The sequence below is a fragment of the Borostomias antarcticus genome, assembly GCF_949987555.1.
Source record: "Borostomias antarcticus genome assembly, contig: scaffold_130, whole genome shotgun sequence".
Lineage (NCBI taxonomy): Eukaryota > Metazoa > Chordata > Actinopteri > Stomiiformes > Stomiidae > Borostomias > Borostomias antarcticus.
In genome coordinates this window covers 98206-170294 of record NW_028176062.1, presented here as the reverse complement: position 1 = coordinate 170294, position 72089 = coordinate 98206, and the positions used below count along the sequence as shown (strand labels likewise).

Sequence of the window (72089 nt, the reverse complement as noted above, 5' to 3'; positions counted from 1 at the left end):
ACAATCCATGCTAGCCATTGTGGAGAAAGGTGATCTGCTTTGCTTGTGTTAAGTATCATAAACATCTTTGAATAGAAGCATCATGATGTCTGTGTATATGCATTGTTTTAGCCTTGGACTTTATGTTATTTTTTATCTTGTTTCATGTAGTGATAGTGAGACATGTGCATGGAGTTCTGCTGCAAACAACACTGATGAAAGTACTCCTGCTCAAGCTCCTGTATGTACACCAAAAAGGTAAGTTGTGTTTTTAAGGCAAGCTTACCATTTACATTAAATACAGAATGGGCCACTTTCGTTATTGTTCTACCAACAGCCAGTCACAACATTGGCTGTCTCTCAAATTTATTAAAGAAGCTGTTCACCAATCAACAAAACACATTACACAATCACATAACCATCTCTTATGTGAGACCAACTCTGTTGGTCCGATTGTGAGTTAGTAGCCTTAATATCTTCCAAAACACCATGCATGTTAAAAGGGAGTAAGGTTTACAAACATGTTTGCGATTGATTCAATATATCTTGCCCTTCACAGTGCAGACGATGTACTAAGCTTCCTTGAAGAGCAAGTCGACACCACTAAAGAATTTAAACTGTGTGTAAGCAGAGAAGACCTTCTAGAGAGGGGCATTCTTCAGTGGAACAGGAAGAAAGTCTCTCCAGTCAGTACAGTCAAAGTACAGTACATAGGAGAGGCAGGCATTGATACTGGAGCTCTTAGGAAAGAGTTTCTGACTGGTGAGTTTATGTACGTGTCTTGCTCTGATGGATAACAATAACAAAGGGTAATCTTAAAGCAGGTTTTGCTCTTGGCTTAAGATATGGTTTCAGGTGTTGAGAACAGATTCTTCGAGGGAACTGGGAGCCGGGGCAAAAATCCCAAGTACTCCTTGACAGACTTGGATAACGAGAATTTCAGGTGAAGTCTTTTTCTATTTGAATGAAACGTAGACAAGGACTGTTTTCATTGTATTTTACAACTTACAACTTTTTCCCCTTTTAAAAACAGAACTGTTGGTGAAATATTGGCTGTCAGCCTAGCACAAGGTGGCCCAGCTCCTGCATTTCTGAATGAGTGGTGCTACAATTTCCTCTGCACAGGAGAAGTGACCTTGCATTCTCTGTCTAAGGAGGATGTGACTGATTTAGAATCTTCTCTTCTCATCAGCAGGGTAAACACTCACTTTTACTCTTTTTTAGATATGCATCAGGTCTAACATTTGAACATATTATCTCACCCTGTCTTCTTTTACTATTTTGTCTTTTCAGGTTGAAAATGCTGCAGATCCTGAAACACTGATGTCGTTAGCTGATGATATACTAACCTGTGGATATACTCGCCAGATTAAAGAGGAGTGTAAAGAAATCATCATTCGGTAAGGACTTTGAGAATAAAGCTAATTTGTGATATCATTTTTGTACTTTTTTTATTTTTAACCACTTTTTGCATGATTTGTCTTCAAAGGGCTATTGTCTTGCACTCTACAACAAGACTGGTCCCAATCCTCCAACAACTGCGCAAAGGTATGGCACTGTACGGCCTGGTGGATCAGATGGCTGAAAACTCTGAGGCTTGCAAATCCCTGTTCGTTCCTGGGAAGATCATCAAAGTAAGTGCATCATTTGTAATATTCTGTTCTTCCTGACATTGCTCTTTTCCCCGTATTTCTAGTTCTTAAACACTGAGATCCAATATTCATCAAAAATTGCTTTATTTACTGTTTTCTTTGTAGCCGGACGCTGATTTCATAATGATGCACTGCAAGCCAAGTTTCAGTGAAAAAGGAACATTGAATGAGAACGCTGAGAGGAAGGTTGTCAACTTCCTACAAGATTTCCTGGAGGAGCTTGAAGCAGCAGGTACATAACGTATTACGTCAGTTTTATAATGTTTCTACTGTGCGGAACACTAAGAAACCCATAGATATTTATAAATGCTGCATTTCTTTGACCATATTCTTCTAAAAATAAATGTTACAAGGACACAAGTTTTGGACCGTAAGCCAAAGTAGCTCTTGTCTAGTCTTAATTTTATTGAAAACTGAATCTTACATTGCAGATGAGACAGTCGGTACTGCTGCTGACGACACAGAACCCCTCTCCGTGCAGGATGTCCTCAAGTGGATGACGGGTCAAGCACACATCCCCATCCTCCCACAGGAAAAGAGAGATTTTAAAATCACATTTGATTTTGAACATAGCTGTAGGGAGAAGCTAGGTGTTCACACTGTGTGCTACCCTACAGTGAGTGCGTGCAGTTGTACAGTAACATTTCCAGTTCAGCATCTGACTAATGGCCCTGAGTTCAAAAGAATAATGACGGAGGCAGTTAGATATGGTGGAGGATTTTTTAGAGTTTAATTAGTAATATATACCAGGCGATTTGTGTCTGTGGGAGGTTTGGGAGTTTAGTGTAGAAAGATATACCAGACGATTTGTGTCTGTGGGAGGTTTGGGAGTTTAGTGTAGAAAGATATACCAGGCGATTTGTGTCTGTGGGAGGTTTGGGAGTTTAGTGTAGAAAGATATACCAGACGATTTGTGTCTGTGGGAGGTTTGGGAGTTTAGTGTAGAAAGATATACCAGGCGATTTGTGTCTAGGAGGTTTGGGAGTTTAGATTTACTCTGTCAGCTACAGAAATCCCTGGGACCATGTCCTCACAGCTGTAGTACAAACTGTTGAAAATAAGTGCAAGTGTGTACATGTCTCAGAAACCATTGCACCATTATGTGTTTACATGAATATTAGAAAACTGACATAGGGCTTCTCTGAATAGGTTAATGTATCAGGAGGACAGCAGTGTTATAAAATGTTTGTTTGCATAGAGACGATAAATGGTTTCCTTTACTGCACTTTGAATGTTATATCTCGCCACAATACAGGGTTGTGCTGTTTATTGATCTTGCAGCTTTTTGTATATCGTTAATTTATATAAAGTTGTGATGTAGAGCTTGTTACAGTAGTGCCTAGAAAAGTCACTCAACTGTTGAATAAAAATTGTTTCATATCTCGCCACAATACAGGGTTGTGCTGTTTATTGATCTTGCAGCTTTTTGTATATCGTTAATTTATATACAGTTGTGATGTAGAGCTTGTTACAGTAGTGCCTAGAAAAGTCACTCAACTGTTGAATAAAAATTGTTTCAGTGTAAAATATGAAATGTTCATTACTTTCTAGAATAGATGTCATTAAATTTTCAAAATCACACTGCAATGCTCTTTTCCGTCAGCAGATGGCGCAGGGGGTCATTCTGACAAGATTTATATTTCTAGCATTATCTGTAGAGTTAATGTGCAGAATGACGCCAATTATTTTAATGTTTCATAACTGAAGCACATTTGTTATAGTTCCTGACATTGCCAAAGTGTTATGACTTCTCAATGACACAGGGTTCTTCCGTTGTACCTTACATGCTGAATTCACTGCACACAGTGATCACAATTTCCAATAAATAAAGTTTTATTTTATGTCACAGGGAGTTGTTTATATAGGCCTACGATAATTCATAGACTCCCTGATGATACAGCAGTGATAGGCCTGATCTCCAATAATGATGAGGGCCTATCTGGAGGAAATGAGGCTCCTGACCCAGTGGTGTCAGGATAACAACCTCCATCTGAACGTCAAAGACAAAGGAGATGCTGGTGGACCTTGGGAGGAAGCAGGAGTGGAACTACACCCCCATAACCATCAACGGGGCCCCTGTAGAGAGAGTGGACAGTTTCAAGTACCTTGGTGTCCAGATCACCAAGGACCTGACATGGTCAACACACAGACACTCGGCGTGAGGAAAGCACGATTGAGAGCATCCTGACTGGGAATATCACCACCTGGTACGGGAACAGCAGCACGCAGGATCACAAGGCCCTACAGAGTGGAACGGTCAACGGAACATGCATTAGGGGGGCCACTCCCTCACCTCGGGGACATCTACACCAAGAGATGCAAGACCAAGGCCAACAGAATCCTGAAGGACCCCAGCCACCTGTTCTCTCTGCTTCAGTCAGGGAAACGTACCGCACCCACATGGAAGGCACAGAGAGACTAAGAAAGAGCTTTTCCCCCCAGGCCATCCGGCACCTGAGTGACTAGCTAGTATATACAGTCTCACCACATTTAGATACATAGGGGCGAATTCACTAAAGGATTCCGTTTTCAGAGACGTGGTGGTATTTAAGCGCAAGGGGGGTGTCATGGCCAGCCTTTCCGCTGATTATGGCAGCAGTGATTGTTGCGAGGCGAAGGCATCGCAATGCCAGGCATGTTGTTTGGGAGAGAATATTTAAAAGAAGAATGTCACTTTTTGATTTAACACTAGAACCGCAGCGGCTCACTATATAGGCCTACCTATATCGGCCAGTAGCCGTTCAATGGACGTAGCGTACCATAAGAACGCATTGTTTTTTACGGTATACGGTTTTAGGATTGTACTGTACAACTCAAGGCTTAATGTTCTCCTTTCATACTACTCACTATGACTATGGCAATAAAATAACACAACAAAATGTTATTTTCGCACTAAATAAAATTCATAATTATCTAATTATCTAGTTGATATACGAAAAAACAATAAGCCGTTGTATTGGCTATGGGCTACTAGTTGTAGGTTATTGGCTACACGAGTTGATGCGCTCTGCTCTTACGCGCGGTTGAAGCGGCAGCTCAAATACACTTCGCACATCTGCACCTTGGCAGTGCAACTGCCACAGACAGTTTTGGTGCACTTTGTGCACTGGTAGACAGTTCTGTTCTTGCTGCAGCTTGTCTTCACCATGCAGGTATTTTTTTGGGGGGTGTTCTTCTGTGGACACTGCGAGAGCCGCCGCCGGTGGCTGTTTGGACGCCATCCATCGGCGCGCAGCTCTTCAGCCAACTGGAGGATGAAGTCGCGTCTGGGGAGGCTCTTTAGACTATGCGTCTCTCCACCAGTCCCCAGCGAGTCCAAGCTCCCCCAATGAATAATACTTATTTATAATAGTCTACATAGTGCGAAACTGTCAATATAATAGGCTATACATATAGCGCGAAACTGCGCATTCCCTATAGCCATTCATTGAACGGCTGGCGGCCGATATAGGTATACATTTTTAAAAAAACATAAAAAAAATATAGTGTATTTGATGATCTAGAAAATATTTAACAATAGGGGGTGCAACAGAACACCATTTTAGGAAAAGTCATTGACTGGCGGACTTCCGGAGATACAGGTTGCCAGCTCAAACAATTCTTGCCCTATTCGACCAAATCAAAGATGACATTGAGCCAGTCAATAAAAGATCCCATGCAATACCTGGGATTACCAAACTGCTGGCAACACTGCAGGTTCTTGCGTCTGGATCGTTCCAGACACCGATGGCAGGTGGCTCTGGTCTATCACAGCCATCCATCAGCAGGGCCATGTGGGAGGTTCTACCAGCAATTGTAAGACTAGCTCCACAAAACATCACATTTCCTCAAAACATGCGGGAAATTGAGGAGACAAAGCAGGAGTTTTTCAACTTTTCTGGCTTCCCCAATGTTGTGGGTGCAATTGACTGCACTCACATACCCATAGTACCACCATTAGAAAACGAGCATGTCTTTCGTAATAGGAAGCAAACATACTCCATGAACACCCAGGTAGTATGCAACGGCAATAATATTGTCACGAATGTGGTTGCCAAATTCCCTGGGTCGGTACACGAACGCTACATTTTTAGGAGCAGCGGCCTGTATGGGATCATGCAAGACATGGAGGACAATACCTGGTTACTGGGTAAGAAAGTTGTTTAGAGAAAACGTTACTGCTTTAATATTCATTGCAAATGTGCAATTAAAATATGTGCTTTTGTATTATAGGTGACGGCAGGTATCATCTTCAGCCATGGATGATGACTCCCGTGCGTAATCCTTCCAACATTGGATAGGCGGCGTACAACCGGGCTCACATCAGGACGCACGGTGTGATTGAGCGCACATTTGGAATCCTGAAAAGCCGTTTTAGATGCCTAGATCGTACCGGTGGGGCAATGTTATACACTCCACCAAAAGTATGCCAGATCATCATAGCGTGCTGCATCTTGCATAAACATAAATGACAATTTTTCCTTTGTTCGTCTTTTCAAATCATTCCACCTCCGTTTGCAGTCTTCCGCGTTTACACACACCAATGGCACTGACTGCTTGGGAAATTAAACCCCAAATATGATTTTTTGCTGCAGCCGTGATCTTTTTTTGCGGAAAGCTGTGAGACATGTTTTTGAACCTTGTTCGTGAGGACTTCAAGTTCGCGGAGTGAAAATCGTATCTTTCTTTTTCTGTCTGCCATCCTCCAATGATATGCATACGAGTTGTATGCGCAGTATTTATAGTAATTTCCTATATCAGCAGCAAATTCCACTCATCCGCAAACCCCGAATGGGCGTGTTTGCGCTGGGATATTATTAGCTTAATGTCTTTAGTGAATGGGTTTTTACAACGGAGCACATAGCTGGAGCAACGCGCAATGTAATGTTGCATTAACTGCCGCAATTCCGCTTTAGTGAATTCGCCCCATAGTGTCAGTATATCTAGTGTATAAATATCACTGTATACGACAGGCTACTATTTGACAAATGAATCTGAATCTGACTGAGACTCTCCTTTGTAACCACCCAACATGTGTGTAAATAATCATGAGATGTTGAAAAGTGACAGTGAGCATGATTACATGCAAAATTGAACCCATTCACACATCGAATGGCAAGGAGATGTCGGCATGGGCTGTCCCGTTATGATCATTGGATGTGCTATGAATATTCTTGGAATGTTGATCAAGGTACTGGCAAAACATTACATTGAACATAATTTTGAGTTCTTCAATAGACCTAATAATTTTAGATTGTTTTCATTGTGTAGGATAGACTACTGTATGTCTCTACGCATTACATTACAATAATTAAGCAGACGCTTTTATCCAAATCATTATAGACCTATGCATGACTGAGATAAGGCAATATACTACACAAAAGTTGTTAGATTATTGGCAGGGCTGCCGTTAAGTGTATTGTGTTGCAGTTATGAATAGTAATGCTTCATATTTGTTTTTAGATCAAATTGATGTAAACAATAAAATAAACAAGAATCAGGTGAAGCTAAAATCGTATTCCTATACCGCAACAGACATCAAAAGAACTCTGCCGCGAGCCCCACACTCAACCGTCGCCCTCTGCTGGTCGTGTGCCCAAAATACACTTAATCAAACCCAGAAAGAAAATAGACCAAATTGTACGAAAATATTTTATTTGTGATTGTATTGTATTTGTGAAGCTGAGTGTTGGGAAATGGTGATGTCCACCTGTTTCACATCCTCCAGCTACTGCTTCCTGAGGTTCCACACAGAATAGGACATCAGTGTGCTGTCAAATAAAACACTGATTCAAAACACACAAAACTATTCAGACACACCCACCCACTCCTACATATATAGACTAACCACTCTACTCCAACACCTACACACCTACAAAAAAGAAAGTAATGCCATACCCTAACCCTAAAGTAATCTATCCACTAATCTCTATCCACAACTAATATACTGCATATCCGGCAGCAGCATGGTTCGACGATGGTTTGATATTTCAGATACTATGCAAGAAACGTATGTATAAGTCACGACCATGTGAGGGTGAATGTTCAAGAGGATTGATGGCTCTCTGTAGCTCTGACAGGGCTTGCTCATCTAGTGGGCACTCAATTTCAGGAACCTCAATTGCACCACTGTAGTCTTCTGATAGTATGGCACTCTCCCAGTCTATGTCTGGGTCCTGAAGATCCTACACAATTATAAACAGATTAATGTCAACAGTAATGTCACACTGACACATTTTCACACTATCCAAACATTTCTAACATTCTAAGACTATGTAGTTAAAATATTGTTAACACATTTGCAAGTATGTGGTTGTTTACAAACCCACCCAAGTAAAAAGCCATACTCTGTTTACTCATGCCTTTGTTATCTGTTATAAAAATTGTGACCGATTGAATAGATGACTGAAACCCATTGTCATTAAGACTACATTTTAACAAAGAGTACCTCAAGTCTCTCCCCTTCGTCTAGATCTTGCATATGTCCCATATGCCACAGCTGGTGTGGAGTGAGATTTCCCTCAGTCCGTAGAGGGTGATGATTCCATCCTCCAATGAAGGTATCCAGGTCTGCTCGGAGGCGAGGAAGAAAGATGTAGTGCACACCAAAGAGATGGAGGGTGTTGGAGATGTCAAGCAGACCATCCTCTTCAAGAGTGTGTAGAATGTCATGGTACTTGCTGGTAACAGCAACCCAGACGTCTCGCAAAAGGCGCTCTATCCTGAAACGCAGTTGTTATTAATTGACTGGTGTGTCTAGCTAAAATAGTGTAGGAGCAGTTGTGCGGCAAAAACAGAGCTTATAATAAAACAGAGCTTATAATAATAACTATAATAAGTATGCCAGACAACTAAAAAGCAACTACATAAAAAAAAGAAAAAACCTTTGATTGTGCACACTCTTTCCTGATATGAAGCTTGCTCTTCCTGTTCCACGTGTAGCAAACATGAAATGTGCAATGTCTACATTTTCCACTCCCTGGTCCCCCCTAACCCTGCATTTGAAATGAAAATGAATAATATACATTACTTTCAAATCCAGTAGATGCCAGTGGCAGACAGAAATAGTTAGTGAAAGCGAGGTTTATAAGGAACCCATCTAAAGGCCAATGTCATTTTTCTATAGCAAGTACACAGTGCAATCTACATAATGATACGTTGAATCCCAAAAATGTCTGTGGTCACTTTACTTGTTATTATTATCTTTAACTTAATGTAAAAATGTCAGATCTCAATCCTCATGTTTGTGTTTTATTTGTTGGTTACCTTGATGGTAAGCCATGGAGCTGTGTAGACTTCAGGAAAAAAGCAAATGCTGTCGATGCTCTGTTGTTCGTTGAAGCATCCAAGTACATAACCTACAATTACACCACATGACATTTTACATATACATTGTTTACAGTAGCTGAAAAGGATATGACCCTATGCAGACATTGAGGTCTCCACACAATGAAATATTAAGCTCAAATTGAGAATTCATACATTTTAGCCAACCAACAGTAGATTTAGCTGTTCTAATTTACCAACCACATTAAGTAAAAATCAATTACCTTTCTTGAGTAGCAATCTACTCCACCAAAAACAACAATATTGTACCTGTTCAAGAAAAGGAAAAATACTGTATAGTATCCAGTGTTTTTGGCTTTAGTCTTTTAAACTGCTCCTACACTGTTTAAGCTAAACACATCATGCTAACTCTAAATTCTTTAGGACAACCTAATGCTTACTATAGGTGTTTAAGTTTCATCATTTTTGTGGCACTATTGGAATGTAAAGAATTTTACCTTATCAGTTTGTGATTAGTATCAACATGGACCAAGGAAAGGGGGCCTTTCACAGAATAGCTCCTCCGCACAACACATCCTAACTGCATGAGCCGTGAAAAGATCCCTGATGCATCAACCTGATGCATGGATGTCATGATTCTACACCACTGAACACGGAGGCCCATTGAAGTCAACTGTCCCCGAACCATGCGATACCCAGCGTTTGGCATTTCAGTCTTGAAAGTCGAAATCACATCATCAAGCTCTTGGTCAGTCATTGTGCTGTATGATCCTCTCACAGACAAATCAAACTCTTGCATCCTTCGGTAAATTGTCCTTCTAGAAACACCAAGGCATTTGGCAATGCAAGAGACAGGCAGATGTGTGTCTAGTAAACTCTTCAGTTTTTCTCTCTCCACCACAATTTTGGGGCACCCAGCACCTGGACGAACTTCTCTTTCCAGTTCTACAATAATCATAGAGCTGGCCTCAATTTCCGAACTGACAATCTGATTGAGGTGTCGTAGTTTTTCTATAATCTCTGGGGGAATGTCTATCTGTTCAGAAAAAGACTCAAATAAAATAAGCTCGTGGCGGCTAAGGAACTCCAAGTAATCCAGGTTGAGTGGTTGCTGGTTTATGGCAGATTGAAGTTTTGTTAAAAGTCTCTCCGTAAACTGCTGCCTCAACATATCCTGTTGGAAAGATAAGGTCAAATTAACTTCCCAAACAAAAAAGCTCACTATAAATATGTCTAAAGATTCTGCTGGCAATATTGTAGGTAGTGGAACGTTTAAATATCATTAGTGGATAACGTGTATGTGATGTATGTGATGTGGATGTTAATAGCCTAAGTGTAGGCCAGTATTTAGATGGCCTGCTAGTAATTTAAATGGCTTGCTAGAAGTTACTATTTGGCATCTCATACACACAATTATCAACCCATGATCGCAGCCCAAGTATGATTTAAAAATGAGATGAAGCGCATTCTGTCCAAGTAAATCATATCTGAAATTTACTAAAGGATGTCACAGATGATATGTAATTTGCCTAATGTCATTTGTGTTAAATCTAACTAACTATCTGGTATAACTGCCATGCCCAGCTCTGGCAATACCCTGATAGCTAGTGAGCAAGCTAGGTTAATTATGTAGCCTACTAGACATCTAAAAATGGATTTCATGAAAGTGAATTTAAAGTAGGCCAGTTATATAATCAAGGACTAAATACTCACATCTGGCTGTAGTGCGCAGTCTTCATGTGACCGCGCTTCTTCTTCCTGTTCAAAACACTATTATAGTTAGCTACAGTAGCCTACAAATTAAAATTAGTAGCTAGACATATTACTGGTCAGATACTGAGCCACAAATTTAGATAAATGGTCAGAGCCTCCGTTAGCCATCTAGCTAGCGAACGTTAGCTAGTGCTATGTAAAGTCTTACCTTAGCTAACATTAACATTAGTGCTAATACTTAAGCTACGGTAGTTAGCTAGCTAGCTTGCAAACTTAGCTAACTTGCTGTTACCTGGCTCGAAAAAACAGGTTAAATACAGTTCAAAAACAACCGCCATAAGAAGATATGAACACCATAATATTAATAGTTAAAGGATTACAAACGTATAACTTACAGGTCGCGGTGTATTAGATTCCGACATTTTGCTCTCCCGTCGTCTTCTTCTTCTGCGCCTTCTCTGATCTTATAATGGGAATCTCCTCTCATTGCCATTGGCCAGGACATATTGTGATTGAAGACCAGGCCAGCCAATAAGAATTCTGGCACAAATTTGACGAGCGGACAGCTGTGTGAGTCTGCAGCTGGATACTCGACGATAATCTGTGCGCCACTCACAGACCAAGGAAGTTGAGCGAGCAGATCAGGCTTCGTTCGTGCATATATGGACTTTACCAGCCATGCAAATACACTTTAATGAGTACGAAATAGATTTTCCTTTCCTCAAAATTTATAATAATTTGCGAGACGACACATTTCTCTTCGACATTAAGTTTATGCGTGTGCAAAACATCTCTTTATGCGCTCAGATATCCCCTCCTGCGCACAGAATATTGGCACAAAAATAATGGCAAAGCTTTGAGCGAGCAGGCAGAGGTTTGAGCACACACACCGTGCGCCACGCACAGAGCAAGGAAGTGGAGCGAGCAGATCAGGCATCATGCGTGCATATATGGACTTTACCATCCGTGCAAATACACTTTTATTGAGTACAAAATAGATTTTCCTTTCCTCAAAGTTAATAATAATTTGCGCAACGACACATTTCTCTTCGATATTAAGTTTACGCGTGTGCAAAACATATTTGTGCGTGCGCAGAATTTTGGCACAAAAATAACCCCATAAAGGAGGAGCTGTTCACTGGGAAGAGAAATGCAGCAATAAAGGGGTTTGAGTGAGTAACACTTGACCCTATTTTACGAAATGTGATGAAAGGAGCATTTGTCATTGCTGGGCATGTTCCTTGTCCCCTTAGGATGTTTGTGGTTGAGCTTGGCTTGGAGGGGAAGGTGACACCAGCCACCATAAAAAAGAAATGGGAGAACCTCAAACTAAAATAGAAAGTCAGTCACCAGTGTTGTGTGTATGCCTTCGATTAGCCATTTACTATGCTTTAGTGTCATTAACTAATCCTGTCATCTAATTTGCAGGATTTGAAGTGTCCTAAAACAGGGGTCAGCACAGAGGGAGGGGAGGCAACAGCAGCCTCCTGGAAATGGTATGGGGTGATGGATGCTGCATTGGGCAGTAAGCCATCCATCACCCCACCATTGCTAATTTCATCAGCAAGCCAGGAGGCTGTTGAAGTCTCAACTCCCTCTGTGTCTGATCCCATTCCTGTGTAGGACGAGTGTCCTGCTGTACCACCACGAAAGAGAAGGAGGGAGGGAGGTCAGTCCAGTAGCCAGGTACTGGACTACCTTAGAGAGACGGAAAAGAGAGAGGCAAGACAAAAGGCACTAGAGGGGCAAAGGTATGAGGAGGCCAGGGGGAGAGAGGAGGCAGCCAGGGCTAGGGAGGAAGAGAGGTACCAGGAGAGCAGGAGGAGAGAGGAGAGAAGAGGAGGCCAGGAGGAGAGAGGAGGTGGCCAGAACAAGGTATGACAAATACAAGATGGTGTGGACTACTCCAGTCTCCCTCAGTATAACAAGATTGTGCTGTATTTTTACTCTTTTTTAAATCTTTAGTGTCTTTTACTTAATTACTTCTATTTTTTACTGTACTATGCACTTTTGGGAGCTAGCAATTGCATTCCAGTGCATATTATACCTGTATGATGTGCACCTGACTAATAAAACTTACAAGGGAGGAGAGAAGAGACGAGGAGGCCAGGAGGAGAGAGGATGAGTCTCGGTCAAGAGAGGAGAGGCGGGAGGACCGCTTTTTGGCACTACTGGAGGCACTCGCCAAGAAATGATCATTTAGCTTTGTTTGTTTTGTTTGTCTTGTGTTGCAGCATGTTTAATTTTATTAGCTTCATTTGTTTGCTTAAAATGCCTCATTAAATGTTTCGACCAACTAACCTGTGCTTTCTTAGAGCTCAATCAGTCAAATATACTGTATCCTGAGTGTTGAATAATTGTTGACTGACGGGTAGCTTGGCCTCCACTGGACTTGAAATGGTCTTTCAAAGCATCCACACTTTTTCCTTCAAAGTTACAGGTGAAACTGGGACAAAGTGATGTGTGGATTACACAGTACACAATACACAAGTCATGATTGATCATTAGATGTAGTTATGATTGATCATTGGATTTATACATCACACGTGTTAAACAAAACATAATGCATAATGGTAGCTTGGGAAAATGAGGGTGACAATACAAAATGAAGAACAAATTAACAGGCATCAAGCTTGGTTTTGGTGAAGAAACAATGAGGTGTGATGCTGTGTATCCTAATGTTGGATCGTGTAATCGTGTTCTTGGAGAGCTGGAACACAGTCAAGTGGTGCAGACACTGCTGCAGCCAGGAGATCATCAAAGTAGAGCTGCAGGATGGGTGCATTGGGGTTCAACTGGCAATATGTTGTAGGGTGGACATCCTATGAATATGAGTATGGTGATTGAAGTGAAATGAATGGGAAATAAAAAGTTAACTTAATTGCATGAATGGTTTATTTCCAGTTTGAGATACAAGGACACTACATTACAACTGCAATGATCTGATTATATACTGTCACATATCAAAGTTAGTAAAATGTAGGTTCAGTCAACTAAGTTACACAACAGAATTGGCAATAATGTTTACACTGACGTTACTAAGTTAAATGTGAGGCTGCTTCACATGCAGACAGGACATAGAATGACAATGACTGAAATGCATTATGTAATTTTACTGACGTGGATAAATGCCTTGATCAGGTTAAAATGTACAATTCAGTTCAAACTACATACATTGCAAAGGAACAACAGGAGAGCTCTTGTCCTCCGACGGTATTGGCGTCTCTGGCGTTCTCGTGCATCTGCAAGGGATTTACTGCGCCAACCATCTCGAATCTTGCGCGTCTCTGCGGACAGCTGTGGGCGAATGTCGCTTTATGGACTGCGACGGATGTGGTCAGCTTTCAGGGCGCAATGTTATGACAGAGTAGTATGTCCCAATTGGATGCCTACTGCTTGCAAAGTACGTACTTTCTGAGGGCAGCTGTAGTAGGTACTAGTAGTAAGTAGTAGAAGTATGCGATTCGGAATGCAGCCCATCTGTCTACAATAGAATAGCCATCCTTTGTTCATTTGCCGCCCTTTTTCTCATGTCACATGCCTGTACTCTTGGCCACGCCTGCCATTTCACATGACGTACAATGGAGTAGCCAATCACATCCTGGAAGCACCGTACCTTTGTTTTGATTGCATATAAGGCACAGCAAAACCCATAATCGGGACTTCGCTGACGAAACCACCCTTGTTGCGTTTTCAGGAAGTCCTTGCGCTCGTATGTTTGTCACAATAAACCAGACTTAACCTTTTGAACGAATCTTGGTAAATCCTTTTTGACTAGATCAGTTTCAGCCAACTGTTGGATGTCGCGTCTGGGGAGGCTCTGCGTCTCTCCACCATTCCCCAGCGAGTCCAAGCTCCCCCAATGAATAATACTTATTTATAATAGCCTACGTAGCGCGAAACTGTGCATATAATAGGCTGTAGCCAGCGCGAAACTGCGCATTCCCTATAGCCGTTCATGGAACGACTGGCGGCTGGTATAAATAAATAAAAACATACATGATATTTTCTTATTTGAATGATCTTGAATATATATATATTCAAGATCATTCAAATAACAAAATATTGTGTATATTGTGCATGTGAAGGCACTCACTGTCAAACCTGCCGCTATCTATGCACAAGATAGTTAATGTCCGGATATGATTGGCAATGAGTGATCTTTACTCATGGCGACTATGTCAATTTTGTATGGATCCACAAGTCGATCAAGCTTATTTTTTCTTTGTATCGTGCTGAAGCCATAAAGCCTACTGCGCTCAGACTTGGCTACATAAGCTGGTGCCCCGTCTTCAAATTTACTTCCGGGGTTTACGAGTAGCCTACCAGTTGAATGCGTTCCAGAAACAAAACGCAAAACCCCCACGTTCACCACATCTTTACTAACAAATATATTTACAATAGTGTTATTTTGCGCATTTGACCTAACAGCCACCACGTCTTGACCCGACGTCAGTTGCCGAGATAGATAGGCTACTGTAGGCCTAGATATAGGTGTTCGTAATAATTAAATTACATCCAGATGGCGAAAACATGTGTTTGAGAACAAGGTAATAATAACAATTAAACGTTATTTGTATAGCACCTTTCATACAGATAAATTCAGCTCAAAGTGCTTTACAACAGAGCATTTAAATTAAAGAATGTGAAACTTAATGATGCTTCATTCGTAGACTATAGGAGAAAAACAAAGCCCAGCCTGCTAAATCTACTCAAAGAGGCCACCTGGCGGTGGTGCATCACTAAAACGAAATAACACCCGTCTGAAATCCCACGAGATTTCCAACGGGATTTCCCTGCCAAATACCGCGACGTGAAATGCTGCAGCATGTGACATTTCTAACTTCCCACATCTGTATCAGCTATTAATGACATGTTTGGTTTATTAGGAGCTGATTCCTGTGTATGAGAGACCGTGAGAAGCTCTGTCTGTTGCGGTCACTCCTTGCGAGCTCCGGTGAGAAATGACACTAAGCAATAGCTAACCATGCATAGCCATCATGCTAGTTAGCTGGTTACACGATGCCCTCTTGAAACATTCTTTCTACAAAAAAACAATCGGAGTTATGTTTGAAACTACTTTGGTACAGATAGTATCATTGTAATTTGCTATGAGTGTTATTTAGCACTGCAGCCAACTCATTTAGTTAGATAGCATCATCATGCTGAAGTAATGTAGCGGTGATAACGTGGCGCACCATTAAAGGTGCAATGCACTCATTTTGGTTAACTTGAAGTTCATGTTGTTGAAGGAGTAGGATGATGTTATGAACCCAATACAGTTTATCTAATTCATTTAAGTTGAAATACATTATAATAGATAAGATAAAAGTGATGTTTATTTTTAGTTTATTTAAAATGGATGTTACTTTATGGAATTTCATGATGGACAATCCTTTTATTTGCACTAGAGTACCTTGTTGTGGTATGTAATAAGTCATTTTACAATGATTGAAACATAGAAAAGATCATCTTGATGATGGAAATGAGTTAAGAAGGTCTAGAGAAAGAATTAACTGTTTCCCGTGTGCACAGATTGGTTTTTGACCAAGATTTGAACAGATTCTGAACCCTAGCGGTTCAGTGGCGAGCCTACCCAAGAGACGAAGACTGACTGTGGGCGGACCGGAGACGCAGTGTGGCCGTCTGTGCGGTTCGTCTGCAGAGAATCAAGACCATTGACCCATTCCATTTCCCCCTGGGAACCAGATAAGCCTTAACACTTAAAACTACCCGGGTAGTGTTAGGACTGAACATTGGATGCAACGCGCTTCCGAGAGCAAACTCAGAACCTTTTGATTCTTAGAATCCTGCAGACAAGGGATACTTTGTTTTATTTTATTTTGGGGCCCGTGGTAAAGTGCACCTGTGCATTATAGAGAGTTGGCTCTAGATAGGTAGGGATTGTACACATTCCATAATCTTATAATACATCTTCTCATTATTGTATAACGTCGTTGCTGTGAGTTTATTGTGTGGTCTCTCTCTGCTGACATTCATCTCTAAAGGCTCAGTAGTCAGACCTAAGTATCTGTTGGTACTAGCCCTGAGTTAGTCATATCTAACATAACTATTCAGTACTGTTAACTACCTCTAGGAGGCGTTACACAAATGTCTTGAGAAAACCTGCTCATACGGAGGACCCTTCGGAATGTCGTCTTTCTCTCTCAGATAAAACCCGCCCTTTCACACACTCCGGTCCGGTCGGGAAATGTCTCTCTTCTTCTTCTCCTCCTCCTTCGTGGTTTTTATGGCGAACAACTGCTCCATCCGGTGTTTTTTGTGGCAAACTGCATCTTTATAGGAATGACGTCGTTCCCACCGGCGAAGGCCTAACTAGGGTTAGGCTGGACTGGACTGGGCTGAGTTAGGCTGGACTCGGCAGGGCTGGACTCGGCTGGAATGGACTGGACTGACTGGGCTGGGTTAAGCTGTGCTGGACTGTGCTGGACTGAGATGGGCTGGCTGAGGTGAAAGCAGATGGGAGACGGGGGCAGCTTGTGGTATCTTGTCAAGGCTAGCACTTACTCACTCTCTCTCTCTCTCTCTACCTATGTCTGTCTCTCACTCACTCACTCACTCACTCACTCACTCACTCGCTCTCTACCTATGTCTGTCACTCACTCACTCACTCACTCACTCACTCACTCACTCACTCACTCTCTACCTATGTCTGTCTGTCTGTCTGTCTCTCACACTCACTCACTCACTCACTCACTCACTCACTCACTCACTCACTCACTCACTCACTCACTCACCCACTCACTCTCTCTACCTATGTCTGTCTCACTCACTCACTCACTCACTTACTTACTCACTCTCTCTCTACCTATGTCTGTCTCTCACTCACTCGCTCGCTCACTCACTCACTCACTCACTCACTCACTCACACACACACACACACACACACACACACACACACACACACACACACACACACACACTCTCTCTACCCCTACACATGAAAATATAACAATTTACAATAGCCTACCGCACAGTAACAGTATGTCAGTATGTGACAAGTTTTTGACTTACCTGTCGCTCCTCAGTGGGACTTCTGGCACTCCTTGCTTGCCACAATCCTCTTCAGATTTGGCTTGTATTCCGTTGTGGCCACTCTAAGCAGTTCCTTCACATGTGTGTCAGTCAAAACAGATCTGTGCTTGGATTTCACGAGTTTCAGGGTAGAAAACACAGACTCACAAACATATGTGGATCCAAACATTGAGAGTAGCTTGAGCGCAGCCCGTTTGAGCTGGGGATATTTTTCCATTGGCACTGTTTTCCAAAACTCAATGGTTCCATCCTTCAGAACAGACTTAAGTCTGTCATCCTCCGACAGTTCAATCATCTCCATCTCCGATGCTGCTTCATCTGTGACAAGCGGGGCTTTTAAACAGTCTGTCTCCGCACTGAAAGGATCGACGAGGAACGTAACCTGTGGCCTTTTCAGCTGTAGGTCCTGGAATCTGGTCACAAAACTCTCCTGGAGTTTTTCCATCTGTGTCGCATATTGGGCTGTCTGCTTTCTCAGGTCGGCTGATGCAGCATGTTGACTTGCTTTTTGCAGAGAGGGGAAGTGCGTAAATTCTCCCTTTTGAAGTTGCGCCTTAAACAGCTTGAGTTTGTTGACAAACGCAAACACACTTCGCATCAGGTCAGGCAGCATCTTAACTTCCCCTGCAGGCCCAGGTTGAGTCTGTCCAGATGACTCAGCATGTCGACCAAAAAAGACAAATCCATAATCCACTGGGGGTCTGACAGCTGTGGATAGTCCTTCTCCTCCATGAACAGCCTCACGGCATCCAAGAGCTCCAGGAAGTGAGACAGCACTGTGCCTCTTGAAAGCCCCCTCACAGTGCAGTGAAGCGGCAGGTCTTCGGAAGGCCTTGGTCCCGTTCAGCAATCAGGTGTTTGAATTGCCTGTGGTTAAGAGCACGTGTGTGGATATAGTTGACGATTTCCATCACAGGCTTCATGACGTGGTCTAAATTCAGCGTTTTAGACACAAGCTGCTCCCGATGAATGATGCAGTGGAAATTCCAAAAATCTGGAAAAGTGTCGTCGGCTTTACAGAGGCCCACAAGCCCGTTCGCAGCTCCGCCCATAGAGGGCGCTCCATCCGGGGCTATTGCTGTCAGTCTCTGGATTGGCAGATTTGCTTTAGCAAATACGTCAGTCATGGTTTGTTTCACATCGATGCCGCGGGTCCTGTCCTTCAGGGGCTGAATATCAAGGAGCTCTTCTTTGATCACACAATCTTCTGAAACTGACCATACAAATATGGCCAACTGTGGCTTGTCTTATATGTCACAAGACTAGTCCAATCCCACACTGAAATATTCGCATTTCTGAAGATCAGAATGTAATTCTGTTACAATGGCATGGTTTATGTCCGATATTCTGTGTTCAATTGTGTGGCGTGACAGTTGTACATCTGACACCATCTTTTTCAGTTTGTCATTTTCTGGAGACAAGATTTCAACAACATCAGTGATGCATGTCTTCACAAACTCGCCTTCGCTGTATGGCTTTTTAGCACGAGCAATGTTCCATGCCACTTGATAAGATGCAAGCGTTGACGTCTCTGCCTGCTTGGTAAATGAACGGAACAGATGGGTCTGTTTCTGTATCTGACTTTTCAAGCTATTTAACTTGTGCTGGCGAAGTTCAGTACCTATTGGGTAGTCATGGTCAATGCTAGCATGTGTTGTGGTGAAGTGGCGCTGGAGATTTGAGGCTTTGAAATGTCCCAATGATGTCTGGCATATCAGACAGAATGGCTTAGCATTACGTTCTATGAAGAAAAAATCACTCTCCCACTCGGGTAAAAATGTCCTGTGTTCGTCTTCATATTTTCTTTTCGCTGCGCATTTCTTTCCAGCCATTCTTTGGTTGTGTGTAGTCTAGGCTACGTTAGCGTTTGTCATAAAAGAGAATGATCCACGCAAAGCAAATTATTTTGTTTACATTTATTTTGTTACCAAGGTGATTTGCTACCTATATGATTGGCTTGAAGTGGTTCTCACGCGACTTCCTTGTGAACTAGCGAAACGAATCATATGATTTTATGACAAATCTGCATATAATAATACACTAATATGGGCGGGAAGAAATGCACAGCGAAACTAGAGAGAAAGAGAGAGAGAGAGAGAGAAACGTTCTTATGGAATGAATTAATTTATTTTTTAATGAAAGGATGGAAGAGCCACAAGCCAACATTTTTTTATCAATGGATGGAGGAGCCGCACATTGACCGGCAAAGAGCCGCTGGTTGGCCACCCCTGCTCTAGGCTCAGAGTGATGAACTCCTCCTCACCCTCATCCCTGCCCTCTTGAGTGGCCTGGCTGATGGTGGCAGTAGCCTGTCCTGTCTGCCCTCCCTGGTCCTGGCTGGCTGCCTGGCTGGTTCCCTCATGTGGAGGCATGTTGCTGCTCGTCTCCCTCTCCTCCCTGAAGGGGCGCAAAAAGCCCATTATCTGGCTGTAGCGCCATGGCCGGCTAGATGAAGCCTCAGCCCCACTCCTACTCTTCTCCTTCTCTCTCTCCCTCCGGAATACGTCTGTTACGGGAAAGGATGTGTGGTGTTTTTGTGTTTGTTTTTCCTTCCCGTCCCCCCCAGGTGTTGGCCAGCGGTGGTGCATGTGGTTCCTGGTCCCGCCTTGTCCTGTCCTGTCAATCATCGTTGCCCTCAGTGTGTGCAGTCCTTGTGTCCCTCATTGATTTCCCACCTGTGTTCAATTATCTACCTTTCTTGTTGTCCAATCATGTGTCTCCCTGTCTCCTATAAGAGTGTCCTGTGTTCTGTGTAGGAGTTGGAGGAGAGGGGTTGTTATGTTTGTTTTGTGCCTGTTACGTTTGGTTTGTTTTACCTAGTTTGATTGTGGGTTCGTGCCCCCCTAGTCCTTTGTCGTCTTGGCCAAGGGAGAAGGGCTAGGTAAGACACCCTGGGGTCTACATTTTGCACCATGTAGGTAACCATTGTCTATACACATTAGGTAAGACGCGTGCGGTGCACTTGTTGTAGCAGGTAGGTTAGGTTCCGGGCAGGTCTATTTAGTTAGTGTGTGTGGAGTAGGTAGGTTAGAAGGGTAGGGAAGTTTAGGGCTGTGTTTGTGGTGTGGCACCGCCGCATGGTCTTTCTCCCTGCCCCCCTCTCCTACCCTTTGTTTGCGTCCGGAGGAGTGTTAGGTTGTTTATTTTCTTCCCCTTTGTCTTGTCCATTGTTTTTGTATACTCATGAGTTTTGTGTGGAAATAAATCCTTTTTTATGACAAAAGGTACATTGGATTTGGACATTGTATTGTGTTTTGAATGCCCCACATCCAGAGTATCGTGTTGCGTTCCATCTACCAGCTGTGTGTTATACACAGACTGTTTGTTCTTATTCACCATACCCCTTTGGTAAAAACATCGTAATAAGAATGTAACAGTGGGGGCTCGTCCGGGATCCGTCCATCTTTCCTGAGAGTTTGTGTGTAGGGTCCTAGCTGGTTAATCGTATTGTGGGTGTGGTGGTTCAGTTTGTGTACGTTAGAGGGTCTTTTATTTAAATGGCGACCCCAGTAGTAGTGCAGTTCATTGAGTCTCCTTCCGTGGAGCTCATTGAGTCTCCTTCTGTGGAGCTGTTGGACTTGTGTCTTGTGGCTGACTTGTGGCTGACTTGAAGGCTCTAGCTGAGCGTTATGACATAGCTACGCCCAAGAATGTTGTGACGGCTGAGTTGAGGCGCATTGTGGGGGAAGCGCTGGAGGACCGGGGGGTCTTGCCAGTGCCTGTGTTGGCTACTCCTGATCCTGAGGGGTCTGCAGAGCAGCCAGGAATCCCTGTGGTTGGGGAGGACCGAAGGGAGGATGATCCCGCCTCCCCAGTGAAGGAGGAGGCCTACCCTGAGGGGAGAGAGAACGGGGGTTCTATGCCTCGGTTTGATCCTAGTCCTCATTCCGTTTCTCCTCCTGGTTCACCACGGTCGGGTATAAATGCTCGACTGCGCCTCCAGGTAGCGCGACTCGAGGCCACGAAGCAGGAGAAAGAGCGTGAACGGCAGGCGGAGATTAACTGCCGGCTTGAGATACGGAGGATGGAGTTGGACGCAGAGATTCAGTTGCGCCGACTGGAGATGGAGGAGAAAATGTCTCTCCTTAAGGCCAACCAGTACTCTGCCTCTCAGTCTCTTGGCGCCCCGCAGACTTCACCTCTGATTTCTGCCGAGGTGAGGGATCGCCCTGATAGATTTGATGTTTGTAAGAATATTGCCTTAGTGCCCCCTTTCAGAGAATCTGAGGTTGACTCCTACTTTAGTGTTTTTGAGCGTATAGCTGGCTCTTTGCACTGGCCCAAGGACATGTGGCCCTTGCTTTTACAGTGCAAATTGGTAGGCAAAGCCCAGGAAGCTGTCTACTTTGTCTCTTTCAGATGGGTTGGACTATGACTGTGTGAAATCTGCTGTGCTTAATGCCTATGAACTTGTCCCAGAGGCATACAGGCAAAAATTCAGAAACCATCGAAAAGGTGTCAGTAAAACCTACGTGGAGTTTGCCAGAGAAAAGGAGCTCATGTTTGATAGATGGTGTGCTGCTTGTAAGTGCGAGGACTTTAAATCTCTACGGGAATTGATTATGGTGGATGAGTTCAAGAACAGCTTCCCTGAGAAATTAGTAGTTTACCTAAATGAACACAAGGTGGCCAAAGTGTCTCAAGCGGCCGTGCTTGCAGATGAGTTCGTACTCACCCATAAAACTACTTTCACGGCAGCAGTACCCCGCTCTGAGATGCGGAAAGTGTACCCAGCACGTGAGCACCGGCCCTCTACTGTGCCAGGCTCAAAGGGCAAGGAAGAGCATGTGTGTTTTTTCTGCCACCGGCCTGGGCATTTGATAGCGGAGTGTAGAAAATTGCAGCAGTGACAGGGACAGTCATCTGCCTCGTCTCCTCATGCCAAACCGGTGGTGTTGGTGCACCCTGCGCCTATTGATTCTAATCTGTCCTCTAATCTATCCTCTGTTAAGCCCTGTTTGAAGGCTGAGTCTAGCTATGATCCTTTTGTGTCTTCTGGATCGGTGTCCCTAACAGGTAATGATGAAACCTATGTGCCCGTTTGCATTCTCAGAGACACCGGGGCTGCCCAGTCTGTGATCCTCTCCAGTGTGTTGCCTTGGTCATGTGCCGGTGCCATTGTATTTTGTTAATGTGCGTTCGGATTTGATTAGTGGCAGATTCAAAGTTGCAGTACAGCCTTCTCTTCCTGAGGAAGGTATCACCCTAATCATGGGGAATGATCTTGCGGGTGGGTTAGTAGTACCAGTGTTGGAGGTGGTTACACCCCCAGCGCAGCCTGCTGTCCTAGATGGCCTGGGAAAGGAGTTTCCCACTGCTTTTCCCTCCTGTGTGGTTACACGTGCCCAAGCCAGGAAGTTGGGTAATGTGTGTGATTTGGAGGATTCTCTGTTTAGCTCCATACTTGGTGCAGATGTGAGTACAGATGTGAACGACTTGCCTCCCCAGAGCCCAGTGAAGGAGCCTGAGGTTGATAAGTCTGAGGTGGCTAAATATTCCAGTGAGGTTTTCATCCCAGTAACTACAGAACCTGAAAGCTGCTCAAAGGCAGGACTCTAGCTTAGCCAAGTGTTTCTCGTCTGTTATGACTAGTGAGCAAGCTGCTCACCGGACCGTAGCCTTTGTGCTAGTGGACGGACTCCTAACCCGTAGGTGGAGGTCCAGAAGAGAGATGGACAGTGACTGGAGTTCTGTGTGTCAGATTGTGGTTCCTAAACCCTTTAGATCCCATGTGTTATCATTAGCCCATGAAATTCCCTGGTCGGGTCATCTGGGTGTGACTTAAACTTATGATCGCATCTTACGACACTTCTTTTGGCCAGGTTTGAAGGGTGATGTGGCTGACTATTGCAGAACCTGTCATACCTGCCAGCTCATGGGGAAACCTAACCAAGTTATTCCCCCCGCTCCTCTTTATCCCATTCCTGTGTTGGGGGAGCCGTTTGAGCGAGTGTTGGTGGATTGTGTGGGCCCTCTGCCTAAATATAAATCAGGTAATCAGTTTTTGTTAACCATTATGTGTGCAGCTACTCGCTACCCTGAGGCCATTCCTGTGTGCAAAATCACTGCCAAGGTCGTAGCCGCAGCCTTAACAAAGTGCTTTGCTACCTTTGGTTTACCCAAAGTGGTTCAAACTGATCAGGGTACCAATTTTATGTCTCGTTTATTCACCCAGGTTTTGAAAACCCTCCAGATCACTCACAAGGTGTCCAGCGCATACCACCCTGAGAGTCAGGGCGCACTGGAACGCTGGCACCAAACCTTCGCCATCCATGAAACGGTACAAGAATCCTTGAAGTTTAGTCCAGCGGAGTTAGTGTTTGGCCATGTTGTCCGTGGTCCGCTGAAGGTACTGAAAGACCAAATGTTGACTACCAACCCTGCTCCTAAAAATGTGTTAGACTACGTGAGTCGCGTTAGAGAGCGGTTGCATGATGCTTGTGCCTTAGCGAAAGAGGCCCTGAGCCATTCACAAGAGACTATGAAGTCTCAGTTTGATCGGAAAGCGGTAGAGCGCTCTCTTGACCCAGGTGACCAAGTTCTAGTGTTGTTGCCGGTGCCTGGTTCCTCGTTGTCCGCTCGGTTTACTGGTCCGTACTGTATTGAAAGGAAGCTGAGTGAGACAGATTGTCATCCGAACGCCTGATCGGAGACGTCAATCCCGGGTGTGTCACATCAACATGCTTAAACTGTACAGGGCCAGGGAGACGAAACCCCCTGAGGTCCAGAGTGTCCCGGTGCTAAGTGTAACTGTGTCTGACTCAGCAGACGAAGATGGTTTTGTGTTACGCAACCAGGCGCAGCAGTGTGCCCGCCTGGGAAATTCAGAAATGCTGGGCTCTTTACGAGCGCATTTAGGTCACTTAGACAGGGCGTGTCAAGATGATGTTCTGCAGTTAGTGGAGGCGTTTCCCAGTCTGTTCTCCGATGTGCCCACCTGCACATCTTTGTTGCAACATGACATTGAGGTGCAAGACGCACGGCCAATTAAGCAGCATGCTTATAGAGTAAATCATAGTAAGCGAAAGGTCATGCAACAAGAAGTGGCCTATTTGCTTGAGAATGGGTTGGCGGTGCCCAGTACAAGCCCTTGGAGTTCCCCATGTCTACTCATTCACAAGGCTGATGGTACTAGCCGTTTCTGCACAGACTATCGCAAGTTCAACGCGGTCACTGTGCGGGACTCATTCCCGTTGCCCCGCCTTGATGATTGTGTAGACACTGTTGGTGCCGCTGCATGTGTCAGTAAACTTGACTTATTAAAGGGGTACTGGAAAGTCCCGTTGACTCCCCGTGCCTCTGAAATATCCGCCTTTGTCACGCCTGACAATTTTTTGCAATACACTGTAATGCCGTTCGGCATGTGTAACGCTCCTGCTACCTTTCAGAGGCTGGTGAATACCGTGTTAGCTGGTGTGTCCAACTGTACAGCCTACCTAGACGATCTGGTAGTGTACTCCTCTAACTGGTCTGACCATCTCTCCACCCTGAAGGTTGTGTTCCAGCGGTTGGCCACGGCCAATCTAACTTTGAACTTAGCCAAGTGTGAGTTTGGAAAAGCTACCATCACCTACTTAGGTAAGGAGGTTGGGAGGTGCCAAGTGCGCCCCCTGTCTGAAAAGGTAGCTGCCAGTGCTGGCTATCCTGCTCCCACTACTCGCCGGGAGTTGAGGCAGGTACATTTACATGGTCTGAGAGCTGCCAAGTGGCATTTGAGTCTGTTAAATTTTTGCTTTGCAGTTCTCCTGTACTTTCTGCCCCTAACTTTGATAAAGGTTTCAAACTGGAGGTGGATGCCAGCGCTGTGGGAGCTGGAGCTGGAGCTGTGCTGCTCCAGGAGGATGACAGTGGACTTGATCACCCCATTTGTTATTTCTCCCGGAAGTTCAATAGGGCCCAGTCCAGGTACTCCACGATAGAACAAGAGACACTGGCATTGTTATTAGCTCTCCAGTACTTTGGGGTTTATGTGGGCTCCAGTACATTCCCCATTGATGTGTACACTGACCACAACCCCTTAGTCTTCTTAAATCGAATGTACAATCATAACCAGCGCCTTATGAGGTGGGCCCTGCTTGTCCAAGGCGTCCCCTTGGTCATTCGCCACCAGAAAGGGCCCGAAAATGTGGTGGCTGACGCCCTTTCTCGGGCCTAGTCAGATATGGGCCTATGGTTTGCCTGGGTTGACAGTCGGTCTGAGTGGTTCGGTGTAGGGGGGGTTATCAAGGTGGAAGTATACATTATTATTGCTTGGTAGGTTTTTGAATTTTGGGGGGGGGGGGGGGTATTACATATTATATCATGTGTCTCCCTGTCTCCTATAAGAGTGTCCTGTGTTCTGTGTAGGAGGGGGAGGAGAGGGGTTGTTATGATTGTTTTCTGCCTGTTACGTTTGGTTTGTTGTACCTAGTTTGATTGGAGTAGGTAGGTGTCGTGAATTTTACAACTAGTCTCAAGACTATTCAGATAGCTTTCTTTTCTTTAAAAGTTCTAACTGATATGTACTGGGTCCAGGCTACAAGGCTAATGGCACTCATGACCCCTTCCAGGACAAGCCAGGACCCAACGTGATGGTATCTTCCTCAATTCCTGTCTTGATAGGTAATAGAAAATCAATGGTGAATCTGCTAAGTAACAGGAAACACTCAACCGGCTCTACAAATGTATCAAATTTAGTATCTATTCCTCGTCAGCCACAAACTATCACAAAGAAATGTGCAGATAATACCCTCAGCACACTAAACTTAGCTTTATTAAATGTCAGATCTTTAACAGGAAAGACATTTTTAATCAATGATTTTATCACCAACCACAATCTTGATCTTATGTTTTTAACTGAAACTTGGCTAGACCACGGTAACAGTGCAGCTGTTCTTATTGAGTCAACTCCTCCCAACTTCAGCTTTATGAGCGAGGCTAGAGTGCATAAGAAAGGAGGTGGAGTAGCCATCTTGTTTAATGACTCCCTCCAATGTAAGCAGATGTGTTATGGACATTTTGGTTCCTTTGAATATGTGGCTCTTCAGTTGAATTCCTCTTCCCGAGCGTTATTTCTAAACATCTACAGGCCACCCAAATACTGTCCAAACTTCTTTGATGACTTTGCTGAACTGTTGTCTACTGTCTGCATTGACTTTGACTGTGTGGTTATTGTTGGTGATTTTAACATCCATGTTGACAACCCTCAGGGCAGAGGGACAAAAGAGCTAGGTTGTGTCCTTGATAACTATGGACTGACTCAGCATGTGACGGAGCCCACACACAACAAGGGGCACACTCTGGACTTAATCATCACCAAAGGTCTGAATATTTCTAAGGTTCAGGTGTCTGATGTTGCGCTCTCTGATCATTCCTGTGTTTTCTTTGAGAGTACTATCTCCATGCACACAAATTCTCAATCAGAGGTTATCTCAAAACGGCACATCACTGAAAACACCAGTGAGATATTTACTCAGGCTTTCTCGTCCACACCTGCCCTCTATATGGCCTCAGTCAACGAGCTTGTAGATAATTTCAATGTTAAAATTACAAATATTATTGATGCCGTTGCGCCCACTAAGGTGAAGGTGGTCTCTGGTAAGAGAAGATCTCCATGGAGAAACGCCATGCTGGTCAGAATAGAAAAGAGAGAGTGTCGAAAATCTGAACGCAGATGGCGAAAAACAAATCTCCATGTTCATTATGACATCTATAAAGACAGACTTCGCATTTATAATATGGAGCTGAGAAATGCACGACAGACCTTCTTTTCTGACATCATCACCAAAAACCATAACAATGCGCGTGCTTTGTTTGCCACTGTTGATAGGCTGACAAACCCTCCTGTGTCAGTATCCTCTGAACTTCTATCCACCAGGGCCTGCAATGAATTTGCCTCATTCTTCACTGACAAAATTCAGAAAATTAGACAAGCAGTTAGTGCCTCCATTCCAGGTACAGGACATGTGTCGTCACAGTGTCCACTTAAAATCAATAATTGTACCATGACACAATTTAATCCGATCAACCATAAAACCCTGGGGGACACTATACAACATCTGAAATCCTCCACCTGTTGCCTTGATGTTCTACCTACAGACTTCTTCAAAACTGTATCCAACTGCATGGCCTCTGATTTACTACAAATTGTAAACACATCTCTTCTTTCAGGTGTGTTCCCACATACCCTGAAAACTGCAGTCATCAAGCCACTCTTAAAAAAGAATAATCTAGACAGCTCACAAATGAACAATTATAGGCCCATATCAAACCTCCCATTTCTAAGCAAAATAATTGAAAAGGTTGTTTTCCAACAACTGAATAACTTCCTGGCACTAAGTAATGGCTTTGATGTCTTCCAGTCAGGATTTCGACCACATCACAGCACCGAGACTGCTCTAATTAAGGTATTTAATGACATCCATTTAAACACAGATAATGGCAAAATCTCAGTCTTAGTATTACTGGATCTCAGCGCTGCGTTCGACACGGTAGACCACAACATACTACTAGGCCGACTGGAAAATTGGTTGGGAATTTCTGGTACAGTGTTAGATTGGTTTGAATCCTACTTAAAGGACAGGGATTATTTTGTGTCTATAGGCAATTACAAATCTGAGCTGACAAAAATGACCTGTGGAGTTCCCCAAGGCTCCATCCTGGGGCCTCTTCTGTTCAACATTTACATGCTCCCACTAACTCAAATTATGGAAAACAACAAAATATGTTACCATAGCTATGCAGATGACACACAAATTTATATCACTTTATCACCAGGAGACTATAATCCCATACAAGCGCTGAGTAAGTGCATTCAACAAATCAATGATTGGATGTGCCAGAACTTTCTCCAACTAAACAAAAATAAAACTGAAGTAATTGTCTTTGGAGCCAAAGAAGAACGATTAAAAGTCAGTGCTCAACTTCAATCAGTAATGCTAAAAACCACAAACGAAGCCAGAAATCTTGGTGTAGTCATGGACTCAGACCTGAATTTCAACAGCCACATTAAATCAATTACAAAGTCAGCCTACTATCACCTGAAGAATATATCAAGGATCAAAGGATTTATGTCCCAGAAGGATTTGGAAAAACTTGTCCATGCGTTTATCTTCAGTAGACTCGACTACTGTAACGGCATGTATACAGGTCTCTCTAAAAAATCGATCAGACAGCTGCAGCTGATTCAGAACGCTGCTGCTCGAGTCCTCACTAAGACTAAGAAAGTGGAGCATATCACACCAGTACTAAGGTCTTTACACTGGCTTCCTGTCTGTCAAAGAATTGACTTTAAAATACTGCTGTTGGTTTATAAAGCACTGAATGGTCTAGGGCCAAAATATATTTCTGATCTGCTCATATGCTATGAACCATCCAGACCCCTCAGGTCATCTGGCACAGGTCTGCTTTCTGTCCCCAGAGTTAAAACAAAACATGGAGAAGCAGCATTCAGTTTTTATGCTCCACATATCTGGAACAAACTTCCAGAAAACTGCAGGTCTGCTGCAACTCTTGGTTCTTTTAAAACAAGCCTCAAGACTTTTCTTTTTGCCACTGCTTTCTAAGAGGAGCTATGTTTATCAGTATACTGCACTGTAACTTTTATTCCTGTATTCTATTTGTCCTGCTTTTTGTTTAAATGTCTATAATGACTTGCTTTTTGTTAGACTTCCTGGTTAGACGTCCTGGTTAGACGTCCTGGTTAGACGTCCTGGTTAGACGTCCTGGTTGGACGTCCTGGTTAGACGTCCTGGTTAGACGTCCTGGTTAGACGTCCTGGTTAGACTTCCTGGTTAGACTTCCTGGTTGGACTTCCTGGTTAGACGTCCTGGTTAGACGTCCTGGTTAGACGTCCTGGTTAGACGTCCTGGTTAGACTTCCTGGTTGGACTTCCTGGTTAGACTTCCTGGTTAGACGTCCTGGTTAGACGTCCTGGTTAGACGTCCTGGTTAGACGTCCTGGTTAGACTTCCTGGTTAGGCTTCCTGGTTAGACTTCCTGGTTAGACTTCCTGGTTAGACTTCCTGGTTAGACTTCCTGGTTAGACATCCTGGTTAGACTTCCTGGTTAGACTTCCTGGTTAGACTTCCTGGTTAGACGTGCACTCAGTCAGTCAGTTTACTTGAAGTTGAGAGACTAGAGGGCAACCGGGGAAACTAGCAATGAATGAGTCCGTCACGTGTGTGCGTTAGTGATCAGTCACATGTGTGCGTTAGTGAACAGTCACAGCTGGAGTCACAGTATTTGCAGTGGGCTGTTAATGTCTTACCGTTACTAAAAAAGGGACGATTTGCTTTTCTTTCTTTTCTAAACAAATGTCCTCTTATTCTATTCTATCCTGAGAATGACTATTTTTACTTCATGTTGACTCTTCTGATCTGAGCATATTTTTGGATTCTTTCCCTTCTTTGAAGTACCTGATTGTAGAAACTGTTTTAATGCTTTTAATTTGTCCTGCCTTTTGTTTTAAATGTCTATAATGTCTTGCTTTTTGTTTTAATGCTTTTAATGTCTCATGTAAAGCACCTTGAATTGCCCTGTGGCTGAAATGTGCTATATAAATAAACTTGCCTTGCCTTGCCTTGCCTTTAAAACCTATTGATCCAGTCCCCTGCCTTTTGCTATTGTAAACACCTTAAACCTTTGTTCCTCTCTCTCTTTTGTAATTCCAAACACCTCCTCTACCTCTGTCTTCCTCATTTCTCTTTTAAGACAGACCCCTTTCTCACCAGGACAGGAAAGGCCCACACCTTCGTCCTTCCCGTCCTGGCTCAGGCCTTTTGTTCCTTTGTCTATATTCAAAGTGTACCGCGCTTTTCTTTTCATCCCTCGACCACTGTTTGATATCCGTCACCTTACGATGACGTATAGACGAGTCAGCCAACCAAATGTCGGCTGCATCACATCCTTGTTTGAGCACATATAAGGCGGTACTAGGCGAGCTTAAGCTCACTTCTGTTCTGATGAACCACTCTGTGTTTTATCTTGAGGTCCTTTTGCATTCATATTGTTTTCTTAATAAATCTGACTGAACCTTTTTGAGCGAACCTGGGCAAATACTTCATTTTTCGAAACTTCTACTACATAGGTTTGAAAGGGTAGGGAGGTTTAGGGCTGTGTTTGTGGTGTTGTACCGCCGCATGGTCTTTCTCCCTGCCCCCCTCTCCTACCCTTTGTTAGCGTCCGGAGGAGTGTTAGGTTGTTTATTTTCTTCCCCCTTGTCTTGTCCATTGCTTGTTGTATACTTATGAGTATTGTGTGGAAATAAATCATTTTTTATGACAAAAGGTACATTGGATTTGGACATTGTATTGTGTTTTGAATGCCCCACACCCAGAGTATCGTGTTGCGTTCCATCTACCAGCTGTGTTATACACAGACTGTTATGTTCTTATTCACCATACCCCTTTGGTAATACCATCGTAATAAGAATGTAACAATCTTATTTGGTTGTGGGAATTTCCAGAAGGTTTCCAGTCTGTGCGTTTCAATTGCCTATATTTGTATTTAGTCGTCCATAACTCCTCTTGAATGCCATTTTGTTTCTGCAGGATGGGGCAGAGGTCAAAGTGGCCTTATGGCGGGAGGCCAACTTGTTTGCAGTCAAGATGGGCAAGAACGTGACCATATCTCACCTGCGTGGGAAATTGACCCCTACCTACGGCCTTGTCCTTAATTCCACGGCCTATACTACGGTGGAGGTAATAGGCTACATCTGTTTTTTTGTATGTAGGTCTAGTGATGTTGTTACATTATTTGTTTTGAGGGATACTTTCTTAAAGTCGCACTGAAATGAAAAGAGTTACGTTTCCTTGTTGTATATTAAGGGATTATATCAGGTCAGGTAAGAGATTATATCAGGTCAAACATCCCCATTTTCATAACATCCATGTTATGCGTGTTATTTTCATTTGCATTATTTCCTACTAGACCTACTATAGGCCCACAATAAAGATGATGATATAAATTAAAATATGTGACCGCCGCTGGTAATTTGGTCCTCAACTAGGCATTTTCAGTTTTCAGTTTTTTACAGATTATGAAAGTGCAGATTAGCTTTCAAATGAGGTCTCATACATTGAAATCTGAACATATTTGAAGAAGATATGCTTATTTGAATGCTAGTACTGCCAAATCAATTTAGCTGAGAAATCTCCCTCCAAAGTTCTCCAACATTTTCACACCTCTGACTGCCAGGTAATGGGCGTGAACAATAGCCTGGTAACCCCTCCCCCAGCCACTCCCCCACTGGACGATCTGTCATTATCTGTCAGAGTGGCTGTCAACTTGGGGTATTACCTGAGAGTGGCTGCCAAGTGAGGTGCTCTCTCACTGATGACCCCACACTCTTTGAGTCAGTATTAATCTTGTGTTGTGAATGCAGTTAAGAACAATATAAGATGAAGTTCAAATGTAACGTTCTTTATTGTCACATACATGATATAAAGTACAAGCATAAGTAGTTAAGTGTACAAAAAAAGGCAACAGTCTAAGTGTTAAAGTGTACAGTCAGTTGTCTGTTTTATAGACAAGGTGCATAGTGTTCATTGTGATCAAGTGTACAACAAAGTAATAACAGTCCCCAGCTCAATACTCAAGGTTATAACAACAGTACTCAGCTCAGTATTCAATATTCTAGCAATGCAGTCTGTGCAAGTGTGGGCAAGTCTGTGCAAGAGAACAAGCAACGCTTCAGTATACAAACAGGAAAACAGGAAAGGCTGTGGCCTTTCTCCTGCAGTGCTGTCCGTCCTGATGATCTGCAGTGAATCTACAAGCGGACAGTCTTGTTCTGAGCTGCTGTGGAGTTTGGCGGGGGACATGTGACTTCTCGTCCCTCATCAGAACAGAACTCTCTGATCTTGTCAAAGAGATACGTCTGTCTGGCCATGTCCAGTCCGGGTGGGGCTTGCACAAGAAGACCTTCTCTGGGGGGCAGGACATCCGTCTTGCGCAGCAGCTGAAACTCGACTGCCGGTGCATCACGGTGTTCTCTGGCCACAACCATGCCAGGTCTCTCAGCATCAAAACTGCAATAGAATAGAAGGAAGAAAGTACATTAAACTATTGCCCACAGTACTGGCACTCCATATAGATAAAATAGTACCAGAATGTGTTGATTAAATAGACTAGCTAATGCATGATAGGATGAACGTATTCTCACCTGTTGTGCAAAATCAAAGCTGTAGTTTGAAGTGATCTTCTTGCTGGCTGGTATGAAAGGAGAGCTGCAATTCCTTACAAGCTGGAGCTTGTTTTTGCTCATCCTTTAACCAAAACAAAGAAAAAGGTGTCAGACTACCATACCTCTCATGCTCTCTCATTCTGTTTCTCTCTATAATATAGCTACCTAGCTAGATATAAGCTGCCTCGCTGGCTAGTTTAGGAACAAAGGGCTAGCTCAGCTAACTAGCATGTTAGCTAACGTTAGCTAGCTAGCCTTTGTTAGTTAGTGCTAGTGCCTTTGTTATGCTAGCTAGACTTAGTCACTTGTTTAGAAAGGAGCTACTGCTAAACGACTAACGTTAATGTAATGTAAACAGCACAGATAGTATAAAGATCAGCTTACCCCAAAGCAAAGCAGAATGCTTGGCGGTGGTGTGAATCTGGTACGTCGTTCGACGCAACTCTGCGCTTGGTAGGAACTTGCTTTGTTGATACAGTCAACTCTGTATCACAGGTCATCAAGAATAAAACTCCGTGTACGAACGAGTCCTGCTCTGCTGGAGTTTTAGCTGCTCTTAAAACTCTTTCCATGTCCTGGATGCCATCCCCGTCTTCTCTTTAGCAAAAGCTGTAGCATCCATGGTTAAACTTGGGACTGAATGTAAACAAAGCCGGCGTGTTGTTTGGGAAGGGTTGGGGGCGGAGAACCCGGAAGCAATAGCCAATGAAAACAAATCATGCTAATCGATCTGCCCGCCCCCAAGCCCGGCTCGAAATCAGCTAAAAACGAGCTTAGTTTGCAGACTAATTATACGTATTTCGTGAACCTAAAACTGTTGTCTGTTATAGTAAGTGGGTTCTTCACAACTTCAACTTTGGTAATACAAAAAAATACAAAAAACGAAAAAAAACGTTTTTTTATTCATTTTGCCCCCTAGCGCATTTCGGGGTTTGCCGAGTTGCGGACCAAATCACCAGCCGCTGTCACATATTGTGTTGCCTTTGTATATGAAATGGGTTATAATAATTTAACTGATTTGACTATAAGCAATTATTGTAGTGGTATTCTGCTCGATTCCTTTATATCACAACAACTGACCGATGTTGAACCCAGAAACACGGAGTGCAGCTGCCTGTGTTGGCCACCTACTTCGATAACGTTAGACTAGTGAACAAGGCAGATTTTATGTCAGCTTCACAGCACAAATTATCTCTGTCTTCTGGTAAGATCTACAGTTGCAATTTGAGTAACTAACTAACGTTGGCTTGCTGGCTGAAAGCTATAACGTTAGTCTAATAGCCCAAGCCTCCAAGCTTGCGTGGCCAGCTGAAGGGTGCTTTACCTCGGTGTCGCGGGGGAGACGCACCATCGTTATGCATTTATCATACTTTTTTTCAAGTAACGCAAATTTGATGAAATAGCCTGTTAGGTAGCATGTGTCTTTATAATGTTTGGAGGTTAAAAGGTAGTGTGACATCCCAGGTTTCTTTTTTTTTGTTGTTGTTATTTTTAGGGCTTTTCAGCTTTAATGTTATAGGACAGTGTAGAGAGACAGGAAATGTGGGAGAGAGAGAGGGGAGGACATGCGGCACAGGACCCGAGCATCGAACCCGGGTCCGCCGCACAAAGGACTAGCCTTCATATGGTGTGCGCCTTACCCGGTGAGCTACGGGGGCGCCCGACATCCCAGGTTTCTTATATAAAGAACTTTGAAAACGCCTCTTCACTTCCTGGTGTTGAGGTAACTGGTTACAAACAGCACATGTGTGGAAGTTGTGGCCACGGCCTGTCAATCACATCTGACTGACAGCTGTCTTTGACACACCCACAAGGGTGGCGAGGTGCAAGGAACAAGGATCTTGTAGAGGGGGAAATTTGGGCACATAAAAAGGAGTTTTATAGTACTTAAACATGACAGAATAACGACATTTATGGACATATTCACTTTCATTTTACCTAAAGATAACTGGCATGTGTCACATTCAACTACTGTATTATCCCTTTAAGATATTCCTTTTGTGCTTTCCCCCTAGTGGTCAGCTATGGCAAAAGGACAAATGTAGGCTATGTAAGGGCACCCCTGGTTGCTGGTCATCCACATTTGCCAAGTGAAGACAGGTGCATACCTTCCTGTAGGACGCCAGCATGCTTTTGCTGTAAAATTAGTTTCCTGCCATATCTAAAATGCCTTAATCTAAACCATGGTTCTATATAAAATGTGCTACCAAAAAGTGTAGAGTGGGTTTGGCAGCACATGTTTTGTAAAGCACCATGGATTAGATTAAAGGATTGAGAATATTTCTTTTGCATGTCTAAACCTCAGTGTGGACATTCACATTGTTTTGTATCGGTGTGTGAGCCTCTTCTATATTTCATCTTACAGTATATGTGACAGCGGCGACGAAAACGTTTTTTTTCGTTTTTTTTTTTTTTGTGTATTACCAAAGTTGAAGTTGTGAAGAACCTACTTACTATAACAGACAACAGTTTTAGGTTCACGAAATACGTTTAATTAGTCTGCAAACTAAGCTCGTTTTTAGCTGATTTCGAGCCGGGCTTGGGGGCGGGCAGATCGATTAGCATGATTTGTTTTCATTGGCTATTGCTTCCGGGTTCTCCGCCCCCCACCCTTCCCAAACACGCCGGCTTTGTTTACATTCAGTCCCAAGTTAAACCATGGATGCTACAGCTTTTGCTAAAGAGAAGACGGGGATGGCATCCAGGGCATGGAAAGAGTTTTAAGAGCAGCTAAAACTCCAGCAGAGCAGGACTCGTTCGTATACGGAGTTTTATTCTTGATGACCTGTGATACAGAGATGACACAGAGATGACTATCAACTTGTTGCTACAAAGCGAACGCGAACGACGTACCAGATTCACACCACCGCCAAGCATTCTGCTTTGCTTTGGGGTAAGCTGATCTTTATACTATCTGTGCTGTTTACATTACATTAACGTTAGTCGTTTAGCAGTAGCTCCTTTCTAAACAAGTGACTAAGTCTAGCTAGCATAACAAAGGCACTAGCACTAACTAACAAAGGCTAGCTAGCTAACGTTAGCTAACATGCTAGTTAGCTGAGCTAGCCCTTTGTTCCTAAACTAGCCAGCGTGGCAGCTAATATCGAGCTAGGTAGCTATATTATAGAGAGAAACAGAATGAGAGAGCATGAGAGGTATGGTAGTCTGACACCTTTTTCTTTGTTTTGGTTACAGGATGAGCAAAAACAAGCTCCAGCTTGAAAGGAATTGCAGCTCTCCCTTCATACCAGCCAGCAAGAAGATCACTATGCACTACAGCTTTGATTTTGCACAACAGGTGAGAATACGTTCATCCTATCATGCATTAGCTAGTCTACTTAATCAACACATTCTGGAACTATTTTATCTATATGGAGTGCCAGTACTGTGGGCAATAGTTTAATGTACTTTCTTCCTTCTATTCTATTGCAGTTTTGATGCTGAGAGACCTGGCATGGTTGTGGCCAGAGAACACCGTGATGCACCGGCAGTCGAGTTTCAGCTGCTGCGCAAGCCTGATGTCCTGCCCCCCAGAGAAGGTCTTCTTGTGCAAGCCCCACCCGGACTGGACATGGCCAGACAGACGTATCTCTTTGACAAGATCAGAGAGTTCTGTTCTGATGAGGGACGAGAAGTCACATGTCCCCCGCCAAACTCCACAGCAGCTCAGAACAAGACTGTCCACTTGTAGATTCACTGCAGATCATCAGGACGGACAGCACTGCAGGAGAAAGGCCACAGCCTTTCCTGTTTTCCTGTTTGTATACTGAAGCGTTGCTTGTTCTCTTGCACAGACTTGCCCACACTTGCACAGACTGCATTGTTAGAATATTGAATACTGAGCTGAGTACTGTTATTACCTTGAGTATTGAGCTGGGGACTGTTATTACTTTGTTGTACACTTGATCACAATGAACACTATGCACCTCGTCTATAAAACAGACAACTGACTGTACACTTTAACACTTAGACTGTTGCCTTTTTTTGTACACTTAACTACTTATGCTTGTACTTTATATCATGTATGTGACAATAAAGAACGTTAAATTTGAACTTCACAAGATTAATACTGACTCAGAGTGTGGGGTCATCAGTGAGAGAGCACCTCACTTGGCAGCCACTCTCAGGTAATACCCCAAGTTGACAGCCACTCTGACAGATAATGACAGATCGTCCAGTGGGGGAGTGGCTGGGGGAGGGGTTACCAGGCTATTGTTCACGCCCATTACCTGGCAGTCAGAGGTGTGAAAATGTTGGAGAACTTTGGAGGGAGATTTCTCAGCTAAGTTGATTTGGCAGTACTAGCATTCAAATAAGCATATCTTCAAATATGTTCAGATTTCAATGTATGAGACCTCATTTGAAAGCTTACAATCTGCACCTTCATAATCTGTAAAAAAATGAAAAATGAAAATGCCTAGTTGAGGACCAAATTACCAGCGGCAGTCACATATGCATTCAGCTCATGCACCTGATGAAAGGACTTACTTTTTTGGAGTATTTGAGAGTAGCGCAAACTATTTTTCAGTTTCTAAGATTCCATTCTATCATGATGAAACCCAGAAGATGATGATATCTTATTTTCTCCTGATGTAATTTAGGCTGAATCGCTGTAATCTCTCACAACAATGCTGTGAAGCGCTGACCTCAGCTCTCAACTCCAATCTGAGAGAGCTGGACCTGAGTGACAATGACCTGCAGGATTCAGGAGTGAAGAAGCTCTCTGCTGGACTGGGGAGTCCACACTGTAAACTGAAGACACTGAGGTCTGTATTCCTGTTCAACAACTTGTTTTAAGCCCTCGATGTATCGTACACAGCTCACGTGACACAACATTGGTGAACTCCCCAAACAAATCAGAAAATATAGACAGGTGTATTTGAGAGAGCTAGATATGTGTGCCCACTAGGTTGGTCAACGATCTGGCATCGACTTGAGCAGACCGGCTTCTTATTCTGTCAGAGATGGGTTGACCATGTTGATTGACGTACGCTGCACACTATGGGATGTGCCAGGCTGCTCTGAATCAGAGTCTGAGGCAGCGGGCTGACGAGGGCAGGGCTGACGAGGCTGACTGAACCGTGACACATAGCCAGCTATAGCATCAGCCTTCATGGGTTTGTCGTACTGTGCATTCAGGTTGTCTGGTACAGGCATCTGGATCATCTCGGCTCGGTTCGGCTCAGGCATTTGGAATACCTCATCGAAGAGCGTGGTCATTAGTGTCCCGATATTCTGAAAGGCACAAAAACAAGGACAAAGTGTGTCTGTTTGTTCTATACATTAGGTCTATACATCATGTAGAGATGACATATAGTTAAAATAAGAATGGGAATGTATTACTCATTGTGTGTTGGCTTGGTCTTGAGGGCTTGAATGGAGTATTGTCCATTCTTTGTCTTGGGGTACTTAATCATGTAGGCCAGTTCTCCAGTGATGCTTATTGCCTGGCTCTGGTTGGCGTTCTCATTGAAGTGCATCACAGCCAAGTAATGCCTGAAACCATAACGACATGTAATGAGTGAGTGAGTGAGTGAGTGAGTGGATGGATTTAAAAAATGTCTGAAAGCAGTAAGTGTTGGAAATTTATGCCGCAAAAGGAGAACAATTTACAGTATATTAGTAAAAGCTTAGCTATTTTGCATCAAATACATGTAACATGAATGGCATTATAACAGTACCAGTAATGCCAGGTAGACCTACTAACCTCACTAGCACCAACATGACCACACACAGGTCAAACAGACCCTTTCCCAAGCAGCCTTGTTGACGTATCATAGCGGGATAAACACAGGTGCAATTAATAGCTAATTATGGCCCTGTTCCATTTAGGATTTAGGAGAGCCAGTATCCTGATATTCTGCATAGTGGCTCACTGGAATGGCTGACACGATAAATAGTGTTTTCTTTGTGTTTCCCCAATGTACTCTGGTGCAAATAGCATGTACAAACTCAAAAAAAGTGAAAATTGATGTCATTTAAAAAAACGATTTATTTATAAAACAATTTTCCAGTTTTTAAGATTTCATGATGAAACCCAGAAGATGGTAGTATCTTATTTTCTCCTGCTGTCATTTAGGCTGAATCACTGTAATCTCTCACAACAATGCTGTGAAGCGCTGACCTCAGCTCTCAACTCCAATCTGAGAGAGCTGGACCTGAGTGACAATGACCTGCAGGATTCAGGAGTGAAGAATCTCTCTGCTGGACTGGGGAAACCACACTGTAAACTGGAGACACTGAGGTCTGTATTCCTGTTCAACAACTTGCTTTCGACCCTCAAGACGTTATTGTGCACAGCTCACGTGACACAACATTGGTGAACTCCCCAAACAAATCTAAAGTCACTTTTATCGTCTGAAGAGGAAAGTCTGTTATTGCACTGACTTTTCAGTATAATGTTGTGCATTATGGCACAAAACAGTGTAGGAGCCAAAGTATAAAAGTGTATATAATGAAGTCTTAAGATATTCAGTTTGTGCTTTCCCCCTAGTGGTCAGCTATGACAGGCAGACAAATGTAGGCTATGTAAGGGCACCCCTGGTTGACGTCATCCGCATTTGCCAAGTGAAGACAGCTGCACGTCTTCCTGTAGAACGGCAAGCTGCATAGCATTTCAACATGCTTTTGCTGTAAAATTAGTTTGCTGCCATATCAAAAATGCCATGTTCAGTGTCAGATCACACACTTGATGAAATAACTTACTTTTTTGGACTATTTGAGAAGAGCTCAAACTATTTTCCAGTTTTTAAGATTCCCTTCTATCATGATTTGAAACCCAGAAGATGATGATGTCTTATTTTCTCCTCCTGTCATTTAGGCTGAATCGCTGTAATCTCTCACAACAATGCTGTGAAACGCTGGCCTCAACTCCTCAAATCTGAGAGAGCTGGACCTGAGTGACAATGACCTGCAGGAGTCAGGAGTGAAGAAGCTCTCTGCTGGACTGAAGAATCCAAACTGTAAACTGGAGACACTGAGGTCTGTATTCCTGTTTAACAAATTACAATTTGTTTTAAGCCCTCGACGTATCGTACACAGCTCACGTGACACAACATTGATGAACTCCCCAAACAAATCTGAAGTCACTTTTATGGTCTGAAGAGGAGAGTCTGTTATTGCACTGACTTTCAGAATCATTTTGTGTAGTATGGCACAAAACAGTATACAGTAGGAGACAAAGTATAAAAAGATACTGTATATAATGAAGTCTAAGACACATTGGAGCAAATTCACAAAGGGATTGCACAGGTTTTTCTGCCGCTATACTTGTGCAAATAACCCCAACATAAACCTTGCTATTCACAAAGCACTCGCAAAGGGTGAAATACCGTGCTAACTGAGTTGCCATCATCATAGCGTTTCTGTGTGCTTGTGCTATTCACAGATATTTAAATGAGGTAATATGGGCGGAAAATGTGCCCATTTATATGCAAATGAGCAGAAAGATTGGCACTAATTGCCACACGCAGTGATAGTGAAATTATTTGCGTCTTCAGAGAGTTGGGGGTAATTGAAGCGCATTTATAAGGGGTGTCATGGCCAGCGTTTCCAGTGATCATGGCAGCAGTTATTGTAGCCAGGCAAAGGCATCGTAATGCCAGGCCTGCTCGTGAAAGAATATTCAAAGGAGAATATCACTCTTTGATTTAAGCGAGACCGAAATCATCTGGAGATGGCCTACAGGTTTCCTGCTCAAGCAATTCTTGCTCTACTTGATGAAATTGAGCCTGCCACCCAGAGATCCCATACAATACCTGGCATTGTCAAACTGCTGTCAACACTCCAGGTTCTTTTGAAGTTGTTTTGAGAAAACGTTTGTGCTGTAATATTCATTGCAAATGTGTGGGGGTAAAGCATGTGTCTTGGTATCATATGTGACTGCGGCTATCAACTCCAGCCATGGCTGATGACTCCCGTGCACAATGCTACCAATGTTGGAGAGGCGGCTCACATCAGAATGTGCGGTGTCATCGAGCACACATTTGACATCTTTAAAAGCTGTCTAAGATGCCTGGATCATAGCAGTGGGGCAATGCTATATAATCCCCCCAAAGCCAGATCATTGTAGTGTGTGCTGCATCCTGCACAACATTGCCATGAGAGCCAGTCTGCGCATGGATGTGGGTCTGCATGGATGTGGGTCTGCATGGATGTGGGTCTTCATGGATGTGGGTCTGCATGGATGTGGGTCTGCATCCTGAGGAGCACGAAATGAAGACCGACGATGACCAGGAGCCACCTGCCCACCTGCCTCATGTGTGAGCAGATGAGGGCAGACATGTCAGGCATTATTTCACATGATGTACTTTGCTGTTCCTGCAACAAAATAAAGTTGTTGAATTACAACCTTGTGATAAAAAATACAAATAGCCTAGGCCTACATCATAAGGCCTAAGACCAAGCATTAAATGAAAAGTAAGAAAAATAGCCTACGCCCAACTTCGACCTAAACATTCAGCACCATGGACAGCTCTGTTCAAACTAATTTATTTTGGGATATGCAAATGCAATGATAAAAGATAAAGTGACAAAAAAAAAAGGATGCCCGTTTTTGTGCGTTGGCTGTAAGCCGACGCAGCATGAAGAGGGAATGCCGATTTGTTGCTTCCTTTCTCCGCCAGTTGTTGACCTGCAGTTCTATGTTGCTACCACAAGAGGCAGTGGTCCCAGAACATCAAAACAAAAAGACTCCACATATTTCCCAGGTCAGCGGTGGCCGAGTGGATAGTGCGCTGCCTATCACTGCGAAGATTGTGAGTTCAATCCTGGTGTGGACATACCAAGGTACCATGACATATTTTGTCACTGGATGTTATAGAAGTTATGTAATGAGCATGGGTCATATTTGTTAATTATAGACCCTTTTACAGCCTAGTCAGCACAAGTATGCATGCGCATTCTTGAAACAGTAGCAGAGGAAGACAGACGAATTCACCTGTGACTACAAGCCATTATTAAGCTTACGGACTGGACTGAGGACATCATCAGAAATGCCTGCGTTTGCGGTGCCCATTTTATATCAGGTAAGTTATTTTGACTATCTGTTTTCACTGGAATGTCTGGTTGAAATGTAGAGTAATATCTGAAGTAAACAGTAACCCATAGCCTGGCTGCATGCTAAGCTAAAGCTAAGCTCAGGAAATGAAGCCCAATGATAGCTAGCTAACGTTAGTTAGGTGGCTAACTCAAGGCCTGAGGAGTCGGAGATACTGTGCGTAGCTAAACTATTCACACAGCAAGCAAATTTGTTATCTAAAGCTATGCTACGTCAGCTGACTGGGGCTGTCTCGTGACTAGCTAATGTAGCTAACCATATTGTGCCAGACAGCCAAAACAAGCGTCACATATAGAGGGTTTTCACGGCCGGCCATGTTGGAGATTTAAGCTTAGGTTTAGCAGGTGTACGCTCATGTTTAGTGACTAGATAGATAGGTAGATAGATACATCTACCTGTCTATTGAACTATCTATCTAGCTATCTACATTCAGTAGCGTCAACCTCCAACATGACCGACAGATGACGGGCCATGAAAACCCTCTATATTTGACATTGTTGGCTAGAATAACCAGTGTTGTGAAATACATTTAACAACTGGTCAGTTGATATGTTGCACAGCAATCGAGCAGGACAATATCATTAGGGCTAGGTCAGGTAGCTAGCAAAGTCAGCTTGCCCAGCTGGTATGGTTATAGCATGGATGTATTAATAGAACTGGATACAGCCACTCCATTCACTGGCCGCTATCAACAATGAAGCCCTATTGAACCGCGCCATCTTGGCAAATTTGTAGTCATTTGACTATTTCCGGTGACTTTTGTACTTGCGCAGTTGTGCTTTTCTGGCCTTCCGGTGACTTTTGTACTGCGCAGTTGAGCTTCTCTGGCCGACGCGCGTCCACGAAAAAGTTCACATTTATCTGAAATGTAGACGCGCGTTCCCGGCTCTCTCGGCTCTCCCTGCTTTGATTTAGCAATGAAAACCGGCTTGCATATTAACCTGTTTTTGTCAAATATATCAATTGGAGAAATTATTTTTTGATCCTGGCATCTTAGTTTTAACAGGTTAAATATAATTGAACATGTTTTGTTTGCTAGTAGATGGTATTCATTCCGTTCGCGATAACGTTATTGCAGCCAGGCTAAATTCCTCCAGGGAGCCAGTGACAGGCGAGTTGAAGAGCTTCACTCCCCACCAGCAGGAGCTTTGGCCGCCGCTACCGCATCTCGGATAACCCGCTGAGTTCGTGGCTGCTATTTCACATTCGCCCTTGATCAATCCCAATACCGATCCATGGTAATAATGAATCAATCGTTCAGATCAGCAGTGCTGCATGCATGTTACAACATCATTGTTACCTTTATTAACATAACCATAGCCTACATTTATCTCTCTAACGTTAGGCTATCCATCTTACACCAGTCGGCCATTCGATAGCTGGAAGCGGTGAACGCCAACGTGGACTGAAAACACCCAAACTCAGTGTATCGTTTCATCTTCATGCTACACATCAACTCCTTTACATTGTATGTGAATAAATTCCTGTTATTCTCATGTACAATTTTTCATCTACCAGACATTTGGCTGGTGAGCTAAAAAGTTAATTTTGACCCCTGTATGTATGTAATTATGTCCTAAGTTTAAAGTGAAGGGATTAAGAGAGGATGTTTTTCTCCAGTAGGTATTAAGCAAATCGTAACCCATAACCTACAATTATGATGGGATCTGCAAATTAGGAATTTCTTGTAATATGGCTTCTGATCAGTATTTCTGTTCATTAATTGAGCTTTTTATGTTTAGGTACCATTAAAGCAAGTGAACTACCTGATTGACAAAGGGATGGCGTCAAGAGCAGCAATGCAGTCATCAACTACGTTTCTTCAACAACTATGGAGTTGGAGAAACACATGTGGACCTTCATTCTGACAACTGCAATGGACAAAACAAGAACAACTTTGTGCTGTGGTACTGTGCTTGGCAGACCATGCACAAGCTTCACCTGAAGCTGGACCTACACTTCCTGATTGCAGGCCACACCAAGTTTGCCCCGGACTGGTGCTTTGGCTTGATCAAGCAGCGCTATAGGAAGACCAGAGTGGAGACTTTTACTGACATTGCTGGGGTGGTGAGAGACGGCGCTCCTGTGAAGAAGGTCAACACCCCACAGCTTGTCGGACTTGAGGACGGCACAGTGCTTGTTGAAAGCTACAACTGCCACTAGCATCTGAGTAGCTATTTCAAAAAGCTCCCAAACATTAAGAGTTACCAGCACTTCAGGTAATTATAATTGTCATCTATAAGCTATTCCATTTTATGGACATGGTATGGTTGTATTTTATTTGTGGCCAGTATTTTAATGCACTATCTCCCTTCTGTTCTGTTGCTGCTTTGATGCTGGGATGCCTGGTGTGGTTGAGGCCAGAGAACACCGTGATGCAACACCAGTCAGGTGTCGGCTGCTGTGCAACGCTGATGTCCAGCCCCCCCAAACATGGTCTTCAGGTGCAAGCCCCACCCGGACTGGACATGGCCAGACAGCAGTATCTGATCATGGATGGCTGTGACTGTCCATGATACAGGCAGTGCAATTACATAACATGTCAAGTATACTGTACAGTAGTATACCGTAGTGCAGAGTGAGTTCTCTATTGTATAAACAAGGTGTTCAATTGCTCAAGTGTTGTCAGGTGTTGGTTCGAGTGTACAGTTGTGCAGAGTCAGTTGTCTATTGTATAGACAAGGTGCAAGGTGTCACATCCCTACTAACACAGTACGTAAAACTGACGGGACACATTGGTGTAATTGTGGTAACTTTGCGACGTCACCAGCAGCGGACCTAGCTGACACCTAGCTGATACTTGCCTTTTCAGTCGCAAAATAACCAAAATAGCCGTCCTCAAGTACACTGTAAGGGAACGTAGCCGCCACTGCTGCTTAAATCCGTAACTACGATGTAATTAAATAACGTGACAATGTGGTTACATCACAGTCCCAATCTGACTTTATTGGAAATGTGTCACAGTGGGTCAGAACATTTGTGACCGCCGTTGGTAATTTGGTCCTCAACTAGGCATTTTCATTTTTCAGTTTTTTACAGATTATGAAAGTGCAGATTGTAAGCTTTCAAATGAGGTCACATACATTGAAATCTGAACATATTTGAAGAAGATATGCTTATTTGAATGCTAGTACTGCCAAATCAACTTAGCTGAGAAATCTCCCTCCAAAGTTCTCCAACATTTCACACCTCTGACTGCCAGGTAATGGGCGTGAACAATAGCCTGGTAACCGCACCCCCAGCCACTCCCCCACTGGAGGATCTGTCATTATCTGTCAGAGTGGCTGTCAACTTGGGGTATTACCTGAGAGGCTGCCAAGTGAGGTGCTCTCTCACTGATGACCCCACACTCTTTGAGTCAGTATTAATCTTGTGTTGTGAATGCAGTTAAGAACAATATGAGATGAAGTTCAAATTTAACGTTCTTTATTGTCACATACATGATATAAAGTACAAGCATAAGTAGTTGAGTGTACAAAAGAAAGGCAACAGTCTAAGTGTTAAAGTGTACAGTCAGTTGTCTGTTTTAGAGACAAGGTGCATAGTGTTCATTGTGATCAAGTGTACAACAAAGTAATAACAGTCCCCAGCTCAATACTCAAGGTAATAACAACAGTACTCAGCTCAGTATTCAATATTCTAACAATGCAGTCTGTGCAAGTGTGGGCAAGTCTGTGCAAGAGAACAAGCAACGCTTCAGTATACAAACAGGAAAACAGGAAAGGCTGTGGCCTTTCTCCTGCAGTGCTGTCCGTCCTGATGATCTGCAGTGAATCTACAAGCGGACAGTCTTGTTCTGAGCTGCTGTGGAGTTTGGCGGGGGACATGTGACGTCTCGTCCCTCATCAGAACAGAACTCTCTGATCTTGTCAAAGAGATACGTCTGTCTGGCCATGTCCAGTCCGGGTGGGGCTTGCACAAGAAGACCTTCTCTGGGGGGCAGGACATCAGGCTTGCGCCGGTGCCGGTGCATCACAGTGTTCTCTGGCCACAACCATGCCAGGTCTCTCAGCATCAAAACTGCAATAGAATAGAAGGAGGAAAATACATTAAACTATTGCCCACAGTACTGGCACTCCATATAGATAAAATAGTACAAGAATGTGTTGATTAAATAGACTAGCTAATGCATGATAGGATGAACGTATTCTCACCTGTTGTGCAAAATCAAAGCTGTAGTGCAGTGATCTTCTTGCTGGCTGGTATGAAGGGAGAGCTGCAATTCCTTACAAGCTGGAGCTGGTTTTTGCTCATCCTGTAAACAAAACAAAGAAAAAGGTGTCAGACTACCATACCTCTCATGCTCTCTCATTCTGTTTCTCTCTATAATATAGCTACCTAGCTAGATACCACGCTGGCTAGTTTAGGAACAAAGGGCTAGATCAGCTAACTAGCCATGTCCCTGTGCTAGGTAGCTGGCTAGTTTAGGAACAAAGGGCTAGCTCAGCTAACTAGCCATGTCCCTGTGCTAGGTAGCTGGCTAGTTTAGGAACAAAGGGCTAGCTCAGCTAACTAGCCATGTCCCTGTGCTAGGTAGCTGGCTAGTTTAGGAACAAAGGGCTAGCTCAGCTAACTAGCCATGTCCCTGTGCTAGGTAGCTGGCTAGTTTAGGAACAAAGGGCTAGCTCAGCTAACTAGCCATGTCCCTGTGCTAGGCAGCTGGCTAGATATTAGCTGCCTTGCTGGCTAGTTTAGGAACATAGGGATAGCTCACTAGCTATAGCCATGTCCCTGTGCTAGGTAGCTGGCTAGTTTAGGAACATAGGGATAGCTCACTAGCTATAGCCATGTCCCTGTGCTAGGCAGCTGGCTAGTTTAGGAACAAAGGGCTAGCTCAGCTAACTAGCATGTTAGCTAACGTTAGCTAGCTAGCCTTTGTTAGTTAGTGCTAGTGCCTTTGTTATGCTAGCTAGACTTAGTCACTTGTTTAGAAAGGAGCTACTGCTAAACGACTAACGTTAATGTAATGTAAACAGCACAGATAGTATAAAGATCAGCTTACCCCAAAGCAAAGCAGAATGCTTGGCGGTGGTGTGAATCTGCTACGTCGTTCGTCGCTTGGTAGCAGCTTGCTTTGTTACAGTCATCTCTGTATCACAGGTCATCAAGAATAAAACTCCGTGTACGAACGAGTCCTGCTCTGCTGGAGTTTTAGCTGCACTTCAAACTCTTTCCATGTCCTGGATGCCATCCCCGTCTTCTCTTTAGCAAACGCTGGAGCATCCATGGTTAAACTTGGGACAGTAAAATAATTGAATGTAAACAGCCGGCGTGTTGGTGAAGGGTGGGGGCGGAGAACCCGGAAGCAATAGCCAATGAAACCAAATCATGCTAATCGATCTGCCCGCCCCCAAACCCGGCTCGAAATCAGCTAAAAACGAGCTTAGTTTGCAGACTAATTAAACGTATTTCGTGACCCTAAAACTGTTGTCTGTTATAGTAAGTAGGTTCTTCACAACTTCAACTTTGGTAATACACCAAAAAACAAAAAACGAAAAAAAACGTTTTTTTATATATTTTGCCCTCTAGCGCATTTCGGGGTTTGCCGAGTTGCGGACCAAATCACCAGCCGCTGTCACATTTGTAAATTACTTAGGTTTTAAAATAAATTTTGAAGTCATACAGTTACAGAATTGTAATAATGAGGAGAAATCCTGCATGTCTGTTTTGTGTGTAATTTCTCATTTACAGTTAATATTAACACTAAAGATTTGCAGTCTAGGCCTAATAAAAATAATGATAAAAAATATGCCTATGAATAAACTCCTAATTTTGCAACCTAAATGTGAGCAATGAACGCTGAGCAGTGGACGTAGAATGCAAGGCATTGGGCTACTTTCTTCGACAACACAGATCCTGTAAGTATCTCAATTGAAGAACTAGACAAACAAGTTACACACTCTGTGCCAGTAGGTGGCTGTATGCACATTAAAGTTGTTTGCGATCCGCCACTAAACCCAGCGAAGAAGAAGAAGAACGAGGACGGGTAAACTTCCGGTCCGTTTGAAACAAACGATTGAGAGTCGCTGTCTTTGTCTCCGCGACAACACAGATCATGTAAGTATCTCAATTTCAATGTATACATTAGTATGTATACATACTATGTATTTTGGTATCGTCCCAGATAAAACACCAACGTTATGTGCAAGCTACCCTATTGTAATGATTATCTATATGGAGATGCTCTCTTTCCAATGTTAGCTAACTAGCTAGCCAGCTAACGTGATTAGCCTTTTTCTGTACATGGCTTGCTAAGTAGCCTACGTAAAATTACTCTCGCAATTATTGTTATAACTAGCTTTTGTGTAATTGTAGCTTAAATTATAATGTTGGCTTGGCAACTTGAGAATATTTCAGTTGTGTACACTATAACTTTTATGAAGTGTTGTTGTGGGCCATTGTTTCCTAATTGGTGGAGTCTTCTCAAGTCTAGCAGGCTCGCGCGAGCTCCTGCACGTTCGTACTGTTTCATCGCTTGGAATAAAATGTGATAATTAGCTTACTCATTGATTTCGCATTAACCCACGACACCGTTAGTATGTGTTTATTTTTAGGCATTCATTTTTCCGATTTTAACGTTAACAGAATACTAGAAGCCCCAACAACGGAGCTAGGCTAGCTAGCAGGATTTGTTATAGCAGCCATCTTGGCTTTTGGCACGTGGTCCTGTGGAGTGTGCATGTCAGCCAACAAGAGGGTCACCCACCCACTTTCTCTCTCTCTCTCCCCTCCCATGCTCTCAGTTGCCAACCTCCCAGTTCTTGTTTGAACTGAGCAAGAAGCAGGTGAGCGGGGCAGGAAGAGGCGCTAAGACGGGGACAGGCGTGGCCAGGGGCAGTCCTGGGACAGCACCACAGGCTCTGTGAGTCTTGTTCAGTTGAATGCCCTCATGAGTATTAACAGAAGAGCACCATATACATATGCACACATACACTCTAACATGTCGCTCTCTCCTCAGCTCAGCCCAATGGTCTCTGATGGTTCTGTCTGGCCAGCCCTTAGGTGGAGAAACACCTGATCATCAATATAGGCAGGCACACGTAAGTACAAATGCACATACGTTTCCATAGACGGGATAAACAAATGGGAATATTGATATTGAGTTAGCGGTAGACATGTGAGATTAATAAGACGCATCACTGACGCCAGTGACGCCACAATATCAGGGAAATTGAGCAATTGCTTCCCTGTAGTGCAAACTTGCAAGATTCGCTCAGTTATTAACCCTTCTTGCCTTTTTTGTTGTTGGTTTTCTCTCTCCTCCTTCCTCTCTGTGCAGTTCTCCTGTGTGCTGAGCCGCTATCCCATGTATTGCCACTGCTGACAGGGTAGAGCTCAGCCCCATGCAGAAGTGAGTGATGAGGAGAGGTAAGATCATTTTCCCGTTTTTTTTCCCTCCAGTTTTAGGAACCGTCTCAAGAATGTGTTCCCCACTTTTATGCCTTTAAATCAGGGTTGGAGTATTCCAGGTGTGTGGCCATGGCCATGAACACCAGTAGAGGAGGGAACCAAGTGTCTCATTCTCTCTCCACAGTTGTGTGGTTGTAACCCCCCACTAGCTACATATTCATTCAATCTTTATTTAACCTCGTGAATCAATTGAGAGTAAGCTCTCATTTACAATGACGTATAATCACTCTATATTTGAACTTGTACTACAGGTGAGATAATCCTTTTTAATGGTCTCTCTCATTGCTGTGCAAGACTTGGGTGTTCTCCTGCTCTGAGTGCCCATTCTCCTATACCTCCCAGATCTACCTCCACAAGCACATCAAGAGGAGCCATGACAACCTCTGTCTCTGCTGAGGAACACACAGAGCATTATGAAGTAGCTAGTGCCTTGGCGAAGGTGTTTGAGCAGCAGTCATCAATGGATTAACTCCCAAGACACAAGGAAGAGACAGCGCAACACACGCTATGACTCCAGTGACGAAGGTAATATAATAAAGTGCATTCAACAGTCCCAAAAGAGTACTACTTGAGTTGACTAATCTGAGCTAATTTACCTCTACTATATGTTCCAGTGCCCAGGCAGCCGGTCGGCAGAACTCAGACCAGACCAGCTATGCCAGGTGCCAGAGCCGGAAGGCCTGCTCTGCCAGTTATCAATGCAGGTATCCATGCATGTTTGTGTTGGTGAAATGTCTATGCATATTTGCACACTTACAGTTAACTCAGGACTGTCTGAAGACTCATGTACTCAGTTCACTAATTCGCTCATCTCACATCTCACTACTCGGCAGTAGATGTTCATCGCCCGGGTCCTTTGAGCCAAGGCGCTGTGAGCCCAGGCCCTTCAGCCCTTCAGACGTCCAGGCACGAGCAGCATGCATCAGCGATTAGCACCCCGGCCAGACCAGGTCAGGGTCTGACATGTCTCATGTCGAGTTGATTCTTCCCCTTATGCCAGAATCACTACGCCGCCAGCACCATAGTTTCCTGCTCATCCCTTTATCCTCTGGTTTTCAGGTAGTTCTCTGATGCCATCGCCTGTGAGACCAACAGCTCCAGCAGGGTTGCCATCAAGCTCTGCAGATGCTGGTATGCTGAATTTTATGAACTACTTCATGCTGCATGTAGGGATATACTTTGAGCTGAATATCCATTATGGGACCGTACAATTACTTATAGCCACATCTGTGTTTAATATCCAGACTTCCAGAGGATGATGTGTCAGCAGTTCTCCAGCGTCATGCAGAGTCTGAGGGAGATGGCACAGACAATGATGAGGCTGGAGCAGAGACTGGAGCAGAGACTGTCCGGCGAGTCTGCAGACAGCTATCGGGGAGCAGTACTGGATGACCTGCACCCTGCTAAAACGGAGGAGGAGCTGCTGGTCTTGGAGGAGCAGCTGAAGGACAAGGATCATCAAAGGAAGATGGTGAGTAACTTCAAGGCAGAACTTTGTTCCTTATTTTTGCAGAGAAGTGTTAAGGAAATGTAAAAGTAAAGGATTGTCTTTTTGTTTTGCAGACACGATATCTGAGTTCCATTGGCGGCAAAGATCTGCCAGATGTGGTCCGGCGGGTGCTGTCAGCCATTGCCATACACAGAGTGTGGTGTGTCTACAGCGTCCATGGGAAGAGGGGGAAGAAGCCTCTGAAGAATATGACCCTCTACAATGTCATATTACGTAAGGGATTGTTCATATTTTCGCAAAATAATACATTGTCTTTGCTTCATGCCATGTGCATTGAAACCATTCCCTTTTTGGTTAAAAGGTGCAGTTATGGCCTGTAAGCCAAGCACCACTGTGACGGAGGTGTCTGCCCAGCTGCAGGAGATGCTGAAACATGCCCCTGCTCGATGCAAAAAGGTTTGTGATGTCAGGCAGTTAATTTTCTTGTATCCAGTGACATGGCACGCTTCCAATGAACGTATGCGACTTGCTTTTACAGCCATTTCATTATGTCCTTAGGCATCTGCTCCAGCCCAGCTGACCTCCCCAGCCCAGCCCCTGACCGCAGCTCCAGCCCTGACCACAGTGGAGTATTCAGATGAGGATGACCTCTTCTGCCCAGACCCTCGATTCAGATGTGGGTGACCCCCAGCCCGTCTCCCTAAACCTGCCTTTCCAGCCTGCCAGGATGGATGCCTTTTTTGTAAATAGTTTTTGTAAATTTTAACCTTTTTTTTGTGGGATACAACGGTCTGTTCCCGGTCTGCCTGCCACAGAATGCGCACTGTTTCATTTTTGTTTTTAGAACTTTTGCAATTGTCAGATAATGGGTTGCTAGCCAGAGCTTGTACATGCTTTTTTTTGCTTTTCTGGCTATGCGTAATGTGACAGACCGTAAACCTCATCCTTGTAAATATGTATACTTTTAATTTGTAATGTACTTTGTGTAATAAAATGTTCTAAACTGTTCAGTCTTATATTGGTTTGTATCATAATGCTTGCTGCTATATCCCCATATAGCATTAATTCGTTTTTGTACTGGTAAATGCTAAATATAGCCAGTGGTACTGCAAATGCTAAATATAGCCAGTGGTACTGCAAATGCTAAATATAGCCAGTGGTCAGGGTTTAGTAAGTAAGTGACCATATTTGCACCGTGCGAAAAAGACGTGCAGACCAAGTCATATAAATACCTGTAAATCTAGTGTCAGCCAAGTGAGTTTATTACGGAAGTTCCTGCCCACGTTTTTTGCACGCGGCCGCACCGTATTTGCACCGTGCGAAAAAGACGTGCAGACCAAGTCATATAAATACCTGTTAATCTAGTGTCAGCCAAGTGAGTTTATAACGGAGGTTCCTGCCCACGTGATCACGTGCGTTCTTTGCACGCGGCCGCAACTTCTGAATGACGTGTCGTTCTTACGTAGCGTCTACTAAACGGCAGATCTCGCGTTTCCGTAAATGGCCGCGTAATTTCCGCACGCGGCGCAGACGAATCGTCACCTATAGCGGCCGTATGTCGAACGTTTGCGCAACCTGCGTGTGTTAGTAGGGATGTTCACTTATGTTATGATGAGGCTCAAGACATCCCTTGCCCCCTGCCAAAGAGTAGCTCAGAAGAAGCCCCCTGCCAACCAGCAGCTCAGAAGAAGACTGTCCGTTTATAGTACTCACTCTCATTATAACAATGGCACACATGCCACCCCCTGGACCAACAAGTGAACACGTGACACCTTGCACCTTGTCTATACAAAAGACAACTGACTATGCACCACTGTACACTCGAACACTCGAACCAACACCTGACAACACTTGAGCAATTGAATCGCATGTCTATACAATAGACAAGTGACTCTGCACTACTGTATACATGTGCATTACATGCCTCTCTTCTTTACAAAGATGGTTACAACCACAACATGTCCTGAGAGCACATGCAAAATAACAACTTATGGCTACTTTTAATGTGCATGTCTGTATGTTTAATAAAGCATTTAGGAAAAGTTTCAATCAAGACTTGAGTATTACCTATTTTGTTGAGTACTATGTTTATAATTGTTCATTCATGATATTATTACAATTGACCTTTCAAGTCTGCCTACAATTAGGTTACGTAGCTAAGAACCATTTTATTTACAGTTCTACATCTTTACTTCTAAGGGCAAATGCTTTACTTTCATATCTTCATATCAATATAATATCAAGATCCTAGTAGATGTCCAAATAACCCACTGTGTCTTGGGTCTACTTATTCACCATAGTAACGGGAAGTGCAAAACAGCAAGTCATGACTTTTATCCAGAAACAAAAGTTGAACCCATTGAAGCAAAATAGCTAACATTACAGGAATCATCAGTGTAGCCACTGACCACTACCATTAATGTTATGGAAGCTGCTGCTAGTTGTTGTGAGCCCATGAGCTAACTGGCTATCCCGCTCTCATTGTGCTGGATAAGCATTGGAAGCATTGGAACCTATGTGTCCAGGTGACAAGACCCATCTTTATTAATCAAACATTACCGTCCTACCAGTCCCGCAGAGAAACAAGCCAGCCAACGCACATAAGCCAGGCTGGACCTGGCCTGGTTTGCCTGGGAGTTATTGAATGATATTTTCTCCATTGTTCTCTTTTTCAAATCATTCCACCTCCGTTTGCAGTCCATAGGCTACTATTGTATTTGGAAAAACCAATTGTGCTCACAGACTGGGATATTAAATCCCAAACATGGTTTTTAACTGAGTGTGATGTTTTTTGTTTGCAATTGTGAGGCTTACCTGTGGACCTCATCCGAAAGGACTTCCAGTTCACACCAAGGTTATTATAGTTAACGAAAACTAAAAAAAAAACGAAAACTATGTGTGAAAAAACATTTTAGTTAACTGAAATAAAAATAAAAACTAGGCTTTACAAAAAAACGATAACTACCTAAAACTGCATTGTGTGTTTACAAAACTAACTAAAATAAAATTATAGAGAAAATTTCCTTAGTTTTAGTCTTTTTCATTTCATACATAAGCCTAGTATTTTGGGTGGTTATGAAATCTATCCTCCATTTTATTTAGCTGTGCTCCTGCGCAGAAGTAACCTGATGTGCGCCAGATGGCTTGTTTAACACGGAGTGAAACAATGTGAACTCACGAGATCAGGATAGTCTGACAAGTCTAGCACAGAAGAAAAAAAACAACTAAAACTAATACTGAAACTAATAATAACTAAACTAAAACTAAGCATTTTCAAAAAATAAAAACTAAACTAAACTAGCAAACCTGCTTTAAAACTAATCAAAACTAAACTGAAATTGATAACAAAAAGTTAAAACGATATAAAAATAAAAACGAATGAAAAAATAAAAACTAGACCAACTACCTTGGTTCACACTCACACACAGTTTTCTAGGAGCAACTTGCACTCAGCTGCAACACCCTATGGGCGTGTTTGCGTTAGAATATCATTAGCGCAATGTCTTTAGTGAATAGGTTGTTAAAACGGAGCACCTATCGGGCCTGAATGACACGCAGTTCATGGTGCTATTAGCGGCCGCAATCCATTCTTTGTGAATTCACCCTATTCAGTTTGTGCTTTCGCTCTAGTGGTCATCTATGACAACTGGACAAATGTAGGCTGCTATGTAAGGGCACCCCTGGTTGACATCATCCGCATTTGCCAAGTGAAGACAGGTGCACGCCTTCCTGTAGGACGTCAAGACGTAATTGTTTTTCAACATGCTTTTGATGTAAAATTAGTTTGCTGCCATATCTAAAATGCCATTTTCAATCCTTTAATCTAAACCATGCTGCTATATAAAACATGTGCTAGGAAAAAGTGCAGTGGGTTTGGTAGCTTATGCTTTGTATAGCACCCATGGATTAGATTAAAGGATTGAAATTATTTTTTGCATGTCTAAACCTCAGTGTGGGCATTCGCTTAGTTTTGTATCAGTGCATCTTCTATATTTCATCCTATATGCATTCAGCTCATGCACCTGATGAAAGGACTTACTTTGGACTATTTGAGAGGAGCGCAAACTATTTTCCAGTTTTTAAGATTCCCTTCTATCTTGTTTTGAAACCCAGAAGATGATGATGTCTTATTTTCTCCTCCTGTCATTTAGGCTGAATCGCTGTAATCTCTCACAACGGTGCTGTGAAACGCTGGCCTCAACTCCTCAAATCTGAGAGAGCTGGACCTGAGTGACAATGACCTGCAGGATTCAGGAATGAAGAAGCTCTCTGCTGGACTGGGGAAACCACACTGTAAACTGGAGACACTGAGGTCTGTATTCCTGTTCAACAAATTACAACGTTCTATTTCGTGGAGCTCCAACCCACAGGGCTAGCTCCTATTGGCTTGTGAAACCTACCCAGCAAACACGCAACGTCAGGGAGACGTTCAGATCATGTCTTAATAACGTCCGTCGGTCCAGAACCCCATTTGTACGTCTGCTGGACCCCTCAATATTTAAACGTCTGGCTTGGACCCCCAGACGTCTGTGGACGTGCAGAACGGGTTCAATATCTGAACGTTAAAAAAAAACATTCATTCTGGCTCCTAATTGGATGTCTTTGGACGTCCGAAAAAGAGGAAAAAGACATCTAAAAGACGTCTTTTAGACGTGTCTTTGCTCAGTGGGTAGCCAGCTACATTTGACTGAAGAAAAAAAAAAACGTTCTGAACGCACTGTGTGAAGCGTCGTTTGAACCAATGGAGCACGTCTCTCAAGTGGCTCTCTATTAAGTCCGCTGCTCTTTGCACTGACTTCAGGCAAGCGGGTCAGTGATTTGAGAGCGCTGACAGTTTCTATCATCACAGGTGATTGATGTAGATTCCTTAAACAGATGCTCAGACACAGTTTGGATTACTAGAAGCCATGAAATTATGTAGTTTATTTAACAAAGAATAAGCATATCGTATACAAGACAATAACCAAACTTCAGGCTTGGTCAGATACAATTATGACATAATTATGACAAATGATACAGTACCGTAGCAGCCGCAGAGTAGCAGAGTAGCATGAAGTTGAAGTAGTGTGGAAAACAGGTGTGAGCTAGCATGCTAACAAGCTAACATGCTAGGCTAGGAGCTAAGCTTATGCTAGCGTAGGATAGTTTCAACATGGAGCTACGAGCATGAAATGGCTAAAGCGCGCTCGTGCTATAGTCCGGTGCTTCTTTTATAGTGCTTAGTGGGGGCTGGTCACATGACAATCTTAAGTTATGGTGATGGTCTGTAATGGCGCAGTGCCAGTTCAAGATTAGACCGTTGCTGGGGGACCGGACATTCTAGATGTCTCCGATGTCTAGTTGAGCAACTTAACAGCTGCTGTTTTGCTCTTTCAAAAGAACTGAGTCAGCGGAGAATATTCTCTGACCTTCTATGCCCTCAGACTGGCTTATTCATACACTGTAGGCCTAGGCAAGGGTTATCAGAGGTTACTGTAGTCAAACCTGACTTTATATGAACAGCAATGAAACTGGTGAAGTTCTGCCTAATTCATAAACCACTACATGATCTGAAGCGGTTTTGCACACGGATCAATCTGTTGTTACAAAAGTTGTCCGGGGCGCATCTTATGAGCGACTTGGTCATCTCCGTCTCCTTTTGTCCGTTATTATCTCTTATCCATGTCCTCTGTCTCTGTGGCGTCGTCTGTCTGTTCACACCGGGCGCGGCGAGAAAATTCGCGCCGCCCAGTTCGCCCAATCTCGCCGCGGGATCAATGGGCCGCCGCGCGAATTAGCCGCAGAAAGTTCCAAAAATTTAACTTTTGCGAATGTCGCGTGCGGCGAATCCTGGCCGTCGCGCCACCGAGTTCTGCGATTCGTGCCGCCCGCCGCCCAGTTCGCGCGAATTGTATTGACTTTCTATGTAAACTCGCCGCGCCGCAGGAAAAATTTGCGCCCGGTGTGAACTCAGCATTAAGGCCGTGTCAGACGGGGAGCGATATTCCGCCTGCGTTCTCGCTCGGATCAGCGGGGGACGCACGCGTCCTGCGCGCAGCGGGGAAAACTGACTACAATTCAGCTCTTGTCGCGGGCGGGCATGTGCACGAAACGAACACGCGTGCAACAATTTCACGGGGTCGCGCCCGCTTGCCGCTCCGCCCCAGATTGTCCGCGGCTCCCAAATTGTCCGCCCGCCACTGTCATTGAAAATGAATTACAATGCGCGGATATCGCTCCTCATCTGAAACGGCCTTTAGGCACAGCTGCCAGCGGGAGTCAGCATTGACATGATGTCTCAGGGCAGGACCGTCTGGTGAGTGATGGTCTGATAAACCGAGTGTGGCGGGGTGGGGCCAGTGCCTGGTTTGGGACAACTTTTAGTATGGTCTCACCTTGGAGCACTGGCTTGTGTCCTAGTTAGCCAGTCTTTTGTTACTGGGGCCAGCAAGGGTGTATGGTGCAGTCGTGTAGCTCCGCTTATGTTAATAGGAGTTAGCCCTGTGGGGCGGAGCTCCATGAAATAAAACGATGGTTACGCATTGTAACCCTAGTTCTATGAGTGGAGCGGAGCACCACAGGGAACTGACTTGCTGACCCTGCAGTCTGCTCACTGAAAATTTCGGTTAGGAGCAGTTGTGCAGGCGAAGCCTACTTATACAGTGGTGCACCGGACCTGTTAGGACACAGGTGCGTGTATAATTTTTTTTTTTTTTCTTCAGTCAAATGTCGCTAGGTGTCACAAGCCAATAGGAGCTAGCCCTGTGGGGCTCCGCTCCACTCATAGAACTAGGGTTACAATGCGTAAGCCCTCAAGACGTATGATACACAGCTCACGTGACACAACATTGGTGCACTCCCCGAACAAATCTGAAGTTACTTTTATGATCTGAAGAGTAGAGTCAGCTACTGCACTCAGAATTATTTTGTGCAGTATGGCACAAAACACGGGTGCCAGACATCTGAGAATGACAGACAGACAGACAGACACACACACACGACAAAGTGTCCTTTAGCAAGACACTGAACCCCAAATTGTTCCCAATGATCAGGCTAGCACCTTGTATGACGGCTGCCATAATTGGTGTGTGAATGTGTGTTTGAATGATTGAATGAGCAGCCATTGTAGTTTTGTCTGTTAAGGTAGAAAGGCGTTACATAAGTGCAGCCCATTTACATTTTATTCATTCCCGAAGGGAAATGCACATTTATTGTTATTAATCTGCCATCTAACTCATAAATGAGCTAACCTTGGTCAGTCTCTCTCTCTATCCGGACTTTCCTCGGACATCGTCAGCCTGACACTAGAATTACTCTATACGCCTACTCTATAACCCTACGCCTGCCCTGATACAAACACTGATCTTTTACCTCACGTCAGCCTACTCTAGAATTATTTAGCCTGCTAGGCCTAAACTGCAGAGATGGCAGATGTACAGCACTCAGTTGGTGTGCATAGTGCTCTAACAGGTATCAGAACTAGTCGTATTTATTCATGAAAGCGATCTTGAATTTGGCTGATGTTATGCTACTAAGCCTTTCTAACCTGCAGTTGAGGTGTAGCCTTGGCTAGTCACGTCAAATGATGCCAGATGGAGGTAAGGTTATAGAAAAGAACACGTGAATGAAAAGTGGACAGAACCAATCAGCTGAAGTGCAGCAGAATCGGTGGCAAGTACTTTATATGCACTAAATGAATGATACAATCTGAATCCACAAGGAGTTTGTATGTAGTCATGAATTGGCAGCACTACTGTGCCTAAACCACTCCCAAAACACACAAAAGTATGTTTGTTGCAAGTGTTAATCTCTTACATTTAAGGATACCGATTGACAAATTCTGAATTAAGAAAAAACATTAAACATATTAAATGCAGCTGCATTCTCCTTTTTGCCACTAGAGTATCATGTCTCAATGTCTACTTTCCACTTTATTTGTCCCCAGGGCCAATATTGGTTTTTAGAGTAAAGCAAACACTTAATCTACGCGTCATGAGCATAAAAAAGCTAAAACATAGTTTCTTAAGTCCTGTATGTAGAATGATATTCTACAGGCTGTCAATGTTGAATGACAGAGAAAGGCTGTGTAAATGTTCTTATTTATTGATTGATAATTATTCCCCTTCTTTTCAGGCTGATTGGGTGCAGATTGTACTCTGCTGCCTCAGCTCTCATTTCAAACTCATCCCAGACTATAAACAGCTCAGTGTACTAAACAGGGACTCACAACCAAAAGGGTCAGATGGATTGAAAATCAAGTGTGTATCTCTGCAGGCCCGGAGACTTTGAGGGGGCGGGTCAACTGTCAATCAATTTCTACTTTGGCCAATCAGAGGCTGACAATCGTCTTGTCAATCAAAAACTAATTTCGCCTGAAACGGTTGTCAATCACTTTTTATTTGGCAAATCGCCTTTCTCTTAGGAGAAGGGGCGTGGTGGAAATGACGCTAGCTAGTTAGCTAGCTATCTACATTGACTTCGCTTGCTATAGTTAGCTTGCTAGTTACGTAGGCCTAATGCAATTTGTTATGGAGTTAGATTGACTGGATTACATGACTGTGTGTGAGAGAGATTTTTTTTTATTTTATGCAAATCATGTAGCTTGAAAGACGTAATCCATCAACCTCCCTGATAAAAGCCTTACCAAGACTCCCCTTGGTATTCTCTTAGTAGGCCTATGATCAATGTAATGGCTTGTGGGTAGAGGCTAGCAATGGTCTACACTAGCCCAGGGGCAGGGGAGCGACTGATCCATAGCCAGGACTGGGATGTCTCAGTGGTCCCAGGTCAGTCTCCCAGTCATTCAGCCAGCCTGTCAGTAGATGTGCTCTACTTGTATTGATTTGTTCATACACTAGTATTCCAGCACAGGTTATGTTCTTGAATGCTTCTGGTTCTCAGCAGTTCTCTTAGCAACCTAATTTAATCCCTATCACTGTTTTCAGATCCACATAGGGGAAACATATGGCTGAGAGAGGAGTGTGGAGGAAAATCAACAGTACCACACACACACACTTACATAACCAACCAAGCAAGTTCTACCTTTTTATACCACAAATATAAGTTTGAGAACATAGGATACATACAGCCAGCCTAAGGGGGTTCTAATGTACTGACCTCCCGGCACAGGCCTGACCCTGCTGGCAAGCTGCCTTGGTCCTAGCCAAGGAACAAGCGTTTCAGCTTCCGCTCACCTGTATGCAGCTTCTACCATGCTGACTGGCCTGGACTAGTCACCACATCCACAGTCTAGCCAAGTTAGAGATACCCTTGTGCATTTTACAAAACAAGTGTCATACAATTAAGGTTATCATTTGTGCAGCATGTGTGCTGTAAGTGTAAAGACAAGATACAGATCATTTTCTCCAGGTTTTATTGAATAGCTTGTAGACCACACTGAAACACTGGGCTGACAGTTCAGTTGTACAAGGCGGACCTGGGAGACCATTCAGGACACCTTGTTTGGGTCGAGGCTCTGCTTAGTCTACTGGCCCAGGTGAACTAACTGGATGTACTGACATGGATGTGCTGAGAATGGAGACACACACACATGACACAGCTGGCCGACACTTCTTGCACTCTAAGAGGTTAGGGTTAGACAATGTAGGTTGGCATAAAATAATACATATTTTTAAATGGATGGAAAGATGCTGCCCATGCCTAGATCTTTATGTCTATTCAGCATGTCTGTTCTCACCCACTGAGGTCCCATCACCAAACGTGAAGCCTCGGATACAATAATAAAACAGGGGCAGACAATGAAAGATAGAGATAGATAGACAGACAGACAGATGGATATGTAGACAGATAGGTTAAAAATTAGAACTCTTAGTGTTGTGATCAGACAGTACAACCAAAATGTCACCTCAGTGTAGTGATGCAGACAGAGCTATGAACACCTGCTCCTTGCTTAGAAGGAGGTTATCATCTGCCCTCTGAAACATTCAGGATGCAGGATTTTTGTAATACCGAGGTCATTTAGTTGTGGTGCTTCAATCTGGTGCACTTAGAGCAAAATTAAGAGGCTAGATCTATAGATCTATAAGAGGCAACACGCATCATATTGGATTAATATCTTTAACAGAGCAGTGGAGGTCATCCAGAGAGGACACAACTTAAGTGAATGTTGTTGAGAACACACCATCTATTAGAAACATGAGACTAGCTCCTCCTGTCACCTCTCTCCCAGCCTGGCCTCCTCCACTCTGATGTCCATGTTGGTCTCCTCCTGTCACCTCTGCTCCTGTCTTTAGTCCATGTTGGTCTCCTCCTGTCACCCCTCTCCCACTGTGGTGTCCATGTTGGTCTCCTCCTGTCAACTCTCCCCCACTCTCTTGTCCATGTTGGTCTCCTCCTGTCACCTCTCTTCCACTGTGGTGTCCATGTTGGTGTCCTCCTGTCACCTCTCCTCCACTGTGGTGTCCATTTTCATCTCCTGTCCACAAATTAAGAAAACATAAACATAAGCTATAAACACCCCCACCCACACCCATCCATCCACATTCTTTTTTAATCTTGCCAGGATCTAATTAATGTAGTTTCTCTTTGGCTAACATCAGGTATCTCACCTCTCATCTCTTATGTCCTCTCCTCCTGTCCCCTCTCTTCCACTCTCTTGTACCTCTTGGTTTCCTGTCAACAAATTATATATTTTTAACAGAACATAATCATGCATACTGTGTACACACCTACAGTATCTACCTGTCTATTTGTTTATCTATATACAGACACAATTTATCCCGTCAATGTGCTTTTCCCATCATGTTAAGTAAAGAGTAGGCAGTGTACCACCATCATCACCTCTTTCTTTTTGATCTTGTCCTCAACAGTTCGCTTTCCAAAGCTGAGCTTTGTTTGATGAAATCTTTAAATCTTCTCCCTCTCTCTTTCTCCCTCTCTCTCTCTCTGTGTCAGTGAAGAAAGCAAACACATGGTCAATTGTTATGTGAATAACGGCCTCTGCTATAGTTGCTATGGAAAAGAGGGGACTTCATTTCAACATGAATTTCAACCATGTACACGTCATTGACGATTTATCAGTCACAGACATGCAACGTGGCAGCTGTTGACTTCAGTGTGATTTGCACTGTTCCTGACGTACTGTCTGACAATAGGCTCTTTGCACAAGCTCTACTACATCCTGAAATTCTACAGGCAGATTTATTTCCTGTCCTATACCATTGGATGGAAGTGATTAATCAGGTGTGCGGCACACCTGATAATCACCTGATCACTTCCATCCAATGGTATAGGACAGGAAATGCCTGTAGAATTTCAGGAAGTAGTGGAGCTTGTGCAAAGAGCCTATTGCTTGGCAACACCAAACGCCCAGTGTTTACATGAGAAAATAAATATTATAGATTTCTTTGTAGAAGCACTGCTCTGTTGGTGCATGTGCGCAGGTACACCGCTTTGCTAATGTTATAAGGGCAATGCTCGTTTTTGACAACCTGGACCTTATTTACGACATATTATAAGAAGTTTGACTCACCGAGATCACTTTGGTGTAATTCGGAGGCCTGTAGAAGAAATTTAAAATCCAGCGCGAGCCAAGTATATCCATGTAATGACGGTGATCGGGGCACCGAGAATGCAGTTTCTCAAAATCTTTTTTCGGCCGCTAAACGGTTGTTTTCATCAATCAGATTGGATGAATCGACAGTTGAGATTCCTCAAAGCGAGGCATTGTTGTGGTTTTCAAATACGGGGTCTTTAGCCTCTGTAATATGATCTTTACACGCCTCTCCCCCACTTGCTCCAGCACGCATGCGCACAGGCCAGCGCGCAGACTGGCTATTCTCCGGCTACACTCGCGGCTCACATTCTCTGCGCTACGATCGGATTGTTGGTGCCGAGAATATTGTCGTCGTCATTCGTCAGCAATGGTTCGTTTTTGCGTGTACCCAAATTGTCAGATATTTATAGTTATCAAAAGATTTACATAAATGTTACCTAGTTCTCTAAAAACAAGAATAGATAACGCAACTACTCAAGGTTGTTACAGGAAGCAAAAGTGATGCCGGAGACACACCCAGTCAATCACATGGGATGAATCATCTCTTCAAGAAGTACTACAACAATCCTCCCACCTAAGCACTTATTATATTATATTGCACTGTACTTTAGATTGTGATTCTTGCACTTTGCTTCAGCACTAGATTATGCTCTTAGTCACTTGTTTGTTTTAGAAAGAAGATGCACTTGTGAGTTCTGGCAAGTAGTAGTACATTGGCTCTTCCTACGTTAAATGCAATTATTGTTAGTCGCTTTGGATAAAAGCGTCTGCTAAATGACTGTAATGTAATGTAATGTAATGAATAGATGGGGAGACACACCCAGTCAATCACATGGGATGAATAGATGGGGAGACACACCCAGTCAATCACATGGGATGAATAGATGGATGATAGATGGTTGATGGGCTTCAACTTTTTATAGGCCAGCTTTGTGCTCTAATGTCTTTCGTGGGAGTAATTGACAATCTTTACCTATTTTTTTATAACACAGTTCTGTGCTGTAATATATGTCCTGCCATAACAACCGCATTCACATAAAATGATTATTATTATTTATATGGTGAACTATAACTAGAAACTGCTTTCATTTTTTTCTAGGAGAACTCCGCTACAGTTTTAAATTCTCCAGACAGAGTCACGAATGTGTGACAAAACCCATATACGTTCGCACAGCACAGACATTCCGGAGAGACCTCATGGAGCGCGTACTGCAGATGAGGGATGATCCAAATGTGCTTTACACAGTACCTCGCAAGGAGAAGAGACCACCTCACAAAAGACTGCTTCAGAACATTGCTCCAGTCCCTAGACCAGATAGAAATGTTTTAGTGGCTAGACGGACCAGTCGTTTCGGGCGTTTATTCAAAGCTACACCGTGTTAGCTTGACAGAATTCGAATCATGTTTTCTGACTGCTGGATTGTCATGTCATGGGAATTTATCTCACTGTGCCTTGTACCATTTATATGAGAATTTTGTTGTTGATTTCTGGTCTGTGCTGTAGGTCTGTGTGTTTGTATGCTGTCTGTAGAGCATACTGACTCGAAATAAAAACATAAATAACTTTGTGTTTGTTTCATTTTATTTTTTGATTCAATAATTATGAAACGTTATATTTCTCTATATAAAATGTACAAATGTAGGCTGGTAAAAAAAAAAGTACATCAGTGATACACTGGAGTGGGTAATATGCATCCAGCATAGTTATGGGATCTGGTCTGGGATAAGATTTTAGTGATTGCAAATGGCAATGCTAGGGAAAACATTGCATGTTATCCTAGATAGAATGAGACATGATAATGATGATAGTATTTTTCAAAGAAGCAGAAAATAATCAAATAATGTAGTCTGTTTGGGAATGTGTAGGCTATTGATTGTCAAATGATATTGAAAATGTCCTCTGCCTCGGTGAACCCAACATAGCTGTCTGTTGGGGAGGGGTATTTCGTTCTGATGGCTGTGACAATGCAACTCGGGATGACTCTTCTGTTGCCAGGTCCAAGGTGTTCCCCTCGAAGTGCCCACTCCAGCACAATGCGATAGGCTACAAGTCTGTACTGCCTGTAGGAGAGGAGGGTTGATTAGAAGAAAGAAATGTAAATTCTAAGATATTTACTTATCAGGCGGACAAATTCAACGCAAAAAATATTTTATGCATATGTTATTTGTAGTCTACTTACTCAATTGAAAGTTGGCCATTTGGTCCTAAAGGCTTTGGCTGGGTCTTCCAGTTCACTTTTGGCACACGAAAGAAAGTTTCTACCACTGCCCGGTTGATCAGAGATGGAAAATCCTCAAGAGTTGTGAGACACTGTTGTGTGGGGTCCGATGTGTCGTTATTTCTCGAGACTCCCAGACGTGCATCGTCTGGCCTCAAGTCCCACTCAGAGCAACAAATGCATTCCTCCTCTGTTGGCATAGGGTGACAATGTAGGCAAGAACACCACCAGTTACCATCTCTTCGGGAGCGTGCAGCGGTTTGTTGTTCTCGGGCCAGCTGTTCCTCTCTCTGTCTCCTCACCCTCCTTTCAAGGAGCTCTTCGTCCGTATACTCTTGCTCAAAACGATATGGACGTCTGTAATATTCTAATTCATTTTCTAGATCCTCTAAATCTGACAAATATTCAGCCATATTGCACACAATATTCTCGGCACCAACAGTCCGATCGTAGCGCAGAGAATGTGAGCCGCGAGTGTAGCCGGAGAATAGCCAGTCTGCGCGCTGGCCTGTGCGCATGCGTGCTGGAGCAAGTGGGGGAGAGGCGTGTAAAGATCATATTACAGAGGCTAAAGACCCCGTATTTGAAAACCACAACAATGCCTCGCGTTGAGGAATCTCAACTGTCGATTCATCCAATCTGATTGATGAAAACAACCGTTTAGCGGCCGAAAATAGATTTTGAGAAACTGCATTCTCGGTGCCCCGATCACCGCCATTACATGGATATACTTGGCTCGCGCTGGATTTTAAATTTCTTGTACAGGCCTCCGAATTACACCAAAGTGATCTCGGTGAGTCAAACTTCTTATAATATGTCGTAAATAAGGTCCAGGTTGTCAAAAACGAGCATTGTCCTTTAACGTGGGTCAAGAATAGCCTACACTTAGCTAGCCACGTTGTGACGGCTAGGATCATGGATGCATACTAACTTAGCTATTTACTGTAGCTAACGTTAGGCTTCTCAGCATCTTCGTCTACGTTCTTAAATGTGAGCATTTAGGCGCTGTCAATGTTCAAACGAATTGAAAATACGTTAAATAACTGCGTATTGTTATGCATTTGTGTCAATTTCCCTTACCTCGAAATACATCCAATCTGTTGGCTTGATCGTCCTCCTCTGAAGCTGACACGTATTAATGATAAATTAGCTTTGCGTCTCACGAAAGGCGATTCGCCCAATTAAAAAGTGATTGACAACCGTTTCAGGCGAAATTAGTTTTTGATTGACAAGACGATTGTCAGCCTCTGATTGGCCAAAGTAAAAATAGATTGACAGTTGACCCGCCCCCTCGTAGTCTCTGGGCCTGCAGAGATACCCTTTATTAAATGGATTGGAAGATATAATAAAATCAATTATCTTTTTTATATCGTAACATTTCAAGTGCACCAGGGTAAATGAAATGCTTTTATTTCTGAGGAAATTGTTAAAGGCATGAGAGTACAGATGAAAAGTCTAGAATATCTAGGAAGTCTGGAATATAAATCTTTCATTCCCGGTTTTCACCAGCAGAGGGTAGTAATGTGTTTATATTAATACTTTTTCTACAGGCTGTCGGGCTGCCTGGTCACAGAGGAAGGCTGTGTCTCTCTAGCCTCAGCTATGAGGTCAAACCCCGCCCACCTGAGAGAGCTGGACCTGGGCTACAATCACCCAGGAGACTCAGGAGTGAAGCTGCTCTCTGCTGAACTGGAGAGAGTTTTTAAAACCATGTGGAAATAATTCACCCTCTATCAATATCTTAACATTGTTATAACCCCTCTTTCCACCCCCCTTCTGAACTAGATGATGATCTCATTGCCTCATCATCATCTTCCTCTGCTTATTCCTACAGTGTGGATCATGGTGGAGAGTTCAGGATCAGACCTGGGTCTAGAAAATGTGAGTATTGACTGCTGTAAAGAAAACGTCTGTTACCCATGTGTTTTAACTGAAGCTGACCTAAACTGAAAGAACACCACCATTATCTACCTGGGGCAGAGATAGAGAGAGAGAGAGAGAGACAGACACAGAGAAACTGAGAGCTGTTTATTGTCTTCAATGAAGAAATGCCCAGCGCACATTAGACAGTAAACAAACATATAGCCCCCTCCCCGCATACATACATATAGACCCACAAATAACAACAACAAACAACAACATACACCTGGCCTGACTATACCTTACTCAACACATCCTGTGTACATACATATAGATACAGTTGAAACACCTTTCCAGACTATGTCTTATTCAACACAGTTATGCTGTATGGCACAAAGCTGTTGTTGAAATGCACAGTACGGCAACTCAGAGTACGATTCCTGTGTCCTGATGGCAGAGTGTTATAGTGGGTATGGAGGGGTGGTTGGGTGATGTAGTCTGATGGCAGAGTGTTGTAGTGGGTATGGAGGGGTGGTTGGGTGATGTAGTCTGATGGCAGAGTGTTATAGTGGGTATGGAGGGGTGGTTGGGTGATGTAGTCTGATGGCAGAGTGTTATAGTGGGTATGGAGGGTGGTTGGGTGATGTAGTCTGATGGCAGAGTGTTATAGTGGGTATGGAGGGTGGTTGGGTGATGTAGTCTGATGGCAGAGTGTTATAGTGGGTATGGAGGGGTGGTTGGGTGATGTAGTCTGATGGCAGAGTGTTATAGTGGGTATGGAGGGGTGGTTGGGTGATGTAGTCTGATGGCAGAGTGTTATAGTGGGTATGAAGGGGTCTCAGGGTGATGTAGTCTGATGGCAGAGTGTTATAGTGGGTATGGAGGGGTGGTTGGGTGATGTAGTCTGATGGCAGAGTGTTATAGTGGGTATGGAGGGGTGGTTGGGTGATGTAGTCTGATGGCAGAGTGTTATAGTGGGTATGGAGGGGTGGTTGGGTAATGTAGTCTAGTGATGTCAGAGTGTTATAGTGGGTATGGAGGGGTGGTTGGGTGATGTAGTCTGATGGCAGAGTGTTATAGTGGGTATGGAGGGGTGGTTGGGTAATGTAGTCTAGTGATGTCAGAGTGTTATAGTGGGTATGGAGGGGTGGTTGGGTGATGTAGTCTGATGGCAGAGTGTTATAGTGGTTATGGAGGGGTGGTTGGGTGATGTAGTCTGATGGCAGAGTGTTATAGTGGTTATGGAGGGGTGGTTGGGTGATGTAGTCTGATGGCAGAGTGTTATAGTGGTTATGGAGGGGTGGTTGGGTGATGTAGTCTGATGGCAGAGTGTTATAGTGGGTATGGAGGGGTGGTTGGGTGATGTAGTCTAGTGATGTCACAGTGTTATAGTGGGTATGGAGGGGTGGTTGGGTGATGTAGTCTAGTGATGTCACAGTGTTATAGTGGGTATGGAGGGGTGGTTGGGTGATGTAGTCTAGTGATGTCAGAGTGTTATAGTGGGTATGGAGGGGTGGTTGGGTGATGTAGTCTAGTGATGTCACAGTGTTATAGTGGGTATGGAGGGGTGGTTGGGTGATGTAGTCTAGTGATGTCAGAGTGTTATAGTGGGTATGGAGGGGTGGTTGGGTGATGTAGTCTAGTGATGTCAGAGTGTTATAGTGGGTATGGAGGGGTGGTTGGGTGATGTAGTCTAGTGATGTCACAGTGTTGTAGTGGGAATGGAGGAATGACAACTAACACATGAGTTTGTGTGAATAGCTGTGTGTGTGTGTGTGCGTGAGAGAGTATGTACAAAATGTTATGTGTGTGTAAGTGTGTGTGTGTGTGTGTGTGCGTGTTTGTGAGAGTGAGACAGAGAGAGAGCATTTATTATATATGTGTGTGTTTAGCTGTGTGTGTGTACAGTATGTGTCTGTTTGTTTGTTTATGTGTGTGTGTGTGTGTGTGTGTGCACGCGTGTTTAGCTGTGTGTGTATGTGTGTGTGTGCAAGCGCATATGTGTGTGTGTGTGGAGGCCAGAGAGGGGTTGTGGAGGGGGAGAAAGCAGAGAGAGATGGAGAGAGACAGAGGTGTGGAGATAAGGAAGAGAATGAGAGAGAATGAGAGAGTAGGGGGGAGAGAGAGAGAGAGAGAGGGGAGTACATAAAGGGAGGGAGGGTTTGAGGCTCAACTTGTGTGTGTGTGTGTGTGTGTGTGTGTATTCATGTCTGTACAAACTCTGACTTGTCCCACAAGCATCAAACAGCTCACATTCATACAGACTTAGGGCGTATTCAAACAGGCTTTATCTCGGTTCAATCGAGATAGAAATCGGTTTCTCCCTTGTCCCGGTTGTGTGGACATGTCTGAACACACCAAGCAAGTCCGAGCGCGCGCCAAATCATACGGGTCGAGTCCGCTCTGAAAAGGTGGGCTCGGCCCGATTCCAATCGAGTTCTGAATGGGGTTGTTCATGTCTGAAGGTGACCACGCCTAGCCCGGGTCTGGCACAGAGAAACCGCAGGATGGATTGCACCTTTTTGGATTAATCAGCTGCCGTACAAAGTTATAGCTACGATGGCTGCGAAAAATGTAAACAGAGGCTTGACATGGGGTAACGAGGAAACACGATGCCTCCTGGATATTTGGGCAGACGAGGAAATCAATGACATGCTTAAAAGAACCCACAACAATTCAGAAGTATACAATATATTCAGCGAATGGCTGAAGCATAGTGGCTTCGAGAGGTCTGTTGGTCTTGTTGGTCAGTGGTGATTCGGTGATGGCATCAAATCAACAGTAATAGCACCACACACCTTCTGAAAGTTTTCCATATTTTCTGGAATCTCTGGAATGACCCCCTTGACAGAATTTCCATCCAATCAACGAGCGACCTCAGCACTGCATGGCATTATTTTCAAATTTGGCTCGGTTGGTAAAAAGGCAGTCTGAACATAACCGCAACAGATCAAAATGAAATGTGTATCATTTTTTGCATTTAGTCCCCGGGACTAAACCGTGCTAAATGTGCGCTTCATATTTGAATACGCCCTTAGACAGAGTAATCAATGAAGTTGATCATTATACTTTATTAAAGGTCTGGATGAATGAAACAGTGACAAGACATTTTAATGTAATGATGATATTTAGTAATATGTTGTGTCTTGGTTTCCTCCATCAGATGCCTGTGATCTCACACTGGACTCAAACACAGCAAACAGAAACCTCTCTCTGTCTGAGGAGAACAGAACGGTGACACGGAGGAGAGAGGAGGAGCCGTATCCTGACCACCCAGAGAGATTTGAGGACTGTTTCCAGGTTCTGTGTAGGGAGGGACTGTCTGGGCGCTGTTACTGGGAGACAGAGTGGAGAGGAGGGGTTTATATATCAGTGTCATATAAAGGAATCAGCAGGAGAGGAGTTGGACACAATGACAAGTCCTGGGGTCTGAGGTGTGGTGATGACCGTTGCGCTGCCTGGCACAGTGAAAGGACCACTTTCCTACCTGTCCTCCCCTCCGGCTCCAGCAGAGTAGGAGTGTATCTGGACTGGCCGGCCGGCACTCTGTCCTTCTACACAGTCTCTTCTAACACACTGACCCACCTGATCACACTCACCTCCACATTCACTGAGCCCCTCTATCCAGGGTTTGGGTTTTATAACTATGGCTCCTCAGTGTCCCTGTGTCAGGTAGAATAGCGTTCAGTATGATCAACACACACACACACACACACACACACACACACACACACACACACACACACACACATATGGCTCCTACAGTATGGGGTGTGAAAAGTGCCCTTTGGTTGCTTGTTCAAGCTTACTTACAACGTGTATGTATGTGTGTGTGTATGTGTGTATGTATATACATACACACACACATACAGACATACACACACGTTCGTGTTCGTCCAGCAGAGCTCACTACAAAACATGCGCACATGCGCGGTAGTCGATCGCGCTTTAAATGAATGGGGGAGCTCACGTGACCGAACGACTGTTTGCGTTGTGAGTTGTGAGCTCAGTGGGGCGTGTATGTGTGTATGTGTGTGTGTGTGTGTGTATGTATGAGATCGAACATAGCCTACATACATACACACACACACACATACAGACATACACGTTCGTTCCAACCAGCGCAGCTGTATGTGAAACCGCTTGCGCATACCATCGCGGTAGCCACCGCACTTCCGCGTGACGTCACCGAATGCTCTGCCGCTGTTTAGAGAACAGCGTGTATGTGTGTATGTCTGTGTGTGTGTGTGTGTGTGTGTGTGTGTGTGTGTGTGTGTGTCTGTTTCGACTCGCTTAATGAATGACTTCGATACATCGCTTCAGAGAATGAAGACGACTATGGTAAATATAGCACAAAAAATATGAATATCTGCGTGGTTAGATGTATCGGCTTTTACTGCAAGCTAGCTAGCTTCCCAGCTAACGTTACATCATTGCCTAGGCTAGCGAAGTGTCTACCAAGACTGGGTAACGTGAGATGGTCACGTTATGCGAATTCAACTCGGTATATTATGTAGCTGTATCTAGCTAGCTCCATTACTTTACAGTTTGGCTAGAGAAATTTGGCTAAAATCACGTCACAACTGTATTCCCTGTGCAGTAACGTTACTCATTCAGCACCTGCCTCCATTATTAATGTTATAGTAGTATGCCTGTGATCAGAGAGGAGCGCGTTATTCCCTCTAGCCTTAATGGTTTGTAAATGTTATAAAGTGTCTATTGCAATATGGAGGTACATTATTATTTCCCATATGCAGTATTCGAGAGTAGAGGTTTTGTAACTATCTCCCATTTACATTACATTATTTTACATTTACATTAGCCATATACATGTGCATGAACGCTCTGCAGTAATGACTTGGGTGCTATTATCACAGTGCTTGTTGGGTCCAACTACAGATTGTTTTTGATGTTATAGATGGACTGTGTACCAGCCTTCAGATTTGACTCCAACAACCTCATGGTCATGGCTCAGGGAAGTACTATCCAGCTGCAGTGTCGGAGAAGTGATGCCCCTAAGGGAACCAGCCCAGAGGAGGAAGGAGAACTGCAGTTTGTTTTCTGTCGTGGAGGTGTCCAGAGTTGCCAGATGACCGTCCAGCTATACCTGCTGGGAGGAGCTGAGCTGGAGTGAGGACCGAGGGAGGCGATAGGCAGCTAGTAGCCAGGACCTTGACACCATCAGCCAGCTTTACACAGACTGATGCATTGCAATAGTAGAGATTGTAGAACATGTCATTTCTTATCATTTGTTTATGTCAAAGACATATTAACACTATGTCACATAGTATAATAACGCTTAGTAATGAAGGAAGGTACCCATGATCACACTGTAGCATTTCAACGACTGGTTTGCCAGAAAAATACAATTATGTATCCAAGTCCATCACAACAAACAACACAGCTTGGATAATGTGTGCCATGTATGCAGAGCTAGTGTAGCTGTTATCATTGCGATGTGGTATAAAGACAACACTGCCATGACTTGTTGCTGAATTTTTATTGCGGGCATGGGTCACTAGTCATACTGGAGCTGACATCTAAAAAGTGTTGGCAAACACTCTTGCTCACAAATCTATTGGATCCTCACTGTTACATGGTAAATAAAAAAAGCAAACACATTGTCAGTAAACAAGATGTCTCTCTATACGATTTGAAGAAACTGTAGACATCCAATCAGCAATTCTGTCTTTATATGTATTGTGTACTATAATGCAGCTGGATATGAATCATTATGGAAACTGACCTACATTTCCAAACATTTGGACCT

The 72089-nt window shown here is 43.7% G+C and overlaps 3 protein-coding genes across 4 annotated transcripts in view; all 3 read left to right on the top strand.

The window, feature by feature from the left end:
• LOC311328882 (G2/M phase-specific E3 ubiquitin-protein ligase-like) overlaps positions 1-2681 on the top strand; it is a 4007-nt gene extending 1326 nt beyond the window's left edge. The window contains exons 4-12 of one of the 2 annotated variants that reach the window (XM_084462782.1): positions 1-29; positions 151-237; positions 539-600; positions 823-922; positions 1013-1175; positions 1273-1379; positions 1469-1613; positions 1737-1863; positions 2063-2681. The exon at positions 1-29 is cut by the window's left edge and continues 45 nt beyond it. In XM_084462782.1, the coding sequence (XP_084318908.1) occupies positions 1-29; positions 151-237; positions 539-600; positions 823-922; positions 1013-1175; positions 1273-1379; positions 1469-1613; positions 1737-1863; positions 2063-2364 (1122 nt within the window). In that variant the 3' untranslated portion in view covers positions 2365-2681. The remainder of the gene's footprint in view (positions 30-150; positions 238-538; positions 601-822; positions 923-1012; positions 1176-1272; positions 1380-1468; positions 1614-1736; positions 1864-2062) is intronic. The other variant, XM_084462783.1, reaches the window with a different exon arrangement.
• Positions 2682-41009: 38328 nt separating this feature from the next.
• On the top strand, positions 41010-49718 carry LOC311328884 (uncharacterized protein; the record flags this gene model as incomplete). Its single annotated transcript, XM_084462785.1, has 4 exons — positions 41010-41087; positions 48630-48748; positions 48845-48926; positions 49639-49718. The coding sequence occupies 4 exons, from the start codon at positions 41010-41012 to the stop codon at positions 49690-49692; spliced, it is 333 nt and encodes a 110-aa protein (XP_084318911.1). The 3' UTR covers positions 49693-49718.
• Positions 49719-50415: 697 nt separating this feature from the next.
• LOC311328883 (uncharacterized protein) lies at positions 50416-66181 on the top strand (the record flags this gene model as incomplete). The annotated part of the gene is made up of 6 exons (XM_084462784.1): positions 50416-50427; positions 50541-50767; positions 50860-51019; positions 51108-51202; positions 51305-51375; positions 66010-66181. The coding sequence occupies exons 2-6, from the start codon at positions 50552-50554 to the stop codon at positions 66179-66181; spliced, it is 714 nt and encodes a 237-aa protein (XP_084318910.1). The 5' UTR covers positions 50416-50427; positions 50541-50551.
• Between the last annotated feature and the right edge of the window lie 5908 nt (positions 66182-72089).